The following is a 70,300-nucleotide window of genomic DNA, read 5'->3' as shown; positions in this document are numbered from 1 at the left end:
AGGAGGGACGCTCGATATCAAGGTTCCTGCGGCAGATGTCATAGATGGCCTCATTGTCTACCATGAAAGCACAATCAGAGTGCTCCAGGGTGGTGTGTGTGGTCAGGATGGCGTTGTAGGGCTCAACAACGGCTGTGGACACCTGGGGAGCTGGGTAGATGGAGAACTCAAGTTTGGACTTCTTGCCATAGTCAACAGACAAGCGCTCCATCAACAGGGAGGTGAAACCAGAACCGGTGCCACCTCCGAAGCTGTGGAAGACCAGGAAGCCCTGGAGGCCAGTGCACTGGTCAGCCTGGAGAGAGAGGGGGGAGAGATGTTTCAGATCATTATGGTTGGATAAAGATAGAGATTGTACAGAGATGCAGAGTGTATGTTAATAAGAGTTGTCACCAGTTTGCGGGTCCTGTCCAGAACAAAGTCAATAATCTCTTTGCCGATGGTGTAATGCCCACGGGCGTAGTTGTTGGCTGCATCCTCCTTCCCAGTGATCAGCTGCTCAGGGTGGAAGAGCTGGCGGTATGTTCCTGTGCGCACCTCATCTGGAGAAATAAATACTTGTTAGCTTTTCCCAAGACTAAGGAGATAGACCAATGTTAACAGAATGTCATTGTTTCAAGACAAAGTGATCTTACCGATGACAGTGGGTTCCAGATCTACAAACACAGCCCTGGGGACGTGCTTTCCAGCTCCAGTCTCACTGAAGAAGGTGTTGAAGGAGTCGTCTCCTCCTCCAATGGTCTTGTCACTGGGCATCTGACCGTCCGGCTGGATCCCGTGCTCCAGACAGTAGAGCTCCCAGCAGGCATTGCCAATCTGGACGCCAGCCTGACCCACATGGATGGAGATACACTCACGCTAGAGAAAGAGGAGAGAGAGCAATTGAATTGGATCCCACTGCACACATCAAGGTAAATGTTAATGATGTCACCAAAGCGTTCTCATGTGTATTTATAGCATCAAAATAGTATCCACTCTCCATAATGTCTAATCCAATGCAAATTAGATTCTTGCACTCTTTTCATTTAGTATATTACTAATTTATTAGGATCCCCATTAGCTTTTGCTAAAGCGGCAGCTACTCTTCCTGAAGGGTGAACTGAAATTCAGTAAGGTTGCATTTTCACGCACTGCAGCTATTCCACACAATCATCCCTACTGTTCTGAGAGCATACATGGCATTGAGAAAGTGGGAAAAATGGGAATTGTGCCATTTAAAGGTACTGCCCTGAGACTGAAGTCTGCAGGAGAGAGAGGATCAAAAGCTGCAGCATGGGCTGAACCATGATGAATCACGCAACCATCCCCCCTCCTCCCTCACACTCCTCCCCTTCCCCCTTCCCTTCCTCCCTCCAGCTACACCCTACTGTTCCCAAGGGATTTTCTTGCATATGTCCGTTGCTAAGCAACTGGGCACTGGCAGGAAACCGTTTGTGGTTTTGCAAAGGAAGGGGTGGTTTGTGCACTTTCCATAAAAATGTATGATTTAGATTTGTCTATAATGTGCATACACCTAGGGACACTCCACAGCTATGGCGCTCTATAATATCTATAGGTCATTGTACAGAACTACCTGCAGATATTTTCACCAATCCGAAGGCTATTTGATTTTGCTCTAGGGCAAATCACTCACATCTCATGTTGCAAAATGGAATACACTACAGATTCTACAGTGCATATATTTAACAGTAATGCCTTTAAAGAAATAGTAGCCTTTTATGTGCAGCGAGTACACTTCAACCGGCGACTGTTATATCAAATTTGCTTCTCTCTGGTTGGAAAGAAGCTGCCTGGAGAGCTAATCTAAACATGAACATGGAAAGACCAGGGTGCAGCGGGCTACAATGGCCTATACACAAATCCATATGAAAAAAGACCACCTCAGAGAAAGATCTTAACCCTTAGCCCTCCCCCTGTCAGGTGTCATTCTGGAGACCATATGCACCAGCAGAAATTAAGGATGAAAAAGCTCCCCACCAGCCCCCATTGATTAACTACTAAGGTTCACCTAAGTCTGTTATTTTCCTATATAGGCTACTTCCCTCGGAAAATAAAGAGTTAGATCATTTAAAATGGCCATTGGAACGTCAATATTGATTAAACTGTTCTACAGTAACTGTAATAGTTTGTTAACATTGGTTTGTTTCTAGAACTGTTCGGTACATTTGATCAATGTGATCCCTTTTCTGCCTATTTCATTCACCTTGCCTTGTATCGCTTTAAGGCTAATGTATGCGCACCATTGGAAATTTGAGGGAGGCCAACAGAATGTGTAAACATCCACCGGTGCCTTCTAGTCAAAATCAAATTAACGCATCAAATTTACCTAGAGTAGTTTATAGCACACCGCATATTATAGACTATAGCCTAACATTGATGGCTATAGTACTAGATATTAAACTACCAGAATGTGTCAAAATGCTAACTATCAGAAAAAATCTCTTCTCAACGTAATAGTCTACATGTCAAGGTGGGCGCGCCTCACACGATCATGAAAATGCAGTCAATCAAGGCGACAGAGGTTTGGTTGATGAGATCTGGAATGTTCTTCTATCCCCGGTTCGTTAACGCCTTTTTAAAAATATTTGGTAGTCAAACTTGAACTTAGTAGTATTTTATAATAGCAAATTATATTCAAATGACAATTAAGGCTAAGATAATTCGTCTGTATCGTCCTCGGTCCGTAGCCCGCCAAAGGTAAAGGGAATCAACTCACGTCAATCACCCGAGCTTTCCTTTTCGTAAAGCACAATGTAACCAATTTTTCAATTGAATCGACATGAGCATCTTCACTATATGAATTTGTAATAAACATACAATTGAAAATAAGGTTCTATAGGCAATAGTGTGTTTCTTTGACAGTTTGAAGCATATCCTATCATATTATGGTGGTCAAATACATCAGTGACCACTTATTTCAGCCACAATATGAATGTAGCCATATACTTACTATATGAAACAAAATGTAAGGCAATGTAACGAGATTGATGGAGGGGATGAGTAGCTAGCACCACCATGAGTAAAATGAGAGATGAACACACAACATAAATAAATAAACAGACAACTTTCTAAATGTAAACTGTACTCACCATTTTTTACTGATGGATATGAGTTTTAGAGAAATATAAAAAATAAAAAAAAGTTTAAAAATGTTTCTATTCGGTTGAGAGAGAAGTTACTTTATCCGACAGTTAAGAGTCGATGTAGTAACTGATCTTAAACACTGTGGCGCGCTAGTATTTGTAGAATCGCAAGGGGGCTGAGCCAGCAACATTAATAAATTAGGAAGAGGAGAGGATCTCGACAGCGTGCCTAGGCATGAGGCCTTTGGTGAGAGAGATCCAAGCAGCAGACAGCCTTGTGAAATCAGTGCATTGGTCCTGTTTGTTGTTTTCGCAAGATTTTGCCACATCATTTATTGCAGTGAAAGGAGTACCATATGGTCAGCATATACAGTACCTTCAGAAACTATTCACCGGTTTTGACTTTTTCCACAGTTTGTTGTGTTACAGCCTTCATTTAAAATGGATTAAATTGAGATGTGTTGGTCACTGGCCAACACACAATACCACATAATGTCAAAGTGGAATTATGTTTTTGACATTTTTACAAATTAATTTAAAAAATGTAAGCTAAAATGTCTTGAGTCAATAAGTATCCATCCCCTTTGTAATGACATGTCTAAATAAGTTGCATGGACTCACTCCCTCATCTCTATACAATTATCTGTAAGGTCCCTGAGTCGAGCAGTGAATTTCAAATACAGATTCAACCACAAAGACCAGGGAGGTTTGTCATTACCTCACAAAGAAGGGCAACTATTGGTAGATGGGTAAAAATGCATTGAATATCCATTTGAGTATGGTGAAATGATTAATTACACTTTGGATGGTGTATCAATACCCAGTCACTACAAAGATACAGGCATCCTTCCTAACTCAGTTACCAGAGTGGAAGGAAGCCAATGGTGACTTTAAAACAGTTACAGAGTTTAACAGCTGTGAAAGAAGAAAACTGATAATGGATCAACAACATTGTAGTTACTCCTCAAGACTAACCCAATTGACAGAGTAAAAATAAGTAAACCTGTACAGAATAAAAATATTCCAAAACATGCATCCTGTTTGCAACAAGGCACTAAAGCAGTACTGCAAAAAAAATGTGGCAGTGCAATTCACTTTTTGTCCTGAATACAAAGTGCTATGTTTGGGGCAAATCCAATACAGGACATTACTGAGTACCACTCTCCATATTTTAAAGCATAGTGGTGGCTGCATCATGTTATGGGTATGCTTGTAATTGTTAAGGACTGGGGAGTTTTTGGGGGGTTAAACATAAATGGAATAGAGCTAAGCACGTAAAATCCTAGAGGAAAACCTGGTTCAGTGTGCTTTCCAACAGACACTGGGTTACAAATTCACCTTTCAGCAGGACAATAACCTAAAACACAAGGCCAAATATACACTGGAGTTGCTTACGAAGAAGACAGTGAATGTTCCTGAGTGGCCAAGTTACAGTTTTGACTTAAATCTACTTGAAAATCTATGGCAATACCAGAAAATGGTTGTCTAGCAATGATCAACAACCAATTTGTCAAGAGCTTTGAGGAGCTTAATGGGCAAATGTTGAACAATCAAGGTACCCAGAAAAACTCACAGCTGTAATCGTTACCAAAGGTGCTTCTACAAAGTATTGACTCAGGTGTGTGAACATATGTATTGAAAATGTATTTCATTTTCAATACATTTGCAAAAAATGATAAAAACATGTTTTCACTTTGTATAGTTTGTAGATGGGTGAGGGGAATAAAGCAATTACATGTATTTTGAATTCAGGCTGTAACCTAATGCTGAAAGAAAGAAATCATATTTCTCTGTTTTGTTCCCAATACAAAATAAACATTTGTTGTATAATTTTACTGCAAGAAATGCATAATACTGCAGGATGTATTATTATATAGTTATTCTATTATGCTACACATGAGAGGTTCTAGGCCTACTGTCAGTGTCCAGGTTTCAGTTAATATTCCATTTAACCCATATGAACTTAAATTAGGAATATTCTGTTTATTCATGGATACAGGGATACTCTTGAGCGGGATATCAAAGGTGCATGTAAACAGCTTATCCCAAATAAGATTTTAAGCGGGATATGAGCTGCTATCCGGAATACTGTGTGTATGTAAACGTGGTCATTGGCTAGGGTCTGGTTTCAATGATGGACTCTATTGGCAAAGAGGAACTACGTAACTGCCTATGTCGACAAGGGAAAATGTTTTATTCCGGGTACTCTCCCACCAAATCACGAGGCAGACATGTCAGAACCAAAGTTGCTGGCAAAACCCTTGCAGTAGTTTTAATTAAGTTAGTTGGAAGCTACTTGCAAAATACCCCCATTAAAAATAAGCTTTATGGTCTCCATCTTCCTAGATACTATTTTGTATTTTATTCAAGCGAATAAAGTAGTGACGTAGGCAGTGATGTAGTTCTTCTATGCCAACCAGAGACTAGTCACTGTTGCCTGGGATCGGGTTTTTGAGACTAGCCTTTAAGCATCTTGCTGCAGAGTTAAGTAGGCTACATGGGTAAACATAAATAACCAAGGGAAACCCAGCTTTTCTGGATCCCTGCTAAGCCATTAGAGAGCACCACATTCAACATTCAGGTTCTACTAGCAGATGTTACCAATTGCCCATTGTCTGCCACATACCCTGCAGAGCCTCACACAAAGCCATGCATAAACATCACTAGCCCACATTCACCATTATCACTCAGTTTGGTTTTTATGTTGCCATGTGTATTGACTTCTGTCATATTTAGTGCCACCACAAATGCAAAGTTTATCTTTGTTCAGCATTCATACACATACTAGGGCGGCACACAATTGGCCCAGTGTGGTCCGGGTTAGAGTTGTCACGGCCGTCGAATGACGTAGACCAAAGCGCAGCATGGTGAGCGTACATATTCCTTTTTATTAGGAAGATGCCGCCAAAAACAATACAAAAACAACTGCGAAGCTTAAGGGCTATGTGCCACAAACAAAGTTAACTACCCACAAAGACAGGTGGGGAAAAAGTGCTGCCTAAGTATGGTTCCCAATCAGAGACAACGACAGACAGCTGTCCCTGATTGAGAACCATACCGGCCAAAACAAGGAAATACAAAACATAGAAAATACAACATAGAATGCCCACCCCACATCACACCCTGACCTAACCAAATAGAGAAATAAAACGGCTCTCTAAGGTCAGGGCGTGACAAGACTTTGGCCGGGGTAGGCCGTCATTGTAAATAAGATTTTTTTCTTAACTGGCTTGCCTAGTTAAATAAAGGTTAAAAAAAAACTGTTCCTGTCATATTCTCCCATAGATTATCATCAAAGCCTTGTGGTGGCAATAGATTAATTGTATAGGTCTCCTCATGTTTCAGGAGGAAAATATATATATATATATATTTTTTTTTTTTCCTCATAACAGCATACTTCCTGACGATAAATAAGATTGGCATGCACCTGCTAACATACACTAAGAGCAGTTAGGCTATTTATTTATTCATGCTCGACATCTTGATATTTAGTATCTTGATACTATGTTTTGGACAATCCTAAAGGGGAAGAAAGTGTAAGTGCTCCATCTGTCTGTAATTGCTGAGTTGGGATGGCATGCAAGTCAGGCAGATGGGCAGGGAGGGGCAGTCAGGACAATCTGATGCAGCTGTCTCTTTCAAACACAGCCCCCATCTCCTCCTTAATCCCTTTGCCCTCAGACCAATATTGTTGAAATGATGTGTGTGTGTGTGTGTGTGTGTGTGTCAATGGGTATTCCGGACACAGGGAGAGGAAAAGAAGTGACAAACAGCTGGGACAGGGAGAGGAGAAGGAAGACAGCTGAGGGGCCATGTGTTTGCTGGTAACTGAACACAGTGACACATCACCGGTCACTCGATCCACTGCAGAGGAGTGACGTCACTGCTGCAAAACATTGAACAAAGAGGGGCGGATGCTGGCTGCCTGGCAGACTAGGGGGGAAGCGGGGGTTAGAAGGAGGAGGTTGGTGCAGCCAAATCCATACTCTATTGTAATAGATGTAATGAACTCTGGCACTTCTAAATGTTCGGCCCTTAACATTTCTGTCAAGCATCTACACAACTTCTCATCTTTTCCATTTTTATTTTTATTTTGATATAATTTTATTTTGTGACACTTTTTGCATTTTAAATATGCATATGTGAAATTGTCATGAATGGAAAAATAGGTATTTTGTGAGATTCTATACTGGTTTGCATCCTCTCCATCTCAATGAATTGACTGTGTTTGAATGACATCCAATCTAAACTCTCAAAATAAAGAAAGTCGCATACTCCATGTATAAACTCCCAGCAATTGAATGGCTATTTCCGAACGTTTGGGCATCACTGTGCCTTCCTCAGGGTCTGGGTGATGCCGAAACGTTGCTAAATACCCATTCAATTGCTGGGAGTTTATACATGGAGTGTGCAACTTTCTTTATTTTGATAGTTTATAGTTTATTTGACGTTAGTTAGCACCTCCACCAAACTATTATTTTGGGTGCGCGCCAGCTCATGTTTTTTGAATGACATCTAATGACAGAGGCAATATATAGGTCTAATGTAGTGCTAGATAGCCTACTCAGCATTTTAGCACAGGGCTGTGTTGTTGGCACAGAATTGAGTTCAGCACCCAAAGCTCAAGGAGATGTGGGACTAAATACTTCATTGACTTACAAAATAGAGTGCATGTGCCGCATGCAGTCTGTGTGTTTTGAAGGGGTAGATTTGATCACATAGGCCTACGCCCAGTGTCATGCAGCATAAGGCCCTCTATAAAAGGTGTGTCCATTGCTGCTAGTTAGACCTCAGTAATGGCTTGTGAGACTACAGCACATAATGCTAACCCTGAATGTTTTTCCTCGACACTAAAACAATCATATTCACATAATTAAATAATTGGTCAATACCAATTCACTTTATCTCACTCTCATGGAGTTATATTTGATCTACATTGTGTATTACATAGGCCTGTTTCATTTCGACTTTCAAATTATAGTAATATAGTAATACAACTAAAAACAAGGTAATTATCTGCGAACATGCTTTGTATTTTGTCCGCGATTCTGGAGTGGACTGTGCCTGTGTGTCGCTGCCTGACTCATTCAATGAGAAAGCACCCCCCTCCTCCTCCCGCAATGGCCCGCGCCCTTCTCTGCTGCTTCTGGAAGAGAAGAGTGCACTCACTCACTGTACATCTTTTCGACGCCGCTATCATTTCTTTCCTCATAAAGGAATCAAAATGGTGAGCTGTTAATTTCGTTATAAAAAATAGTTGTATATAATTGTTTTGCACACTTGGGTATACAAATGGTGAGATGTTCCATAATGAGAGAGTGGTTACATTTGCAATGAAATATTCGAAATGTTGATTATGGGCGGCTAGAAAGAATTCATGGGTATTGTAGGTCGTGCATGTTCTAGCATTCTTACAAGAAATGCGCGTTTAGTAGTAGAGAGTTTGATATTTTCCTAAGTTTCTGATGTTGTGTTTTGTTGAAAGATGGTTTTTAGGGTTCAAACCCACGTTTTTTATAGGAACATCCTAAATGAATCGAAAGGCATCTGTAACAAACTGCTCTGCCACACAAAGCAAGCCACTCCCTAAGAAAATTTGGTACGGGTGTGAATTCAGTCATACAAAAGCAAAAGCATGTTTTGGCCAAATCCAAACAGTTAATTTAGGCCTATGTGAAGGGATACAGTTGCAATAGAATTATAATAGGCTACTATGTGTAATTTATCAGATAAATAGTATTTTATAGAACAATTCTAAAATGTAAGATAAATTAATTTAAGGTAAATATGTATTATGGTGTAGACTATTATTTTCACTTACTTTAATTATTCATTTTGGACTCAGTGAGGTAAGCTAACATCTGCCACACCATTTTAGCACACTGTAAATATATAGTTTGTCTCTCAGCATGTCTGTGCAGAATGGCACCAAATCTGACTTGGCATTTCAAAAATTTATTTTTTTATGATATCAGCAGTTATGGCCCTAGGTGCTAGGCTATGATATTAAGAGTGACTGTGTAAAACACATTCTGACTTCAATGGCCAGTTTCCTGGACTCAGATTAAGCCTAGCCCTGGATTACTAAAGGTGGTCAATGGAGAATCTCCCTTGAAATACGTTTTTGTCCAGGACTAAAATGAATCTCTTTCCAGGAAATCGGACCAAAATAACATACTCAGACTTCAAAGGTCTCATTATGACTGGTTGTGATTTCCTATAAATTAATTTGGAAATGAATTGGAAAGTCATAATTTTTTTAAATGATTGATATACTTGTTTATTTTTTCAACCAGCATGAGTGTATATCAGTTCAAGTAGGTCAGGCTGGAGTCCAGATGGGCAATGCATGCTGGGAACTCTACTGTCTGGAGCACGGGATCCAGATGCCCAGTGACAAGACCATCGGAGGAGAGGACGACTCCTTCAACACCTTCTTCAGTGAGACTGGAGCTGGCAAGCATGTCCCCAGGGCTGTGTTTGTAGATCTGGAGCCACTGTCATTGGTACGATCACTTTGTCTTGAAAAAATGATGATGACACTGTGCTATCTCAGTCTTGACTTCTTCAGCTAACAGGTCTTTCTTTGTTCCAGATGAGGTGCGCACAGAATTGACTCAATATTAGGAATTGAAGAAAAAGTTGAAATCATTAGAAAGATTTTCTATTTTCCTGTAGTCATGTAATTCAAAATCTGTCTATTTTGTTGCTAGCAATATTCATAAAAACAATTAATTGAATTCCTATATATTTGTGGACCTACTGCAGTTTCTTTGCCGACCTATAGGGGGACTCCCGGCTGAATACCCTTGATCTATCTCTTTAGTCTTGGGAAAAGCTAACAGATATCTTTCTCCAGATGAGGTGCGTTCTGGAACTTACCGCCAGCTCTTCCACCCTGAGCAGCTGATCACTGGGAAGGAGGATGCAGCCAACAACTACGCCCGTGGGCATTACACCATCGGCAAAGAGATTATTGACTTGGTACTGGACAGGATCCGCAAACTGGTGAGAATCTCCAATAACCTTTTTAGTGGTCTTATTGTACATCCTGCATACTTATTGTCTTCAATAATTACCTAAAATGTAAAATCTTCTCTCCTCCCTCTCTCTCCAGGCTGACCAGTGCACTGGCCTCCAGGGCTTCCTGGTCTTCCACAGCTTCGGAGGTGGCACCGGTTCTGGTTTCACCTCCCTGTTGATGGAGCGCTTGTCTGTTGACTATGGCAAGAAGTCCAAACTTGAGTTCTCCATCTACCCAGCTCCCCAGGTGTCCACAGCCGTTGTTGAGCCCTACAACGCCATCCTGACCACCCACACCACCCTGGAGCACTCTGATTGTGCTTTCATGGTAGACAATGAGGCCATCTATGACATCTGCCGTAGGAACCTTGATATCGAGCGTCCCTCCTACACTAATCTTAACAGGTTGATCAGTCAGATTGTGTCCTCCATCACTGCATCCCTCCGATTCGATGGTGCCCTCAATGTTGATCTGACAGAGTTCCAGACCAACTTGGTGCCCTACCCCCGTATCCACTTCCCGCTGGCCACCTATGCCCCAGTGATCTCGGCAGAGAAGGCTTACCATGAGCAGCTCTCAGTGTCTGAGATCACAAATGCTTGCTTTGAGCCAGCAAATCAGATGGTGAAATGTGACCCACGTCACGGCAAGTACATGGCCTGCTGTCTGCTGTACCGTGGCGACGTTGTGCCCAAAGATGTAAATGCTGCCATTGCCACCATCAAAACAAAACGCTCCATCCAGTTTGTAGACTGGTGCCCAACTGGTTTCAAGGTTGGTATCAACTACCAGCCACCAACTGTGGTACCTGGTGGAGATCTGGCCAAGGTCCAGAGGGCAGTGTGCATGCTTAGCAACACCACTGCAGTGGCAGAGGCCTGGGCCCGTCTTGACCACAAGTTTGACCTGATGTACGCCAAGCGTGCTTTTGTGCACTGGTACGTAGGTGAGGGTATGGAGGAGGGAGAGTTCTCTGAGGCCAGGGAGGACATGGCTGCCCTGGAGAAAGATTATGAAGAGGTGGGCATCGACTCCATTGAGGGAGAGGGAGAGGAGGAGGGAGAGGAGTATTAAATATTTCTTAATTCCTATGCCAAATTCACACATCACTAGGTGAACCAGAGCTAAGAATGACTTAATTATTTTTTTCTATAATTCTGCCTTGAACAACAAACATCATGAAGTAGCAGGGTGGTAAGGTGTAGCCCACAAGTCTTTTAAAATGTGCTTACTCACAAGGCTGATGTCCTTGCTTCATCTGTGCGTTTGTGGCGAGTGCCCAATAAAATCATCAATGAAGGTTATTCTGTTTCTTTGTTATTAATCCTGTAACAATGTTATGAATCACATCCAGATACAGTGCATTGCGAAAGTATTCGGCCCCCTTGAACTTTGCGACCTTTTGCCACATTTCAGGCTTCAAACATAAAGATATAAAACTGTATTTTTTTGTGAAGAATCAACAACAAGTGGGACACAATCATGAAGTGGAACGACATTTATTGGATATTTCAAACTTTTTTAACAATTCAAAAACTGAAAAATTGGGCGTGCAAAATTATTCAGCCCCCTTAAGTTAATACTTTGTAGCGCCACCTTTTGCTGCGATTACAGCTGTAAGTCGCTTGGGGTATGTCTCTATCAGTTTTGCACATCGAGAGACTGACATTTTTTCCCATTCCTCCTTGCAAAACAGATCGAGCTCAGTGAGGTTGGATGGAGAGCATTTGTGAACAGCAGTTTTCAGTTCTTTCCACAGATTCTCGATTGGATTCAGGTCTGGACTTTGACTTGGCCATTCTAACACCTGGATATGTTTATTTTTGAACCATTCCATTGTAGATTTTGCTTTATGTTTTGGATCATTGTCTTGTTGGAAGACAAATCTCCGTCCCAGTCTCAGGTCTTTTGCAGACTCCATCAGGTTTTCTTCCAGAATGGTCCTGTATTTGGCTCCATCCATCTTCCCATCAATTTTAACCATCTTCCCTGTCCCTGCTGAAGAAAAGCAGGCCCAAACCATGATGCTGCCACCACCATGTTTGACAGTGGGGATGGTGTGTTCAGGGTGATGAGCTGTGTTGCTTTTACGCCAAACATAACGTCTTGCATTGTTACCATAAAGTTCAATTTTGGTTTCATCTGACCAGAGCACCTTCTTCCACATGTTTGGTGTGTCTCCCAGGTGGCTTGTGGCAAACTTTAAACGACACTTTTTATGGATATCTTTAAGAAATGGCTTTCTTCTTGCCACTCTTCCATAAAGGCCAGATTTGTGCAATATACGACTGATTGTTGTCCTATGGACAGAGTCTCCCACCTCAGCTGTAGATCTCTGCAGTTCATCCAGAGTGATCATGGGCCTCTTGGCTGCATCTCTGATCAGTCTTCTCCTTGTATGAGCTGAAAGTTTAGAGGGACGGCCAGGTCTTGGTAGATTTGCAGTGGTCTGATACTCCTTCCATTTCAATATTATCGCTTGCACAGTGCTCCTTGGGATGTTTAAAGCTTGGGAAATCTTTTTGTATCCAAATCCTGCTTTAAACTTCTTCACAACAGTATCTCGGACCTGCCTGGTGTGTTCCTTGTTCTTCATGATGCTCTCTGCGCTTTTAATGGACCTCTGAGACTATCACAGTGCAGGTGCATTTATACGGAGACTTGATTACACACAGGTGGATTGTATTTATCATCATTAGTCATTTAGGTCAACATTGGATCATTCAGAGATCCTCACTGAACTTCTGGAGAGAGTTTGCTGCACTGAAAGTAAAGGGGCTGAATAATTTTGCACGCCCAATTTTTCAGTTTTTGATTAGTTTGAAATATCCAATAAATGTCGTTCCACTTCATGATTGTGTCCCACTTGTTGTTGATTCTTCACAAAAAAAATACAGTTTTATATCTTTATGTTTGAAGCCTGAAATGTGGCAAAAGGTCGCAAAGTTCAAGGGGGCCGCATACTTTCGCAATGCACTGTAAGTGAGCACGGAGTAAATTGATATCAGTAAGTTTATATACCCAAGGAAAATACTTATTTTGCTAACGTTACTTTTATCTAGACTATACAGTATGTCTGTCTCTGTAATGTCCAATTATTTATTTTGCTTGCAGTATGTGGCAAAGCTCAGTTTTCATACTGATGAGACATTTGAAATGTTATATTTGCCTTAGCAGGAAATTTGACAAATTGTTATCCTTAGCAGTTTGCTAAGCTAGTTGGACTGGTGCAAGGCTTTATAAACAATATATTCATAATCAAAAACTCTGGCTCTCTCCTGTGGTTTGGCATGGTTGTAGTATCTGCTGTTTCATGAGTAGGCCTACACTATACCAGAAATACTTTACTGACAGATCACTGTCCGTTTTTTGGCATATATTTCAAAAACAGTGATGCTATCCATTTTTCATGCCTTATGTAATCTAGCATTTTTAGGGCAAGGCCTATTCATTCTGTGACCATTTATGGAGATCATGATAGTAGTTATTGTAAGCAGGTGTAGCACAAAACAACATGTTACATTTTCATTTCTAATATTATTTTTTATTTGATTTTTTATTTAACCTTTTTTTAACTAGGCAAGTCAGTTAATAACAAATTATTATTTACAATGACGGCCTACACCGACCAAACCCGGCCAAAATATCATGCCTTCTGCTTCTGTTCTTCATGAATCACTGTGTAATAGCCCCCTTTAATGACTCAGCAAAGTGGCTGGTGAGCGTATGTGTGTGTGTGTGTGTGTGTGTATGTGTGGTTGAGCTAAGGGCACATCCATTCATCTTTGGACTGAAAGATTGTCTAAAACCCACTTTAATGTTGCCATCAATGTTGGTATCTAATGTGTCCACTGTAGCTATTGCACTAAATGTTTGAGGTATTATACATATTTGAATATAGAGGAAAAAACCTATAGGCTACAGCCTACTCCAGTTTTCCATGACATACCAGGTTACATTTTCTTATAGCCTACCAAACCAATAGGCTAATATTAGAAGTGCCTAAAACAGCCTAGGCCTATATTCATTCCTTTTCCTCAAAGTCTTGAGTCTTACATAAGCACCTATCCCAAGTGTCTTGTCTCAAAGAAGCTAGGGCAAAGTAAGTGTTTTCTTGAGACCAGTAAAATGACAACAGTGTCCTCCAAATGACAGGCTACAAAGTCACCATAGAAAGATTCTCAGCTGCAGAATTACTAGCCATTAGCAAAAGCAGTTCCACAAAATATCTAAAAAAAATATCTCTAAATATAAAAAAAATTAAATGTAAAGCAAAAACATATAAGATAAATAAATCTAAGGATGGCGTAAAAATATGTTGGCTATTGTGTTAAGATTACTTTGTTATCGTTTTCAGTTATCTTATATCTAACATAGTTTTAGAATATCGCTCTTGACTGTGTGACAGTAGCCTACTTTGTCATGCAATGGGAATTTGCTGATCCTAACTGCCTTGAACTTTGGTTGTAGCCTACATTATAAACCTAACGGATTCCTTCTTTCGTGTCATCGGCATTCACGTACGCCTACGTGTTCAAATGGTCCAATAGAACGATCAAGAACGCCTCTTTTAGCCAGATGGGTGGTACATTTGTGTCCAAAGCCCGCCCGAATGTGGTGGACCGTCATAAGCAGTATAAAAAGCCCCACCCTGTCGCATTGCTTAAACTTCTCACATTAGACTCCTAAAGGTCCCTCTGTGAGAGTTGGTCGTAAATCTACGGTTTCTTATTTTTATCTTTACTGCTCTTTTAAACACCTAATCTTAGACATGGTAAGTTTGAATATGAAAATGACTGGAATTGTGATGTACTTTAAATGTGGTGTCATCATCGCGTAATACAATTTATGTTATGAAATACCAATCAAACATGACACCGTGAAACTTGCCTATATCTTTGAATGTCTTAAGAACCCGTTCTTTTGTATGATTATATATTTTTTTTTGGGGAGGGGGGGGGGGATTCAGTGACCATCATCAGACATGATCCGATTTGACACGTATAGACGGCATAAAAATGCCATAATATTATTGTCTTTGTGTTAGCATATCAAAGTGACCTTTAACATATGTCGATTAAGTCTTCGTTAAGTTCTACTGCTGCGCCACAGCTTCAGAGGCCTTCTATTCCTGATGTAGGGCGGCGCTTATTCTTCCTTCTCCTATCGCCTCGCTCGTTGACCATAGCGTTCTTGCTTTGTTACATTGTTGCATTGCGGAAAGTGGCACGCGGTCAACTCAAAAGAGCAGGGCGGGTTCATTGTGTCAATGCGGTCATGGTCACAATCATAACTGTAGGCTAGGCTACAGTGTAAAATCGGAAATCATCTCACAATTAAGATGACTTAATCATGTGATTTACACAATCTCGCATTTTATAGACTAACGCCCGTGAAAGTTCTTGGGGTGGGAAATGTTATGAGCAGTAAGAATTTAATCGAATGACAGGGCGGGCAGGTGTCTGAACGTTATACCAGAATAATCTGTGGAAATCTGACCACGTGTTTGCCCATGTTGTGTAGAGAAAGGAAAGTACGGCCTGATGTAGCCTATTTTATGATTCTAATCCGTTTATAGGCCTATAGTAAACCCCCTATAGTCCAAATACCTGTATTACACATTTTATTTTGGTATTTCGTTTTGTAGAAGGCAGTACCAATTCAAATGCTATATTTGCCTCGATCTGCATCTCCATTGCGGCGAGTTTTATTACACTTTATTTTCTGCCCGCGGAAAATAACATCGTTACAATTGTGCCATATCATGGATTTTATACTGCTCCCTATACATCGCTAATCTTTGACATAATGACTCAATTGCATTTGCAACGGGGATTACCACAGACGACAGCAATAATCGCTCCCATTGTCAAGCGCACCGAATGGTGACTTCATGTTAAAAGGATGACAAGCAGAGCAAGGACTTTGCCATAGCCTATAACACTAAAATCATTAGTAAATTCTTCGTCATTGTTTGGTTAGGCCAAATGTATATATTTAAATCCATTATTACAGTGTGTGGTTGTAGCCTATGAAATACACTAATGGTATGGAAGTGTCTCCTTAAATTTCTCAGTCTAAAACTTGATTCAATTCAGAAGACCTGTTAACGCTCAAGGCTAAACCCTTCAGTGATTCAGGGCTAGTAGGCTATTCTACTCCAACACCTACTGCCTGCAAGTCATGTTCTTGCTCTGACACCAACAGGAGCAGGCCTTTATCCCCCATAGCTGCATGTAATCAGTGAGTCAGGTGACCTGGGTATGCTGGTGTTCGAGCCAAAGCTATGCATAACTTGAAAACACAGATACACATAGGCCCACAGTCATAATGGTAAATTCATGAAAAGGTGTTTCTCTTTCTATTAACTGAAATGCTTCTGTAGGGAAAAACTACCAATATCTGAGTACTCAATTTGACATGATTTGACCTTTTCCCACAGCGTGAGTGTATCTCTGTCCACGTGGGCCAGGCTGGTGTCCAGATCGGCAATGCATGCTGGGAGCTGTACTGTCTTGAGCATGGGATCCAGCCCGATGGCAAGATGCCCAGTGACAAGACCATTGGAGGAGGAGATGACTCCTTTAACACCTTCTTCAGTGAGACTGGAGCTGGAAAGCACGTCCCCAGGGCTGTGTTTGTAGACCTGGAGCCCACTGTCATCGGTGAGATTACTTTGTCTTGAAACGGTGACGTTCTGTTACCATTGGGCTATCGCAGTGGTCTTAAACCTTTTCTTGCCTAGTGCCGCCCAGTCAGGCAAATTGCCGTCCCCATCAAATGTTAGCAATTAAAAAATGTTAATATCTTGTCATCAGGTGAATGACTGGCAAGGAGAATTTTAAAATGAATAGATTTGGGATATTGTTTATATTAATTGACTTCCCCACATTATTATTGGAAGAGGAAGTGTAAACTAAACTCTAACATTGTAGTTACCTTTCCAGCTAATAGACAAATACATTTTTGTGTTTGCAAAGATGTATTCAGTCAAAGAAAGCTTACCAGTGACACTTGCTGCGACTGGTACTTGTGGGTGCTTTGTCAAAGCCTATGGCACACACTTCAGTGAGTGTGTAATTCGCTCCAATGGGTGGAATTGACTCAATATTAGGAATTGAAGAAAAAAGTTGAAATCATTAGAAAGATTTTCTATTTTCCTGTAGTCATGTAATTCAAAATCTGTCTATTTTGTTGCTAGCAATATTCATAAAAACAATTAAATGAATTCCTATATATTTGTGGACCTACTGCAGTTTCTTTGCCAACCTATAGGGGGACTCCCGGCTGAATACCCTTGATCTATCTCTTTAGTCTTGGGAAAAGCTAACTGATATCTTTCTCCAGATGAGGTGCGTTCTGGAACTTACCGCCAGCTCTTCCACCCTGAGCAGCTGATCACTGGGAAGGAGGATGCAGCCAACAACTACGCCCGTGGGCATTACACCATCGGCAAAGAGATTATTGACTTGGTACTGGACAGGATCCGCAAACTGGTGAGAATCTCCAATAACCTTTTTAGTGGTCTTATTGTACATCCTGCATACTTATTGTCTTCAATAATTACCTAAAATGTAAAATCTTCTCTCCTCCCTCTCTCTCCAGGCTGACCAGTGCACTGGCCTCCAGGGCTTCCTGGTCTTCCACAGCTTCGGAGGTGGCACCGGTTCTGGTTTCACCTCCCTGTTGATGGAGCGCTTGTCTGTTGACTATGGCAAGAAGTCCAAACTTGAGTTCTCCATCTACCCAGCTCCCCAGGTGTCCACAGCCGTTGTTGAGCCCTACAACGCCATCCTGACCACCCACACCACCCTGGAGCACTCTGATTGTGCTTTCATGGTAGACAATGAGGCCATCTATGACATCTGCCGTAGGAACCTTGATATCGAGCGTCCCTCCTACACTAATCTTAACAGGTTGATCAGTCAGATTGTGTCCTCCATCACTGCTTCCCTCCGATTCGATGGTGCCCTCAATGTTGATCTGACAGAGTTCCAGACCAACTTGGTGCCCTACCCCCGTATCCACTTCCCGCTGGCCACCTATGCCCCAGTGATCTCGGCAGAGAAGGCTTACCATGAGCAGCTGACTGTTTCAGAGATCACAAACGCCTGTTTTGAGCCATGTAATCAGATGGTGAAATGTGACCCACGTCATGGAAAGTACATGGCCTGCTGTCTGCTGTACCGTGGCGACGTTGTGCCCAAAGATGTCAATGCTGCCATTGCCACCATCAAAACAAAACGCTCCATCCAGTTTGTAGACTGGTGCCCAACTGGTTTCAAGGTTGGTATCAACTACCAGCCACCAACTGTGGTACCTGGTGGAGATCTGGCCAAGGTCCAGAGGGCAGTGTGCATGCTTAGCAACACCACTGCAGTGGCAGAGGCCTGGGCCCGTCTTGACCACAAGTTTGACCTGATGTACGCCAAGCGTGCTTTTGTGCACTGGTACGTAGGTGAGGGTATGGAGGAGGGAGAGTTCTCTGAGGCCAGGGAGGACATGGCTGCCCTGGAGAAAGATTATGAAGAGGTGGGAGCAGATAGTGTGGAGGGGGAGGATGAGGGAGAAGAATACTAAACTATTAGGATCAGGAATTTTCAGCCTGTCAACACATTCAACCTTTTTCCTCAACATTCCTTCTAAAACCATTTTTTTGCTGTCCCTTTGTAACCTTGACTTTTAAATGTTGCTCTCTCCTTTAAGCAATAAAAGTCTATTTTAAATGTTTGGAAATGTGTTTGTGTTTATTGACCTGTGTATATTAAGTAATGTCTCATAATACCAAATACAGCACTTGCTCTGCTGTGTTGGATATCGCAGCTTGCCCTGAATGAGGCTGAACGTTGGTGACTTATCTCATAAATTATGCAAATAGTCAGAGTAGAACTGAGAGTACCAGTGTATAGAAATGTGCGACAACACAATGAGTCTTGATCCCCTTCAATAAAATGACTGTTCTTGATTGAATTGACATTTGAAGCACTGGTTATATTTAGAGGATGTTAGTATGTCATTGATCATAGTGTGCGCAGGATGACGTTGCCCTTTTTAAAGAAAAGTGCAGCATATTACATTCATGCCAGTGTCATTTATGCCCTTTGATGTGAACATGTTTAAAACAACGCTAAAACCGCATTTCCTATCCTCTTTACAGGCAGTAGGCAGCTGAGGTGACAGAATGGGGGAGTAGGCCTGAACTTTGAAAACAAAATTTAGTGGAGCGTAACAGTTGCATTTGTCTACTGTATAAAACCACAGGTGATTTTTGTGAGTGTTTGAATTGCCTTTTGTGGAGTCGTTGATAACCCTCGTATCATGCAATGAATAGAGGTATGGGCTGATTTTTAAAAATTATAATCTTACTGGCTTTGTTTGGCTCGGCTGTAATAGCAGTGTGAGATGCCCCACAAAGAGACACAAAAGTAGTTCAATGAATGTACAGGGACTAAAGCCCAAACCACCAAGCTGTTCACAGCTGTCTGAGAAGGTGTACACTACAAGGCCAAGAGGTCATAACTTTGTCATTAGGCATACCAGTTAGAATAACTACTCTGCTCGTCTGCCAAAATAATCACAAGTGACATTTTTGTGATAACTTTCATAAACATATTGACATATTACTATTTTAAAATACAATTTCATTAACCATATTTGCTCAACCTTAAATTCAAACAGCATAGACACAACTTCAAATTAACTGAGTTCAGGCCTGTCTTCTCCCCAAGCAGAGCATGGAATTGGACAGCTGTAGCAGGGACCAGGGTCGTTGGTATTGTGTCAACTCTAAGGAGAGAATATTTTTTGCTCAGAGGGTCTGAAGTCCCTGTGGTGGTTGGAAATTATTTAACTTCGGACTCTCTTGTGATTAGCCATTGAAAGTCTGAGACCACATTTTAATATTCCAGACAGCAGTTGTGATCATGTACAAATATGGAGTCATCTGTGTATAAAATAACAATGGGGTTTCCCTACAAGCATGGAATTTTCTTACCAATGGCTTACGATGCTGTTGTAACGCATGAATACTTAATGAATGATTTCAGATTTTTTTGTTCTAACTTTCAGACTTTCATGAACTTTAAGCTTTACTGTTGAGGTTAGATATGCAGGGGGAGAATGTCAACCTACTGAGCGCATGTTGCCTCTAATGCCACCATGTGTTTCCTGCCACATTTCACGCTGTCATTACCTACCTGGTCTGACCTGTGTAGCCAGTGCTGCAGCTTTAGGTGAGTTGCTAGACACACGTCTTTGAAATGGCCGCTGCTTTGTACACGTCTGCTGGGAGGAGGTACTAATACAGGAAATATGAGGTCTGTACATTAGATGGTGACTGTGTCCTAGATTTTGCATCAGATAAGATAGCTTTGGTGTGTGTCTGTACAAGTGTGTGCTTGTGTGTGCGTGCTTGTGTGTGAAGGGAGGCGATGCAGATAGAGACTCAGGACACAGGAAACCTCATCAGTGGTCATATGTGAATATTGGTCATTACATGACATTAATTGCTGCAGTGTGTAGTCTTCCATTAAGGAAAGACAGAGGCATGGAGAGAGGAAGCAAAACAGCAATCTCATTTATTATAAGGCAGGTTGATTCGATTGTGGTGCAAAGCCCAACAACAGGAAATTAATTACAGAGAAAGTCAGACATGGCAAGGACTATGTTTGGTTCAGATTTGGACCAATCATAGACATCCATGTTTCACGTTTGGACAGCACAGTACGGTTAGGGCTGGGTGAAATGTCCAAAATATCATATCACAGTATTTTTAAAACATTTTTACAGTATGAAGGTATTTTACGGTATTTTATGTTTTTGAATAAAAAAAGTTCAAAATGTGCTTTATGAGTAGTGCGTGATTTTACAGTGGCAACACATACTGTACATTCTAAGTGATTTCAATGGGTCTTTCTCTATTCTAATTGTTTTATGCTGTTCAATTCAACTTCAACCAACATTGTTGCATGTCAAATCAAACGTATTGGTCACACACACATATTAGCAAATGTTATTGCGGGTGTAGCGAAATGCTTGTGTTCCTAGCTCCAACAGTGCAGTAGTATCTAACAATTCACAACAATACAAAAATCTAAAAGTAAAATAATGAAATTAAGAAATATATAAATATTAGGACGAGCAATGTCGGAGTGGTATTGACAAAAATGCACAAGTGCACCTTCTGCTGTTTCCTGAAGTCCACGATCAGCTCCTTTGTTTTGTTGACATTGAGGGAGAGGTTATTTGCCTGGCACCACACAAAGAGGGCCCTCACCTCCTCCCTGTAGGCTTTCTCATCATTGTTGGTAATCAGGCCTACTGTTGTGCCGTCTGCAAACCTGATGATTGAGTTGGAGGTGTGCATGGCCACACAGTCATGGTGAACAGGGAGTACAGGAGGGGGCTAAACACACACACTTGTGGGGCCCCTGTGTTGAGTATCAGCGAAGTGGAGGTGTTGTTTCCTACCCTCACCACCTGGGGGCGGCCCGTCAGGAAGTCCAGGACCAAGTTGCGCAGGGCAGGGTTCAGACCCAGGGCCCCAAGCTTAATGATGAGCTTGGAGGGTACTATGGTGTTGAAGGCTGAGCTGTAGTCAATGAACAGCATTCTGACATAGGTATTCTTCTTGTCCAGATGGGATAGGACAGTGTGCAGTGTGATGGCAATTGCATCGTCTGTGGATCTATTGGGGTGGAAAGCAAATTGAAGTGGGTCTAGGGTGTCAGGAAAGGTGAAGGTGATATGATTCTTAATAACTAAACTTTCAAAGCACTTCATGATGACAGAGTGAGTGCTACGGGGCGATAGTCATTTAGCTCAGTTATCCTTTGCTTTCTTGGGTACAGGAACAATGGTGTACATCTTGAAGCAAGTGGGGACAGCAGACTGGGATGGGGAGAGATTGAATATGTTCGTAAACACTCCAGCCAGCTTGTCTACGCATGCTCTGAGGACGCGGCTAGGGATGCCGTCTTGCGAGGGTTAACACGCTAAAATGTCTTACGAAGGTGTTTAGCTTGTCTGTGAGCAAGATGTCGGTGTCAAAGGGAAAACGTGGCTCGTTTTCCCTTTGTAATCCGTGATTGTCTGTAGACCCTGCCACATACGTCTCGTGTCTGAGCCGTTGAATTGCGACTCCACTGTCTCTGTACTGACGTTTTGCATATGCTGCATTGACCATGCAGACTGAAGGCAAGTGTCTTGTGGTCAAGCAACAACAAATGCGCTCCTTCAGTGACAGGGGGCAGGGCTAGGTCTGTGTGGAAAGCGGCATGGAGAGAGAGAGAGAGAGAGAGAGAGCGGAGAGAGATGACTCAAGTAGCTGTCTAAACTATAAATATTGACATTATACATGGCATATCACATTTAACATTCAAATACTGTTATAGAAGTTAAAGTAAAAACCCAAACCTGTCCGTGCATCAATAGCGGTGTATAGTAAAATACGGTATACCACCCAGCCCTAAGTACGGTAGAGTGCAGCAGAGTACAGTACATTACATAATCCTGTACACAGTACCTTAAAGAAAAGTAGAGTATAGTACAGTACGATACAGTACAGGGGACTGCAATACAGTAGAGCACAGTAGAATACAGCAAAATAAATAAAAGTAAAGTATAGTGTGATGTATTGTACCCTACTTTACTCTAATATATTTTACTCTACTGAACTATACTAAACTGCACAACATTGTACTGTACTCTACTGTACTAAACTATTCTGAATAAAATTCTACTATCCTACACCGTATCATGCCATACCATACCGTACTGTACTTTACTGTACTGTGCTCTACTGTGCTGTTCAAACTTGTGAAACATCGCGTAGACATCTATGATCATTTCAGATTTGTCTATGGTCTGCACCGACCAAATGTTGACTTTCAAATAATACCCAGCATGCTTTGCAAGTGTCTAAGGGACTGCATCTCAGTGCAAGAGGCGTCACTACAGTACCTGGTTCGAATCCAGGCTGTATCACATCCGGCCGTGATTGGGAGTCCCCAAGGGCGGCACACAATTGCCCCAGCGTCGTCTGGGTTTGGCTGGAGTATATTGTCATTGTAAATAAGAATTAGTTCTTAACTATATTTGCCTATTAAAAAATAATAATAATAATTTTACATTTACATTTTGGTCACTCAGCAGACGCTCTTATCCGGAGCGACTTACAGTCAGTGCATTCAACTAAGATAGATAAAACAGCATATCACAGTCATAGCAAGAAAAACAAATCTGTAACCATTACTGAGAATGTTATTGTAGTTGAAATGGTCTGTTGGTTTATTCTGTCGGTTAGACTTCATTAACATCATTGCTGCCAGTTTCAAAGCGTTTGAAAAAGCTAACAGTAAATGCATGTGACAGAAGTTGTCAATATTGTTCCAATCTTCAGTTGGCTTCTCGCCTATATTAAGAGGCTTGAAAGTTATTAATTTGATATAATGCTTATTTCATTGAGAATGTACACTCTCCTTGTTCGGGCGACGTCGGGGTCGACGTCACCGGTCTTCTAGCCACCGTCGATCCAGCTTTAATTTTCCATTTGTTTTGTCTTGTTTTCCCGCACACCTGGTTTGCATCCTCTCATTACTCGTCTTGCATATAACCCTCTGTTTCCCCCCATGTCTGTGTGTGGAATTGTTATATGTAAATGTATGTGTACTCCAGGCTGGTTTGCATTCCCTCATTACTCGTCTTGCATATAACCCTCTGTTTCCCCCCATGTCTGTGTGTGGAATTGTTATATGTAAATGTATGTGTACTCCAGGCTGATTTGCGCCGGGTTATTATAATCCGTGTGTCTTCAGTTTTCTGAGTAACGTGTTTTGTTCGCCTCATTAAAGGGCTCCGTTTGCTACCCATTTCTGCTCTCCTGCGCCTGACTTCCCTGCAGCCAGTTACACACTCCTTTACAGAATTCCACACCTGAATTATGGAGTCAGCAGGAGCAGGTACCCCTGGTAGCAGAGTCGAGGAGCACTTCCAGGAGCACGCAGCGATGCTTCACCATCTCGGCGCCGCCATGTATCGCGTCGTTCAAACGATGGACCGCTGGGAGAGACAGAGAGTCCCTCCAGCTCCCCCACCAGCACAACAGGGGTTTCCACTACTCACTCCCTCTGCACCCGGTTCCAAGTGGAGGTTCCTTCACGTGCACCATCTGTGGCTGCAGAGGTCACACTGCTGGTCGGTGTCGGGGTGGTTCCTCTGGGCGTCGAGGCAGCAGGCAGGGCACTCTGGCGTCACCCCAGGTGAGCCGGCACCATTCTCACCCAGAGCACTCTGTTTGCACACCTGTTTTTGCATGTTACTTTTCCTGAGTTTTCCCCGCATTCCCAGCATAAGGCACTCGTCAATTCAGGCATCGGCTGAGAATTTCATAGACAGATCATTCGCCCATAGTTTAGGGATCCCAATTGTTCCAGTGGCTATGCCCTTCCCAGTTCACGCCTTAGACAGTCGGCCAATAGAGTCAGGGTTAATTAGGGAGGCCACCACTCTCCTGGGCATGGTGACGCAGGGGGGTCACAAGGAGAGAATCAGTCTCTTCCACATTAACTCTCCTGCGTTTCCCATGGTGCTAGGCCTACCCTGGTTAGCTTGTCATGACCCCACTTTCATGGCAACAGAGGGCTCTCATGGGGTGTTCGCGAGAGTGCTCGGGGAGGTGTTTAGGGGTTTCCGTTGATGCTACTACGGTGGTCTCCACCGTGTGCATTTCCCTCAAATATTCAGATTTGGCTCTCGCCTTCTCCAAGAGGAAGGTGACTCAATTACCACCCAATCGTCGGGGGGATTGTGCGATAAACCTCCAGATAGACGCCGCACTTCCTAGGAGTCACGTGTATCCCCTGTCACAGGTGGAGACGGCGGCTCTGGAGACATATGTCTCTGAATCTCTGCGTCAGGGGTACATTCGTTCCTCCACTTCACCCGCCTCCTCGAGTTTATTTTATGTGAAGAAGAAGGAGGGAGGTCTGTGCCCGTGTATTGACGTATCCAGGAGGGAGACGAGTGGAAGACAGCGTTCAGTACCACCTCATGGCATTATGAGTACCTCGTCATGCCGTACGGGTTGATGAATGCTCCATCAGTCTTCCAAGCCTTTGTGGACAAGATTTTTTGGGACCTGCACGGGCAAGGTTTAGTGGTGTATATCGATGACATTCTGATATACTCCTCTGCACGCTCCGAGTATGTGTCCTTGGCGCGCAAGGTGTTTGGTTGACTGTTGGAGCATGACCTGTATGTCAAGGTTGAGAAATGCCTGTTCTTCCAGCAGTCCGTCTCCTTCCTAGGATACCGCATTTCCACCTCAGGGGTGGAGATGGAGAGTGACCGCAATTCAGCTGTGCGTAATTGGCCCACTCCCACCATGGTAAAGGAGGTACAGCGGTTTCTAGGGTTTACCAATTACTACCGGAGGTTTATCCAGGGTTTTGGTCAGGTAGCGGCTCCCATTACCTCACTGCTAAAGAGAGGTCCGGTTCGGTTGCAGTGGTCACCTGAGGCGGATAGGGCTTTTGGTCACCTAAGGGCTCTGTTTACCTCGGCGCCCGTGCTAGCCAATCCGGATCCCTCTTTGGGGTTCACGGTGGAGGTGGAGGTGGGATAGGAGCTGTGCTCTATCAGCGCTTGGGCACGCCACCGAAGCTCCGCCCCTGTGCCTTCTTCTCGAAGAAGCTCAGCCCGGCGGAGCAAAACTATGATGTGGGGGGATCAGGAGCTGTTGGCTGTCGTCAAGGCGTTGAAAACTTGGAGACATTGGCTTGAGGGGGCTAAACACCCTTTTCTCATCTGGACTGAACACCGCAACCTGGAGCACATCCAGGCAGCGAGGAGACTGAACCCTCGCCAGGCAAGGTAGGCCATGTTTTTCACCCGTTTTGTTTTCACCCTTTCTTACAGACCAGGATCCCAGAATGTGAAGGCAGATGCACTGTCCCAGCTGTATGACACAGAGGAGCGACCCATGGATCCTACCTCCATACTCCCGGCCTCCTGCCTGGTGGCGCCGGTAGGATGGGAGCTGGACGCGGACATTGAGCAGGCGTTACGTGCAGAGCCTGCTCCCTTCCAGTATCCCGCTGGGCGTCTGTACATTCCGTCTGCAGTCCGAGACCGGCTGATCTATTGGGCTCACATGTCACCCTCCTCTGGTCATCCAGGGATCGGTCGGACAATGCGCTGTTTGAGTGGGAAGTTCTGGTGGTCCACCTTGGCTAAGGACGTGAAGGTTTATGTTTCCTCCTGCTCGGTGTGCGTTCAGTGTAAGGCTCCTAGGTCCAGAGGTAAGCTACACCCCTTACCCGTTCCACAACGGCCTTGGTCGCACCTGTCGATTGATTTTCTTACCGATCTCCCCCTCACAGGGTAACACCATGATACTGGTCATTGTGGACCGTTTCTCTAAGTCCTGCCGTCTCCTCCCTCTGCCTGGTCTCCCTACGGCCCTAAAGACTGCAGAGGCCTTGTTTACGCACGTCTTCTGGCACTACGGGGTGCTGATCTGATCGAGGTCCCCAGTTCACTTCGAGGGTCTGGGGGTCTCGATCAGCCTTACCTCGAGAGTAATGGGCAGGTGGAGAGAGTGAACCAGGATGTGGGCAGGTTTCTGCGGTCTTATTGACAGGACTGGCCGGGGGAGTGGGCGGCGTTCGTGCCCTAGGCCGAGATGGCTCAGAACTCGTTCCGCCACTCCTCCACTAACCTCTCCCCCTTCCAGTGCGTACTGGGGTACCAGCCTGTTCTGGCGCCTTGGCATCAGAGTCAGACCGAGGCTCCTGTGGTGGACGACTAGTTCAGGCGCGCGGAGGAGACATGGGACGCCGTCCATGTTTACCTCCTGCGGTCCGTGCTGCGCCAGAAAACCAGCGGCGTGTTTTGTTCACCTCAATAAAGGGCTCCGTTTGCTACCCATTTCGGCTCTATTGCGCCTGACTTCCCTGCAGCCAGTTATGCGCTCCATTACAGTCCTACAGTTGACAGTGCATGTCAGAGCAAATACCAAGCCATGAGGTCAAAGGATTTGTCCGTAGAACTTCAAGATAAGACTGTGTCGAAGAACAGATTCGGGGAAGGGTAGAAAAAAACGTCTGCAGCATTGAAGGTCCCCAAGAACACAGTAGCCTCTATCATTCTTAAATGGAAGAAGTTTGGAACCACTCCCAGAGTTGGCAGGCCAGCGAAACTGAGCAATCTGGGGAGAAGGGCCTTGGTCAGGGAGGTGACCAAGAAACCGATGGTCACTCTGACAGAGCTCCCATCTCTGTGGAGATGGGAGAATCTTCCAGAAGGACACCATTTCTGCAGCACTCCAACTATCAGGCCTTTATGGTAGAGTGGCCAGACGGAAGTTGGAGTTTGCCAAAAGGCATCAAAATTATTTGTATACTATGACAAACAAGATTCTCTGGTCTGATGAAAACAAGATTGAACTCTTTGACCTGAATGCCAAGAGTCACATCTGGAGGAAACCTGGCACCTTCACCTGATTTCAACTTCTGTAAAATACTTATTGTCACGTCCTGACCATAGAGAGCCCTTATTTTCTATGGTAGAGTAGGTCAGGGTGTGACTGGGAGGTTTTCTAGTTATTATTTTCTATGTGGTGTTCTAGTTTAGATTTTCTATGTTGGTGTTTGGTATGATTCCCAATTAGAGGCAGCTGGCTATCTTCATCTCTAATTGGGGATCATATTTAAGTAGCATTTTTTCCACCTGTGTTTTATGGGATATTGTTTTGAGTTAGTGTATGTTACACCTCTTAGTTAAGGTTAGTTGTTTGTTTTGTTCTTTCTTTGTTGTTTTGTGGATTTCTAATAAATAATATGTGGAAACCATATCGCGCTGCAGCTTGGTCCGATAATTTTTCCAGCGAACATGACAGAATATCCCATCAAACTAGGACCAAGCAGCGTGCCCAAAGAGTGAAGAATTTCTAGACATGGGAAGAAGTGATGGGGAGATGCGAAACCCTTCCATGGCGACAGACATAAAGGAGATTATGGAGGACAGCGACGACGACAGGGTTCGCGGCTACATAAAGCCCAAGGATAACCCCAAGTTTTTTTGGGGGTGGGGAGCACATGGAGCTGGCGGCTGAGCAGAGGGAAGAGCCAGTGACTGTCAGGGAGGCAATGGCGAATTTGGGAGAGAGTGAGATGTTGTGTAAGTGTGTTCTGCTCAACATGCGACCAGAGGATCCGGTTAGCAGTCTGGTGCAACCTGTGCCGGTTCCATGCTTCTGGCCTCAAGTGCACCTCTCCAGTCCGGTACGTCTTGTGTCTCCTCGCACTCTCCCTGAAGTGCGTGTCCCCAGTCCGGTACGTCCTGTGCCTGCTCCTCGCACTCTCCCTGAAGTGCGTGTCCCCAGTCCGGTACGTCCTGTGCCTGCTCCTCGCTCTCTCCCTGAAGTGCGTGTCCCCAGTCAGGTACGTCCTGTGCCTGCTTCTCGCACTCTCCCTGAAGTGCGTGTCCCCAGTCCGGTACGTCCTGTGCCTGATCCTCGCTCTCTCCCTGAAGTGCGTGTCCCCAGTCCGGTACGTCCTGTGCCTGCTCCTCGCTCTCTCCCTGAAGTGCGTGTCCCCAGTCAGGTACGTCCTGTGCCTGCTCCTTGCACTCTCCCTGAGGTGCGTGTCACCAGTCCGGTGCCACCTGTGCCGGCCACACGCATCAGGCCTCCAGTGCGCCTCCCCAGTCCAGAGCTTCCGGCGACGGTCCCCAGTCCAGAGCATCCTGCGACGGTCCCCAGTCCAGAGCTTCCGGTGACAGTCCCCATTCCAGAGCTTCCGGCGATGGTCCCCAGTCCAGAGCTTTGAGCGACGGTTCACAGTCCAGAGCTTGCGGCGACGAGCAATAGTCCAGAGCTTCCGGCGACGGTTCACAGTCCAGAGCTTCCGGCAACGTTTCACAGTCCGGAACCTCCAACGACGGTCCACAGTCCAAAACCTCCTGAGACGGTCCACAGTCCAGAACCTCCTGAGACGGTCCACAGTCCGGAACCTCCTGAGACGGTCCACAGTCCGGAACCTCCTGAGACGATCCACAGTCCGGAACCTCCTGAAACGTTCCACAGTCCGGAATCTCCTGAGACGGTTAACGGTCCGGAACCTCCTGCGACGGTCAACGGTCCGGAACCTCCAGCTCCATGGCCGGAGCCTTCCCCTGCGCTGATGCCCAGTCTAAGTACGGCGTTAAGTCCAGCTTCAAGGCCAGAGTCTTCTTCTGCGTTGGTGCCCAGTCCAGGCACAGCGTCCAGTCCTGCTCCATGGGGGGAGCTTTCCCCTGCGCAGATGCCCAGTCCAGGCACGGCGTCCGGTACAGCTCCATGGCCGGAGCCTTCTCCTGCGCTGGTGCTCAGTCCAGATACGGCGTTCGGTCTTGCTCCATGGCAGGAGCCTTCCTCTGCACTAATGTCCAATCCAGATCTGGTGTCAAGTCCCATTCCATGGCACTAGCCTTCCTTGATACTGAGGTCCAGTCCAGTGTTCAGTGTTCAGCCCGGGTCCATGGCTGGATCCACGGGATGAGCGGGTTCTTCGGCCCGCACCAGAGCCGCCACCAAAGATGGTGGATCCGTGAGCTGAGCGGGTTCCTCGTCCCGCACCAGAGCCGCGCTCGATGTTGGCGGATCTGCGGGATGAGCGGGTTATTATTTTCTATGTGGGGTTCTAGTTTAGATTTTCTATGTTGGTGTTTGGTATGATTCCCAATTAGAGGCAGCTGGCCATCGTTGCCTCTAATTGGGGATCATATTTAAGTAGCATTTTTTCCACCTGTGTTTTATGGGATATTGTTTTGAGTTAGTGTATGTTACACCTCTTAGTTAAGGTTTGTTGTTTGTTTTGTTGTTTCTTTTTTTTTTTTTTTTTTTTTTTTGGAAGGAGCGCATTCTCTCAACCAGCTTCATGGAATGCATTTCAATTAACAGGTGTGCCTTGTTAAAAGTTAATTTGTGGAATTTCTTTCCTTCTTAATGCGTTTGAGACAATCAGTTGTGTTGTGACAAGGTAGGGGTGGTATACAGAAGATAGCCCTATTTGGTAAAATACCAAGTCCATATTATGGCGAGAAAAGCTCAAATAAGCAAAGAGAAACGACAGTCCATCATTACTTTAAGACATGAAGGTCAGTCAATGCGGAACATTTCAAGAACTTTGAATGTTTCTTCAAGTGAAGTTGCAAAAACCATCAAGCACTATGATGAAACTGGCTCTCATGAGGACCGCCACATAAAAGGAAGATCCAGAGTTACCTCTGCTGTAGAGAATAAGTTCATTAGAGTTACCAGTCTCAGAAATTGCTGCCCAAATAAATGCTTTGCGGAGTTCACGTAACAGACACATCTGAACATCAACTGTTCAGATGAGACTGTGTGAATCAGGCCTTCATGGTTGAATTGCTGCAAATAAACCATTACTAAAGGACACCAATAAGAAGAGACTTGCTTGGGCCAAGAAACACGAGCAATGGACATTAGACAGTGGAAATCTGTCCTTTGGTCTGAGTAGTCCAAATTTGAGATTTTTGGTTCCCACCACCGTGTCTTTGTGAGATGCAGAGTAGGTGAACGGATGATCTCCGCATGTGTGGTTCCCACCGTGAAGCATGGAGGAGGAGGTGTGATGGTGTGGGGTTGCATTGCTGGTGACACTGTCTGTGATTTATTTAGAATTCAAGGCAAGCTTAACCAGCATGGCTACCATAGCATTCTGCAGCGATACTCCATCCCATCTGATTTGCGCTTAGTGGGACTATAATTTGTTTTTCAACAGAACAATGACCTAATACACCTCCAGGCTGTGTAAGGGCTATTTGACCAAGAAGGAGAGTGATGGAGTGCTGGCCTCCACAATCACATCAACCCTATTGAGATGGTTTGGGATGAGTTGGACTGCAGAATGAAGGAAAAGCAGCCAACAAATGCTCAGCATATGTGGGAACTCCTTCAAGACTGTTGGAAAAGCATTCCAGGTGAAGCTGCTTGAGAGAATGCCAAGAGTGTGCAAAGCTGTCGTCAAGACAAAGAGTGGCTTCTTTGAAGAATCTCAAAGATAAAATATATTTTGATTTGTTTAATCACTTTTTGGTTACTACATGATTCCATATGTGTTATTTCGTGGTTTTGATCTCTTCACTACTATTCTACAATGTAGAAAATATGAACGATAAAAACAAACTGGAATGAGTAGGTGTGTTCAAACTTTTGACTGGTACTATATATATATATATGTGTGTAGAGAAGCTTAGGCCTAACTCCAGAGAGAGCGATAGAGATACGCTGACGCTGACATGCATTTATTTATGTCAGATGGCTACTGCGTCTGCTATACAGATATAGACATACAGTAGGAGGCTAATTTGTTCATTTTCGATTATATTGTTAGATTATACAGTCCCTGGTTCGAATCCAGGCTGAATCACATCTGGCTGTGATTGGGAGTCCCATAGGGCGGCGCACAATTGGCCCAGCGTTGTCCGGGTTTGGCCTTCTGGGTGGCTGTCATTGTAAATAGGAATTTGTTCTTAACTGACTTGCCTAGTTAAATTAAGGTTAAATAAAATACAAAATAAAAAATTAGGAGTAACTCAGTAACTGGTAGGCCTGAAACAGACGTCTTCTCCTCAAGTTCAACTGTCAGAGTCAGTTGGAGCACCGGGGCGCACTGCCTTCATATCATAGGCCTGCTATAGCTAAAGCTTAATTATAGCCACCTCATACCAAACCTTCACAAATGTTTCTAAACTTTATTAGGGTAGTATCAAAAGTAAGTCAAGCCATTGTTTATAGGGAAAATACAAGCAGAAAAGCGAATGTAAACCAGGTAAGAAACGCACTACCCTCCCCTGTGACATTATAAAAAAACACACAACTCTTCACAAAGCAACAAAAAATGTTTGGACTACCCCTCCCCCAGTACATTTCGATCTGTCCCTTAATCAATCCAGAGTCTATCCATGTACCGTAGGTTAAGCATGATGTATTTTATTATTTTTGTTTCAATAAAAATATGATTTACCCAAAGTACCCACAAAACAAATGAAAATATGAAATGTTGATGTTGTCATTGTGTCTGGGCTCAGAGGACATGACTGGATCCACACAAAACAAAGTGTTCCTCTGAAATCTGTTCAGCTGCTGAGGAGATCTCGCCAAACCTAATTTCCAAAATAGGATTCAAACACAGATCACTCGATACCAGCACACTAGCCATGCGGGATAGAATTGCACCGTAGTTGCTCTGCCCTCGCCTCCCAGAATATCAATATAATATTCCATTACAGTGGAAATAAAGGGAAGAGACAGAGCGAGGGAATACATTCAGCTCTGCAGTGATAACCAAATGAGCTTTGTCATATAAGAAACTGAATAATGAAGACATTTTTTGCTTTGGGATTTATTTGGACAAACTACTTTGTTGAACAACTTTAAAATGTCTTACATAATCACATTGATGATATCACTTATGTATTTCTACCATTACAGTAACAGTAAATTAAGAACATTAACAGTGAAAGAGAAGAGGATGGTGATAAGGAGTGGGACAGAGCAACAGGAGGAGATGTACTGATAAATCAAGAGAGGAAAAGTGGAGAAAATAATTGCAGGGAGCGGACACAGCATCCTACAGAGGATACACCGTCTCAGCTGTCAAGGTGAGGAGAGGGAGGAGGGCTTGGCGATGGAGACATCTTTAGAGATAGAGGCATTAACGTGGGAGACAGTTTGGCCTCCTGCCATGTGCTACGGATAAAAGGGAGGTGCAGATGGAAAATGAGACAGAGAGAGAGAGAGAGAGAGAGAGAGAGCGAGAGAGAGCGAGAGAGCGAGAGAGCGCGAGAGAGAGAGAGAGAGAGAGAGAGAGAGCGAGAGAGAATACAGGGATGCAGGGGAGGAGGGCCTGCTACTGTAGGCTGGGGTGTGGCCTAAGACTGCATGTATGTTGAGGAGTGATGGATAGAGGAAGGAGGCAGGGGATCTGGAGACTAGAAAAGAGGGAGGGAAGGTGGGGGTGAGGAGCTGTTTGCAGAGAGGCAGTGGGGTGTGGGGGTGGGGGTGAGGAGGATGGGATGTCGTGGGTATAAAAGCTCCGGCACTCCTCAGTCGGACGTCCTGTTGCTTTACTCCCTGCTCCGAGGCACCTTTGGCTCCAACAAACAGAGACAGCAAGAAGGAGAGCTAGACAGATAGATAGTAAGAATTAGAGACCACCAAACCTCAACCATGAGCCACCCTTCAATGATCCACCATTCAGGCCGCGCCTCCACTTCTTATCGCCGCACGTTCGGGGTCCCCAACCCCATCTCCATTTCCTCCTACTCTCCTTCCTACTCATCTGTCAACTCCCGCAAGCCAATGTCCAGCGGGCGCTACATGCACTCCATATCGCCCGTGGTGTCCTCTCGCTCCTCCAACTACCACCACCAGCAGCGGCAGCGCTCTAGCACCCAGCTGCCCCGTCTCACCTACGAAAAGGTGGACTTCCAGCTGGCCGATGCGGTCAACGCCGAGTTCCTGGCCACCCGCAGCAACGAGAAGGTGGAGCTGCAGGACCTCAACGACCGCTTCGCCAGCTTCATTGACAAGGTGCACTACCTGGAGCAGCAGAACAGCGGGCTGCAGCAAGAGCTGAGCCAGTTCAAGGGCCAGCTGCAGGAGGGAAAGCCCAACCGGGCCACCGAGCTCTTCCAGGAGGAATTGAGGGAGCTGAGGCGCCAGCTGGACCACGTGGGCAAGGAGAGGGACCAGTACCAGGTTGAGAGGGACAACCTGGCCGAAGACATGAACCTCCTCAAACAGAGGTGGGTGACACAGAGGAAGGAGAGAGAGGTTAGGATGGGGTGGGGTATGGAGGATTTTTGGGTAGATTTGGGAAGTGAGGGTTAGGGTAAAGAAGGGGGGGGTTATAGTTGGGGATGTGCATGAGTGACGCAGATACATTTTGGGTGGTAGTGGTGTTTGGAAAGGGGGGTGTAACAATTGGAAGTGTATTTTAGAAAGTTGGCAGAGGTGGCAGGGGACTGGCTGTTTTTTGGGTTCTGATGTTGATTGACACATTCTGGGCAGAGCCTGTCGGGGAGGGGACATGGGCAGGGCGTGTGACTGTGGACAGTCTGTGACTTTCACCACATCACCACCACTCTCCCCTCAGCAGTGGTTGTCTAGCTGGGGCGTGGCACTTTGGAAGGTCGGAAACAAAAGCACCGCAGCATACTACCACACTGTGGTTTACTGCAGTGTGTGTGTGTGTGTGTGTGTGTGTGTGTGCATGCTGAATGTCATGGCAATGGACAAGATCCAACAAAAAAACAAGATGAAGTGCTTCAGCATATCATAACCAAGCAATGAATGGAACACCAAGGAAAATAAGGCATTGGATACAGTAGCAGAACATGTCTACATTGGCAGTATTTACAAACTTTCCCTGAACATCTCAGCATTTGTTGAGCATCTGCAGATTATTTTACTAAATCTGTTTTATTAAATCAAGAAATGTTATTAACAGGAAGATGAAACTTCCTGCATGCATTGGATGTAAGTATGGACACAGTACATTTGATTTGACATGATGTTGCAGTTCTGTCAGCCCTTTCATACCAAACCACAATACTTTGCTTTGAAACTTACATTTGAGAAAATTCAAACAACTTGTTATGTGAAACAGTATTTTTCCCCATTTGAGTTAGATTATCGGAACAATTTCTGTAGACATACTAGTTACATATTAATACACAAACACTCCATGTCTATTCCCAGCCCTAAAGAGAGAGAGAGATGACAGAAGAGGAGGATGGATAAACTGAGCTCTGGGTGGCGCCAGGAAAAAAGTAGGGAGGGGGATAAGAGAGGGAGGGGGCATAAGAGGAGGAAGAAGAGGAGGAGAGGTGGAGAGAGGTTGTGTAGACGCAGAGAAAAATAGCATCTGGTTAAATCAATGTGATTGAATAAGAGTGGCTCCATTAGGGGGTGGGGGTTTAGTGTCTCCTTGTGTTGATGGGGCGGTGCCAGGGACACCATTGGGAAAAAAGGAACCCTGTGACACGGCATGAATTAAAGATGAGATGAGGCAGCAAACCCTCACATACAGTACATGCAGTTTCATTAAATGAAACACATTTAATTAAAAGGAAGATGAAAGTCCCTGCATGCATGGAATTTAAATATAGACACAATAACACATGTAATTTAAATATAGACACAATAACACATGTAATTTAAATATAGACACAATAACACGTAATTTAAATATAGACACAATAACACGTAATTTAAATATAGACACAATAACACATGTAATTTAAATATAGACACAATAACACATGTAATCCGAAATTACGCTACAGTTTCACCAGCCCTTTCATACCAAATCACAATATTTAGCTTTGAAAGTTAACATTTAGAAGAATCAGACAACCAGTTATGGGAAACAGTATTTTTCCCCACTTGAGTTACAATTTCTGTAGACACACACTAGTTACATGTAAATACACATACACACATCCCTGACCCAGAGAGAGAGAGAGAGAGAGATGACAGAAGAGGATGGATAGACTGTGCACAAGGTGGAGCCAGGAAAGAAGTAGGAAGAGTGATGAGAGAGGGAGGAGGCGGAAGAGAAGGAAGAGGAGGGGTCGGGAAATGGGGTGTAGGCGGGGAAAAATCTATGTGACTCAATGAAAGTGGCTTCATTAGGGGGTGGGTGTTCAGTGCCTCCTTGTGCTGAAGGGACAGTGCCAGGGACCCCATTAGGAAAAAAGGACCCCTTCAACACGGCATAAATGAAAGATGAGATGAGGCAGCATAAAGTATATTTCACGTTTGGGAAAGGGAAGGCTTAGTCAGACCAGTCAGTATACTATAGGCTTACATAGTTATGTCTTTGGCGGCAGACTGCCCAGAGCTGTCAGGTTTAAAACAGGGCGTGTGCAGTCCACATGACCTCTAACAAGTGATTTGCCAACATTTGTTTGGAGTAGCAGCTGCTAACCCCATTGTATACGCTAACCCTAACCCTTTTACAGGACTTGTGAATTACCAAATTGATCCAGAGGCTTCTTTTGCCAGCTGATGCTTCTTCCAGAGGAGGCGTATGATACCCAGTCAGACATATTTGGTCTGTGTCCCAAATGACACCCTATTCCCTATATAATGCACTACTCTTGATCAGAGCCATATAGGGGATGCACTATATAGGGAATAGTGTGCCATTTGGGATGACACCTTGGATAGCACTTATGCAATTAGCACTGTGTTCAGCCTGTCCCAATGCTTCAGCTTCCTTTGTCCAGAGCAGGACTTAACCTAGACTAAAGCCCAAGCATTGTAAACGATATAAAAAAAGTTAAAGAGATACAGAGGATGTGTGTTTATTAACTACAAAATATATTGTCTTATATATTTCATGTAATGTATATTTATTTTCCATTAATGTATTTATTTATTCTAAGGAGTCCCCTAAATAGATAACATGAATTTACAACAGTAGGCCTATGCATGATTGTAATATATATGTTATCCTTGTATGTGTGACCACACCCTAACCCCCCTCTTCATACAGGCTGGATGAGGAGAATCAGAAGAGGGCTGAGGCTGAGAGTAACCTGATTGTCTTCCGCAAAGTAAACACACCCTAGACTCAAACCATCACACTGTATACCAAATCAATATTTTGGGCAGCGAGTCGATAGTTGACTGTAAAAGCCTGATTGAATCACACACCAGTTATGATGTCAGGGCCCAACCCAAAGCATATTTTTCCTCATAGCCCTGCATAACAGTGACATCTTCTGGTTCGCTGAGATAGAGCTGATTATTATGATAACTTGGCAGCTCTGAGAACCCAGAAATCAGGGGTATATTCACTAAGAACCAAACAAAAACAAACAGACTGAAACGGTGAGGAACTAATCTGAACTTCTCCTATAAGAAATGCTTGTTTTCAATGCAAAACATAATTATATGGTTTGCACGGATAAATACAACCCAGGATACTTCCCACTGTGCACACACTGGTTGAATCAACATCGTTTCCATGTCATTTCAATGAAATTACGTTGAACCAACGTGGAATAGACGTTGAATTGACGTCTGTGCCCAGTGGGTTATAGCAATGACAAAAGACAATATTGATAGCACTGCATTGTTGATATATTACCATATGCAACCTACCCACTGTTGAGTGTTATCTAACCAAGACAATAACATTTGTTTACCTGTTTGGGGGTTGATGAATTGCTTACTAATAGTACTTTGATCTAAAACCAGGACGTGGATGATGCCACTCTGTCTCGCCTGGAGCTGGAGAGGAAGATCGAGTCTCTGATGGATGAGATTGAGTTCCTCAAAAAGCTGCATGAAGAGGTAGATGCCGCTGCTGAGATGGTCGAGCACAAATCATGATGTTTGTGATGGCCCACTATGATCCTTATGAATAACAATCTATTCTGGTGTATTACCTGTCATTTGGTATGCTGATCTGCTCCTACTTGCATTTAGTTTTGTACATATTTTTGTGAATAGTTCACTAAAGTTTATTTGCATCATACCTTTCTGGATTGTACCTGCCATTTAGAGGACTTTTTTCCCACTAAACTTCTCACTTGCTCTGCGGTCTTTTCAGGAGATCCAGGACGTGCAGGTGAGTGTCCAGACCCAGCAGATGAAGATGGAGGTGGAACAGACTGCCAGGCCTGACCTGGCCGCTGCCCTCAAGGACATCAGGGCCCAGTACGAGAACATTGCCTCCAAGAACATGCATGAGTCTGAGGAGTGGTACAAGTCCAAGGTGAGGGGGGAACAATACACAGACACACACACACACTCATGCATGCACACACACAGAGTAACACCTATCCTTATTTTGTGTTTTTTCTGTGTTCCCGGAGTTTGCTGACCTGACGGACTCTGCCAAGCGTAACACTGATGCTCTGAGGCAGGCCAAGCAGGAGCAAAATGAGCATAGGAGGCAGATGCAGTCCCTCAACTGTGAGATCGATGCACTGAAGAGCACGGTAAGGCCTCACAGCACCTTCCTATTTATTTGTAATCACCCCCAGTTTACACTGGCTGAGTGAGGAACTAGAGTACATTGATCTCAGGCTTAGCCCAAAATGGCTGCCAGCCATGAATCACCCAAGTGGGTCATGCATGTAAGTAGAGGATGATGCGAGTGAGCAAAATCCCTCCCCCCAAAATCTCCCACAGAATCTTCCCCCAACAATTGTCCTCATATGTACAGTATGTATGTATTTTTCAGAACGAGGCTCTGCTGAGGCAGATGCGTGAGATGGAAGGCCAGTTTGGCGTGGAGGCCAATAACTACCAGGACAACGTGGGTCGCCTGGAGGAGGAGATGCACCACCTGAAGGACGAGATGGCCCGCCACTTGAGGGAGTACCAGGACCTGCTCAATGTCAAGATGGCCCTGGACATAGAGATCGCCACTTACCGCAAGCTGCTGGAGGGAGAGGAGAGCAGGTGAGGAGGATAAGGGTTAGGACATCCTTACTTGTGTTTGATTATGAATATGTTCCTGAGCTAACATCCTATTGCTTAATTTCTCTTTAGGATTATTGTTCCTATGCATCCCTCCCAGTACGGCCGTAGTGGTGATAGGGGTGAGATACATCATATTGCCAATAATTTTTTTCTCTCTCTTCTACTATTACTTTATTTCCTTCTCCAAGCAAATACACAAATACTTGTCAGTATCATCTTTCGATTTAACATATCCATAATTGATTAAATTGATATAAATGATCATGCACAGTATCAATGTTACTAAATCAGACTTATCCCCTCATAGCCTATGACCACACCCCAGACACCCCTAAAAGGAAGCCTGTGGTGATTAAGACAGTGGAGACTCGTGATGGAGAGGTAAACATTCTAAACATTTTCTGGTATCAATAAAATGTGTTCCATACTTTCCATGTCCCCATGATGATATTCACTATACAGTGTAATTTCACTATACAGCATTTGCTGGAAGTGATGTAATTTGACTGAGGTCTGTTTTGCTTCTTCTCTTCCTCCAGGTGGTGAAGGAGTCAAAGACGGAGAAGGAGAGGAGCGAGATGGATGGCAGCCATGGCAGGAATGAAAGGGACCATGATAGGAATGGCAGGGATGACTAGAATAGTTAGGTACCAATCGCCTGTTCCAGATTTAGATGTAACAATACAACACAAAAGATGGAAACAAGAAATGCAAGAAGTAAAATAAATAGTTTAAAGCTCCTTAATTGCTTCTCACCTTTCATCCTTTAACAGATATTTTCTGTTGAGCAGAGAGCCTGTAGTAGATATTTGTGCAATGTTAAAACTTGAAGAAATCTCTTAGATAGCAAACTTAGTCACAGGATGTGACCGTGGGGTTACTTTTAATAACCGATCATTCCTCATTGAAGAAAAAAGACAAAGACAGCCTTACATGAGCATACACAGACACGATAGTGCTATCAAGCAGGGAATGAACGCAAACTTGAGTGGATCCTGCTGCAAATCAATTTTTTTTATTGATACATCACTTGAGGCCTTAATTTACATTGAAATCCCTTACATAACATGTTTTGTAGCTGAACTTATCATTCACCAAGGGGAAATAGAAAGTGGCGTAACAAAGCAACAGGGTTTTAGTGATCCCTCTCTGACATATTCTCTCCAGTAGAAGGACACAATCAGATGTAGCTTTGAGAGACAGTGGACATCAATAAGGAACAGTTTGAAAGGGAAAATGTCTCTGTATAGTGCAATGGAACTCTCAATGTCAAATATCAGGCCAGAGAGGGACCACCAATGGGATTGATGGGTGAATACTGTCCTTGCTGCACCACATACTCTGCACATTGCGCTCTGCTCAAAATACAAAAAGCTGACAGGGAAATGTGCTATGCAAACATATGAGAATGTGTGTTTCTGACAGCTATAGACAATTTTAAAAAATACAAATGCAATTAAAGTCAACTGGAACAGAGCTATAGAGTTTGTCTTGTTATTCATGGGTATTCCTCTCATACTACCCATGGGCAGCTCCAAGGAGGGGCGAGACAATGCTGAAGCCCCCTCTATAATAGGCCCCTTCAAGAAAGATTTTATTAGTACATCCACACGTCTTCACTGACATTTTCAACCTCTCCCTGACCCAGTCTGTAATACCTACATATTTCAAGCAGACCACCATAGTCCCTTTGCCCAAGAACGCCAAGGTAACCTGTCAAATTGACTATCGCCCCGTAGCACTCGCGTCTGTAGCCATGAAATGCTTTGAAATGCTGGTCATGGCTCACATCAACACCATCATCCCAGACACTCTGGACCCACTCCAATACGCATACCGCCCCAACAGATCCACAGATGACGCAATCTCTATTGCACTCCACACTGCCCTTTCCCACCTGGACAAATGGAACACCTATTTGAGAATGTTGTTCATTGACTATAACTCAGCATTCAACACCATAGTACCCTCAAAGTTCATCACTAAGCTAAGGAACCTGGGACTAAACACCTCCCTCTGCAACTGGATCCTGGACTTCCTGATGGGCCGCCCCCAGGTGGTGAGGGTAGGTAGTGTTAGGGTTGCGTCAATTCTAATCTGGTATCAGGATAAATATGACATTGAGTCACCGATTGTATGATATGTATTTTTTATTAGCTAAGCAATAAGTGGTAAATGCAATATCCGTATATACGTGCTCTCTGTCACACCTCGCAGGGCAAAACAGAGAACTGACTTGTTCCTGACAAAGATACAGTATTATAATATACTCTTGACAGAAGTAGTTCCTGCTTCCGAGCCGGCCTGTCAGAGTAGAGACTGGGCGTGGTTTAAACTCACTCAGCCTATCGTTGATTGTTGGCGCACAGGCTGGTCCCAGCCCCCTAAGCGCTTGAGCGGTCAGTCGTTGTAGTTGTGTAGAATATCTATGCGCTCACACACTCAATACAGTTATCACACACCTGGCTCCTGTTATCTAACAAAAGACAATTTGTTCCCGCAACACTACGTTCTGAATGTGCCCTCACAACTCATTGCACAGTTCCTGTCTTCATGTTATTCTGTATTTTTCCATCACGAGAAAGGCCCATGGGCCTGAAACTGTTAACAATGTCTCAAGTCAGCTATGTTGCATAACACATATACCCACACAAGACAACCGCAAATAATATTCCATCACATATGATATGGTAAGGGCTATAGTGTATAACACAGAACCTCACAGTAGCAAAATATCTGCCATGCTGATCCTCAACACTGGAGCTCCCCACGGGTGCGTGCTCAGTCCCCTCCTGTACTCCCTGTTCACCCATGACTGCATGGCCAGGCACGACTCCAACACCATCATTAAGTTTGCAGACGACACAACAGTGGTAGGCCTGATCACCGACAACGACGAGACAGCCTATAGGGAGGAGGTCAGTGACCTGGCCCGGTGGGGCCAGAATAACAACCTATCCTTCAACGTAACCAAGACTAAGGAGATGATTGTGGACTACAGGAAAAGGAGCACCGAGCACACCCCCATTCTCATCGACGGGGCTGTAGTGGAGCAGGTTGAGAGCTTCAAGTTCCTTGGTGTCCACATCAACAACAATGGTCCAAACACACCAAGACAGTCGTGAAGAGGGCACGACAAAGCCTCTTCCCCATCAGGAAACTAAAAAGATTTGGCATGGGTCCTGAGATCCTCAAAAGGTTCTACAGCTGCAACATCGAGAGCATCCTGACCGGTTGCATCACTGCCTGGTACGGCAATTGCTCGGCCTCCGACCGCAATGCACTTCAGAGGGTAGTGTGTACAGCCCAGTACATCACTGGGGCAAAGCTGCCTGCCATCCAGGACCTCTACACCAGGCGGTGTCAGAGGAAGGCCCTAAAAAATGGTCAAAGACCCCAGCCACAGACTGTTCTCTCTACTACCGCATGGCAAGCGGTACCGGAGTGCCAAGTCTAGGACAAAAAGGCTTTTCAACAGTTTTTACCCCCAAGCCATAAGACTCCTGAACAGGTAACCAAATGGTTACCCGGACTATTTGCACTATTTGCCCACTCTTTTACACTACTGCTACTCTCTGTTCATCATATCTGCATAGTCACTTTAACCATACCAACATGTACATACTACCTCAATAAGCCTGACTAACCGGTGTCTGTATATAGCCTTGCTACTGTTATTTTCAAATGTCTTTTTACTGTTGTTTTATTTATTTACTTACCCACACACACACACACACACACAACTTTTTTTCACACTATTGGTTAGAGCCTGTAAGTAAGCATTTGACTCTAAGGACTACCTACACCTGTTGTATTCGGCGCACGTGACAAATAAACTTTGATTTGATTTGCACAGTTAATTTCAGGTCTCTCCAGAGATGTTCAATCGTGGGCTCTGGCTGGGCCACTCAAGGACATTCAGAGACTTGTAACAAAGCCACTCCTGCGTTTTCTTGGCTGTGTGCTTAGGATCGTTGTGTTGTTGGAAGGTGAACCTTCACCCCAGTCTGAGGTCCTGAGTGCTCTGGAGCATGTTTTCCTCAAGGATCTCTCTGTACTTTGCTCCGTTCATCTTTCACTCGATCCTGACTAGTCTCCCAGTCCCTGCCGCTGAAAAACATCTCCACAGTATGATACTGCCACCACCATGCTTCCCCGTAGGGATGGTGCCAGGTTTCCTCCAGAAACCTATTTGTCACATGCTTTGTAAACAACAGTTGTAGAACAGTGAAATGCTTATTTACCGGTTATTTTCCAACAATGCAGAGTTATTTTAAATAGTGACATGAAAAATAAATACTCAGTGAATAACGAATAAGAATAACATGACTATATACAGAGCCTTCAGAAGGTATTCACATTCGTTGACTTTTTCCAAATTTAGTTGTGTTACAGCCTGAATTTATAAAATGCATTAAATTGAGATTATGTGTCACTGGCCTACACACAATACCCCACAATGTCAAAGTGGAATTATGTTTTTAGACATTTTTACAAATTAATAAAAAATGAAAAGCTGAAATGTCTTGAGTCAATAAGTATTCAACCCCTTTGTTATAGCACGCCTAAATAAGTTCAGGAGTAAACATTTGCTTAACAAGTCTGTGTGCAATAATGGACTGTGTGCAATAATAGTTTGACATGATATTTGATTTTTGAATGACTACCTCATCTCTGTACCCCACAAATACCAACACAACACATTACTGAGTACCACTCTTCATATTTTCAAGCATAGTGGTGGCTACATCATGTTATGAGTATGCTTGTCATAGGCAAGGACCAGGGAGTTTTTTTAGGATAAAAAAAACAGAATGGAGCTAACCACAGGCATCCTAGAGGAAAACCTGGTTCAGTGTGTTTTCCAACAAACACTGGGAGACAAATTCACCTTTCAGCAGGACAATAACCTAAAACATAAGGCCAAATATAGACTGGAGTTGCTTACCAAGATGACACAATGTTCCTGAGTGGTTTAGTTACAGTTTTGACTTAAATTGGCTTGAAAATCTATGGAAAGATTTTTTTAAGAAAAACGTGCAAGTATTTTACAATCCAGGTGTACAAAGCTCTTAGAGACTTACCTAGAAAGACTCACAGCTGTAATTGCTGCCAAAAGTGATTGCAACATGTATTGAATCAGGGGTGTGAATAATTATGTAAATGAGACATTTCTGTATTTCATTTTCAATACATTGGTGAACATTTCTACAAACACGTTTTCACTTTGTCATTATTGGGTATTGTGTGTAGATTCAGGCTGTAATATAACAAAATGTGGAATAAGTCAAGTGTTGTGAGTACTTTCTGAAGGCACTGTACAAAGAATACCAGTACCGAGTCGATGTGCAGGGGAGCGAGGTAATTGAGGTAGCTAAGCAGGTTGAGGGTGAATAAGATATTCAAATGTTGGATATCTCCACTCAGTAGAAATTACACATGACTTTGCAAGCCCGCATAATGTGACCTGCATGCCTGATGTGGTCTGTAAACCATGAGTTTCCAGCCAATGTAAAACTAGGACCTCAAAATAAGGCCTTCTGAAAATGTATCTTATCATCTTAAATATTTGCATTTTAACAATAAAATATTTACTTAGGATCTGACTTGGTGAAGGCGACAGGACTGAAAAGGAATAAATGCAACAACCATGTCTCTGTCACTAACAAATACAGTCAAGGGGAGTAACTCTACAATTCACTCAAAAGGCAAGGCACCCAGGGAAATATGCAAATAAGGCTGTCATTAAACAGTGTGTTAATTTAACACTGAAAAGTGTGGACCCGAATAGACACTGGAACAGTGTTAAATTTAACACAATCAGTGTTGATTTAACACTGGATAATTTACTGTGTACTTGTTTGCTGCCTTTCATAAGTCAACAAGATATAACCTAAAATAGGATTTTTATGTATATAGACTTGGTCTGTAATTGCATTAATAAAAACAGATTTAAAAAAAAAAAAAATCGACACATTGTGTGTATGGTAGAGATAAAAAAATAAGGAATGAAGTGATTTTGGCTGTGTTTTGCTGTTAAAGAATGGTAGACTGGATATAGCCTATTTGATATAAAGTGTACAATTAGTGTATTTATACGAACATAATGCTGATAAATAATTTTGATAACGTGTAATTTCATAATCAGTTGTGATTTCATACACTGGAATTGGATTCACAAAGGGGCTAGGCTAAGGGGCTAGGCACACCATATGATTATGTTAGGTGAGAGCCTAGTCACAAAAACACACACAGCCATTTTCCAGCCAAAGAGAGGAGTCACAAAAAGCAGAAATAGAGATAAAATGAATCACTAACCTTTGATGATCTTCATCAGATGGCACTCATAGGACTTCATGTTACACAATACATGTATGTTTTGTTCGATAAAGTTCACATTTATATCCAAAAATCTCAGTTTATATTGGCGCTTATGGTCAGTAATGATGTGCCTCGAAAACATCCTGCGAATTTTCAGAGAGCCGCATCAATTTACAGAAATACTCATAATAAACTTTGATAAAAGACACAACTATTATGCACAGAATTATAGATATACTTCTCCTTAATGCAACCGCTGTGTCAGATTTCAAAAAAGCTTTACGGAAAAGCAAACCATGCAATAATCTGAGTACGGCGCTCAGACACAAAAACAAGCCATGCAGATATCCGCCATGTTGTGGAGTCAGTAAAAGTCAGAAATAGCGTTATAAATATTCACTTACCTTTGATGATCTTCATCAGAATGCACTCCCAGCAATCCCAGTTCCACAATAAATGTTTGTTTTGTTTGATAAAGTCCATAATTTATGTCCAAATACCTCCTTTTGTTAGCGGGTTTGGTAAACAAATCCAAACTCAGGTGCGAGCAAGTCCAGATGAAAAGTTCAGACGAAAAGTTCAAAAAGTTATATTACAGTTCGTAGAAACATGTCAAACAATGTAAAGAATCAATCTTTAGGATGTTTTTAACATAAATCTTCAATAATGTTCCAACCGGAGAATTCCTTTGTCTTTAGAATTGCAATGGAACGCAGGTCGCTCTCACGTTGGCGCGCGTGATCAGCTCATGCCACTCTGCCAGACCCCTGACTCAATCAGCTCTCATTCTCCCCTCCTTCACAGTAGAAGCCTCAAACAAGGTTCTAAAGACGGTTGACATCTAGTGGAAACCTTAGGAAGTGCAATATGACCCCATAGACACTGTATATTCGATAGGCAATGAGTTGAAAAACTACAAATCTCAGATTTCCCACTTCCTGGTTGGATTTTTCTCAGGTTTTCGCCTGCCATATAAGTTCTGTTATACTCACACACATCATTCAAACAGTTTTAGAAACGCCAGAGTGTTTTCTATCCAATACTACTAATAATATGCATATATTAGCTTCTGGGCCTGAGTAGCAGGAGTTTACTCTGGGCACGCTTTTCATCCAAACTTGAAAATGCTGCCCCCTATCCCAAACAGGTTAAGAACTAACCAATAAGGATACCCGTAGGAGTGATATTTTTAGAGAAAGTGGATCCTTGTTTGTGTCTTTTCTGATCAGAGGGAGCAGGCGCTCTGTGTCACGCAACTTGGGTCAAGATCTGTTTCTTGCTTTGCACTTAGGAACAGGGCATCATTGAAAGGAGTGATTTCTGGGGTAGCGTTGGGTGGAGTGTGGAGATGGCGCAATTGAAGGTAAAGATTCCTGGTGTTAGTGACACTGCCGTTTGGTGCATCGCAGACCCGGTGGGGAGCGTGGTAAAACAGAGGAGTCACTGTCAGTCCTTTTGAATCATTGTCTCTACCAGACAAAGTTATGTTAGGATAAATCAGTTATCCAGTTAGCGCTTTTGTGCCGAATCCACTGTGGTGTTTCAGGTGCAACATTTTATTGTCATGTCGCAGCAGTGGAGATTCAAAGATGTGGGAAGTGTGCAGGAGGGCATGAGACAGATTATTGTGTAGTTTCGGTGGATAAAATTGTGTGTGTTAACTGTAGGGGTGCCCATGTTGCTGGGGATCGGAAGTGTCCAGTGCGAGAGAGGCAGATTGAAGTGGCCAGAGTTCTGTTTCGTAAACGGCACAAATGCCACTAACACAGCATTTGTTTCTAGTCAGTTATATGACCGGGGTCTCATTCTATTTCTTCCCCCTCTGCTTTGTCTATTCTGTAAAGCTTCACTTACCACTTCTCAGTAGAGTTAATCCAGCTGTCAATTTGAAGGTCCTATATGACCCAGGTCAGCGGTGATGGTTACCTACTTACCTTCATGATTGTCTGATTAAAGATGCTGTCTGGGACCTTAATAAGCATTTAACAGATTTGTTACATATCATGCCGATTGCAAAAATCATATCATACGAAATGGATGATGTAGTACACAACTGTTCAAGTTTTTTGGGGACCAGTTTTGGTTTGTGAGTAGGGCTGTGACGATTACGGAATTTTGGGTAACAATTAATTGTCATGCAAATGCCCATGGTTATTGTCTTGTCATTTTTGTATAATTGTTGTTTTTTTAGCTTGTAAGGCATCTTTGAAAATGAGCTACGACATACCTAATGAATAGAACACAGCTTTGGTGACACCCCTCAAAAACAAATAGTTTTGACCACTTTTGGAAGTTAAAGTTCTCCTTCCACCCTTGCCGTGGTGCTCGTGAAAATATTACCAACTTTCCCCACTTTATGTAAAAAAAAAAGAAATGCTATTGGGATAATTTATACACTGCTCAAAAAAATAAAGGGAACACTTAAACAACACAATGTAACTCCAAGTCAATCACACTTCTGTGAAATCAAACTGTCCACTTAGGAAGCAACACTGATTGACAATAAATGTCATATGCTGTTGTGCAAATGGAATGGACAACAGGTGGAAATTATAGGCAATTAGCAAGACACCCCCAATAAAGGAGTGGTTCTGCAGGTGGTGACCACAGACCACTTCTCAGTTCCTATGCTTCCTGGCTGATGTTTTGGTCACTTCTGAATGCTGGCGGTGCTTTCACTCTAGTGGTAGCATGAGACGGAGTCTACAACCCACACAAGTGGCTCAGGAAGTGCAGCTCATCCAGAATGGCACATCAATGCGAGCTGTGGCAAGAAGGTTTGCTGTGTCTGTCGGCGTAGTGTCCAGAGCATGGAGGCGCTACCAGGAGACAGGCCAGTACATCAGGAGACGTGGAGGAGGCCGTAGGAGGGCAACAACCCAGCAGCAGGACCGCTACCTCTGCCTTTGTGCAAGGAGGAGCAGGAGGAGCACTGCCAGAGCCCTGCAAAATGACCTCCAGCAGGCCACAAATGTGCATGTGTCTGCTCAAACGGTCAGAAACAGACTCCATGAGGGTGGTATGAGGGCCTGACGTCCACAGGTGGGGGTTGTGCTTACAGCCCAACACCGTGCAGGACGTTTGGCATTTGCCAGAGAACACCAAGATTGGCAAATTCGCCACTGGCGCCCTGTGCTCTTCACAGATGAAAGCAGGTTCACACTGAGCACATATGACAGACGTGACAGAGTCTGGAGACGCCGTAGAGAACGTTCTGCTGCCTGCAACATCCTCCAGCATGACCGGTTTGGCGATGGGTCAGTCTTGGGATGGCATTTCTTTGGGAGGCCGCACAGCCCTCCATGTGCTCGCCAGAGGTAGTCTGACTGCCATTAGGTACCGAGATGCTCAGACCCCTTGTGAGACCATATGCTGGTGCAGTTGGCCCTGGGTTCCTCCTAATGCAAGACAATGCTAGACCTCATGTGGCTGGAGTGTGTCAGCAGTTCCTGCAAGAGGAAGGCATTGATGCTATGGACTGGCCTACCCGTTCCCCAGACCTGAATCCAATTGAGCACATCTGGGACATCATGTCTCGCTCCATCCACCAACGCCACGTTACACCACAGACTGTCCAGGAGTTGGATGCTTTAGTCCAGGTCTGGGAGGAGATCCCTCAGGAGACCATCCGCCACCTCATCAGGAGCATGCCCAGGCGTGGGAGGAAGGTCATACAGGCACGTGGAGGCCACACACACTACTGAGCCTAATTTTGACTTGTTTTAAGGACATTACATCAACGTTGGATCAGCCTGTAGTGTGGTTTTCCACTTTAATTTTGAGTGTGACTCCAAATCCAAACCTCCATGGGTTGATAAATTTGATTTCCATTGATAATTTGTTGTCAGCACATTCAACTATGTAAAGAAAAAAGTATTTAATAAGAATATTTCATTCATTCAGATCTAGGATGTGTTATTTTAGTGTTCCCTTTATTTTTTTGAGCAGTGTATCTACTTGAGTATGAAGTTGAATCCCCACTTCTCCTAAAATGAATGCATTAAGACGATTATTTTTTACATCAGGGTTGTCCATAATGGTTGGTTACACAATTGTGCCAGCTCTACTCGTGAGCACTACTTTCAAAACTACTAGCTGAAATTATACAAAAGCTCTGGAGCATCACATTTAGGGGAATTAGCTATAAAACGGCAAAGCATTGACATTGAATGGGTTAAGCCTTGTCTCCAATGTTCCCTTACATTTTTCTACAGCACTGAGTAAATTTCAGGTCTGCTGAGCACAAACTTGAATGTTGTAAAAATTCTATGCAACTTCCGGCACACGTTTACTGTGAAAGCTGAGGCTGTACCTGCTTTAAGTTAGTTTTAACAGTGGCCAAGTAGGCTACTGTGGCTATTTGATCACAATGTAGGCCTACCAGAGTGGCCTACCATCAAAAACAATGGAGAAAATGCATCCCATAACATGGCTACAATAGCAGCCAATATGTGGTGCCAATATAGCCTACTTTTGAAGAATAACATGCAGGGCTGCAGGGTAGCCTAGTGGTTAGAGCGTTGGACTAGTAACCAGAAGGTTGCAAGTTCAAACCCCTGAACTGATAAGGTACAAATTTGTCGTTCTGCCCCTGATCAGGCAGTTAACCCACTGTTCCTAGGCCATCATTGAAAATAAGAATTTGTTCCTAACTGACTTGCCTAGTTAAATAAAGGAATAAATACAAATCCAATTTTCCTTCAGACAAGGTGAATGAAAATGTTATTTGATGCAGTTTCCAAAATAAAATTCACCATTATTACAGAGAATAAGATACAGTATACATGCCTATTGGCTACATTACTTATTCGAGACGTCTCAAATTACAGCAAGCTCTTTAACCTGACTCACTTTTCGATGATGGCTGGTAATGCACACATTTTGTGCTCTTGTAGGAAGCAACCACTCCCCCCATCGTTGACTAGAAATTTGCAATAACTGGGCTATAACTCACTCTCTATAACTCACTCGCTAGCAAATAATATGAACAAATGTGCATAGGCAGTAACATGCGCAGCCCTCGATTTGATCTCAAAACAAGCACAAGTGACCTCATGCTGCAAACAGTCCAGTTGAATGGCACAGATCCATATATGGCAATGGCTATTTGCATATAGGACTACTGTAGCTCTGATTGGTTATAGCTCACCAGTCTGTGTAGAGTACTGGCCTGAGTCATGCCTATCAGTGCAATAGAATCCTACTCCAATGCATTCTGCTACAAAGAATCTCTTACACAGTTAGTTTTGCATAGTTTGTTTTGTTTCGGTATGTTACTTTGGAAGTGGCTAATATTGCGTTGATTCGATCACAATTCCCAGAGTAGAGTGAAATGTTGATAGTGTTAACTAAAGGGGAAAACACTAGAAAGTTGAGTCGCGTGCTTCTCTGAATGGGCTGATATTTCTTCTGAGCTGCAGTCTGGGGAGCCTGCTCGCCTGCACGGAGTTTAAATAGAACATTACTCGACTCCTTCACTCCCCCTGCTCTCATCTCCTACGCGGAGGAAAGTAGGTTAAAATCTCAGGGCATTATTGGTAAGTATCACAGGCTGCTTAGAGGTCTTGTGGCAAAATGAGAAGGAAGGAAGAGTGTGTTCTTTCTGTTCTTTGTGGAGGGCTGCTGCAGTGCCGGTGTTGTGCCGAAAATCTCCCCCTGCCAGAATTCCCCCTTCTAATTTCCTTAATTTTGTGGCTCGAGTCAAATAGTTTCTGTGACGCACATCAGAGTCAAATACTTTCTATAGAACAAACTCACGTTTGGGCAACCTAAATTAATAATTAATGTATGTATGTGTGTTATATTAAACATAGATGAGTAAAATGTTGGCAAGCAATGAACATTTCAGAACAACTATGGATGAATTATTATCCTTATACTTTCAAAAATACTCGTTGAATAAGACATGGGAGAGATTACGAATTTTGGCAAAGAGACTTATTTATAGACTAATACAAAATCAGTAGCGGATTTAGCTATGGGCTACATGGGCAGCCGCCTAGGACGGCATCTTGACGGGGGCTGCACGGGGCCCCCCGGGTGCTGGCGAGGGCGGGCGCTGGAGTGGGGGTTCGCCCAGGGCGCTATACAAGCTAGAACCGCCACATACACTTGAAACAAATAGCCAAACCAAAAACTACAGACAAAAATGCTTTCTGCTACTAAGATCAGTGAAATGTAGGCTAAACTGACAACGGAGTGAAGAGCAGAAATCTCAACTAGCAAGCATGTCGCAGCAATGAAGAACGCGAAGGGGGGGGGAGAATTCTGTCAGGGGGGAGATTTTTGGCACAACACCTGTATTATGACATGAGAGAATGAGATGTATCAGTTCATGTTCTGTTTGCAGTTATTAAGACTACATTTTTAGTCCTCATGATACTGTGTATTTGTGATGTTTTTTTCCCCAGTAGCTGACTGTGTTGGTGTCTAATTTGTGGTTGAGAGCCTTTATGCAACTTCTGGAAAAGTAATGCATGCAATGTGTGCAACATAGGAGAGTTGACATTTTGTTAGTAGTATACATTTGTGTAATCTCGTTTTTAAACTCTTGAGTTAAATATTCTTGGACTAGGTTATTGCAGTTTTATTCGGTTCATTTTCACCTAAACAATTAAGACTAAGTACACCCAATTTACTTTACACATATTGAGGTTGTAGGCTAATGGAAACATGGATTGGGCATTGGTACTCAATGTATGCCAGAAGGAACTTGGTTTGCTAGAAGGACTGGAGGTGTGAGTTTCTAGGTTCACCCATACCTGAGAACATTTAGGTTACGTGAAGTAAACATTGACTGCTTCTTGGAGATGTTGCCTAATAAATCAGTCTGTCATACCTTGGTTACACAGTCTGAAACAAAACACTGCAAACATGTGGAAAGTTACCTTTACAAGCCAGAAAGATTAATAAACCTAATTTGAACTTACTCTAACTGTTGCCTGTGCAGTTGGTTCTTTTATCGTTCAAAAAATTTGAGAGAATATCCACAGGGAAGTATTATTAAACCAACCTATTTAAAGTATTTTTCCTTCGTAGCTTGTTCTCCGTCTTTTTAAATAGGGAACCAATTTGTTTTCAGCACTTATTTCCATGACTGATCAAAAAAAATGATCATGGCTTTCTCTTGTTCCTCTGCAGCAGGCATATGTTTGGAACATCAAATCGCAATAAAATCAGAGCATCGAATCGCTTATAGATGCTTATATAAATGCTTATAGAATCGGGAAAATCATGATAATATCGTATTGTGAGTTCCCTGGCAATTCCCAGCCCTAACTGGCAGTGTGTCTCAGGTAAGAAAGGGTTAATTGGCATTAATGTCTTTGTACTAGAGCCTGTAAACTGAAGCAGGTCTGGGTGTGTGAATAAACCTAGAGGAGCTGATGGGAATCACATTTCAAGTAGTGTACCCCTTTGCATGCTCGTATAGTGTTAAAAGGGTGAAACTGTGAAGAATTTGTCCTCTTTCATATTTTTTTTCAACAATTATGACCATTAATAGTTGGCCTACATACCCAGGTTACACAGAGGCTGAAATAAAATCACTCTGTAAAATGGCCATAGTGCCTCTCTCACAATTCATAGGAGAGCAGGGATACATGCGGTTCTGTGTACAAAACAGAAGGCTGCTTCTCATCCAAACTATTTGCTCATGTTGTCCTAATGGTGTTACTGTCCTGTATACCTGAACTCAGTGACCCGCTGGCCTGATTAGATGAGGTCAGATGGTTAATGTCACTAGGTCCTGTAGTCTGGGCTAATTCTGGACCAGATCATTTAGCTGAAATTGTCCGTCTGTGTTTGATTTGATAGTAGGCCTTTCAACTGTCTACTTGGATCTTGTCATAGTAAAGGTGTGTGTGTTTTGAGAGGAAGCGATACAGACGTACAGCCAAGCAGCATGCTCACTGTGCTGCAATCTGCTACTAGGGTGGCAGGTAGCCTAGTGGCTAGAGCGTTGGGCCAGTAAGTGAAATGTTGCGGGTTCGAATACCCGAGCTGACATGGGGAGAAGTCTGTGCTAGGAACTTAACCCTAATTTTCTCCAGGGGCGCTGTACTTCTATGGCTGACCCTGTAAAACAACACATGTTACTGTGTGTATGTGACAATGCAGCATAATATTTAGCTCTGAAAAAATTACAGATTGCATTCCAGATTTTTTGCTCAATTATTGGCTAATTTTTGGTTGCAGTGGTTAGAGCGTTGGGCCAGTATCCAAAAGGTTGCTTGATCGAAGCCCTGAGCTGACAAGGTAAAATCTGTCATTCTGCTCCTGAACAAGGCAGCTAACCCACTGTTCCTAGGCCATTCTTGTAAATAAGAATTTGTTCTTAACTGACTTGCCTAGTTAAATTAAAAATGATACAACCAAAAAATAGATGGGTGGTAATTCCCAATAAAAAGTTCTAAAATCATGATTATTCCTTGTGGCTGTGACTTTGTAACAATGTTTAAAGTAAATTGTTGCTAGTGCATAGACTGGTAAAGGCCATGTAACAACGTCTCACTCTCTTTGTCTCCCACAGGTTTGAACGGCCTATGAGCTGGTGTCTGAAGACCTCAGCCTTGCTGTTGAATTCCAGGTAATTATTAACCAGTAAGCCTATAATTTCTCGCATTCAGTATTGTTTTTTTCTGTATACTATATTCACCTATAGTTTATTTATATTAGTGTTGGACTTCTAATCTTTACAGAACTATGTTAAGACTTCTTCCCCACCTCATTATAAGTGTCTCTTTCTCCATTTCCTGGTTGCTGTCTGTCAGATTGAGCATCGCCTCTCCCCTTGGCAGGCCAGTGATATATGGACTTGGACATGATGAACTGTGAGCTTTTGGCAACGTGCAGTGGCCTGGGGTAGCTGGAGGTCTAGGTGAGCTGCTACACACACTGGCTAACAACACTTGCTGGACTATAAACACAGTGCTGAAGGTAGTAATGTGTACTAGGACCCTGACTTGAATCGAAGTACTGTTTTTAGGGAAGATTTACAGTATATTTACTGTCAAATCAACTTAAATTACTTGTATTAATCTGAGCTAGGCCTAACTGCTCTAAATAAATAATGTAAATCCTGTATAGGGCTTTTATGCATACTGCATGGGTAACCTCTGACCCTGTGTGCGTGTCCCCTGTAGAGGGTGTGAAGGACCTGATCCGGTACCTGCAACATGAGGATGACACGCGGGACACCAGTCAGCAGCTGGGGGCGGGCTAGATCTTCCAGAATGACCTGCTGCCCATCATCACCCAGCACAGCCAGGACAAGGCCCTGTTTGATGCCTGCATCAGGTACATTACACAGCCTCAGTACAGGCCTGCAGGGACACTGGTATAGCATGAGAGGACCTGCCATGGACTAACCATAGTTGCTGTTAACACTGCTATATCTAAAAGATCTATAAGTGTTAAATGGCTAGAAAATGGAGGGTTTAACTTGTGTAGATGTCGTTAATCCCCAAACAAGTTGTAAGAAACCTGGATGGATATTGGATCCCGTGGAGTTGTTTTGGTTGGAGTGTGGTTCTAATGCCATCTCTGTTTCCACCACAGGCTCATGGTCAACCTTACCCAACCTGCTCTGCTAAAGTCCCAGATGACCCGACTGTCAGACATCACTTCCTGCAAGTGGTGTCCTATTTACAGGTTTACAAGGAGGTAGGAGGGGTGCCACTATTTGAGCCCACCCTAGTGGGGAAGAATGGAGGACTACGGTGTGAGCAGTATGATTGACTGTTCTCCCCATCTCTCCATCCTCAGACCTTTGCCAATGAGAAGGTGTTTGGAGTTCTGAGTTAAACCCTGTACAATCTGCTGCAACTAGTGAGTGTTGCACTTTCAGACCAACACCACAGAATGGCGTCCTCCACAAATAATATTTTCCAAAAAAGAGAGTGAGAAGCATTGGCCATGTGTTAAAAAATTCCCTCTCTCCCTCTATCTGCTTCTTCTCGCTCTCGTATCTCAGGACTGGGAGCAGAGGCAGGAGGAGGACAACCTGCTGAAAGAGAGGATTCTGCTGCTGGTCAGGAATGTACTGCCTGTCCCCGCTGACCTCTACGAGGAGAAGGTCAGAGTTCATTGTGTTAGGTCGTGCTGTGACCCCATTCAGTAAATTCCCAAGCAGCAGTTCATGCTGAGGATTTTAACCTTGGTCCATCACCATGGCTCGCTCATCAGAACAACACTCAATAATGTCTGGCATGTTGAATCATCTCAATCACTCACTGTATTGTCTCTCTCTTTCTCATTGTTTTACTATGCTTTCCTACTCCTCTCTCCCTTCTGTCTTTCTCTTGCTTCTCCTCTTTTCCTCTCCCTATCTCCCCATCTTCTATCCTTTTCTGCCTCCTCCCTCCTTTCTCCTCTGGTATGGCTGTAGAACGTGGACGATGATGTCAGTGTGCATGACAAGCTGCTGTGGGCTGAATGACCTGATCAAGTTCCTGGCCTCTGCGCAGAGCGAACAGCAGTGAAGCACAGGTGTGTTGGTCACCTCCCTCAAGTTTCAGAGACCATGTGAGACCAGAGAGAGACACACCTGGGCCCATATTCATAACATGTCTGAGTAGGATAGCTGAACTAGGACTAGGTACCTGTCCATGTAATCGTATGCATAATGTTCAAAAAGCCTGAGAATGAATTAATCAAACATTCCAGCTTCTGCTTCACCCAATATGGCTGCCCATACACAGCCCACAGAATAACTTTTTAACATTTTTTTTATTGATTCTAATTCTATGTTCTACCCTGCAGAGGCCAGAGCTCCTGGTGAGTGTGGGTCAGGCTCGTTCAGCTCAGGAGAAACAGAGAGACGCCCTCCAGAGAGGAACAAGGTAACTACACTGATCTCAGAGCAGTTATTGTCAGCGAGACATGCTCTTTAGAGGTAGATTGAATAAACAAACTGACCTCAGAGCAGTTAAAGAGAACAATATGTGTTCTAGAGAGAAGCCAGGTTAAAACCCCTGTGATTTGCATGCTTTCGTATTGCCTTTTCCTCTCCTTAGACACTCTCGCTTTGGAGGCTCCTATGTGGTTCAGGGACTCAAGTCGTGATCTACCACCGAGGCCTCCACAACATGAGTTTCAAATTCTGGAGACATGCCCCAAAGTCTTATTACCACGGAGCATTTAAAGCAGAAATAAACAATAAAGGTAAAAGCTATTTTAAGGAATGGGGGAAAAAAAACATGCTAAAATGTCAAGCAGTTGAATCTGTCGTTACTTGTTATCCTACCAATCCCTTGATATATGTCTTAGGTGGGGTTTTTTACTAGTTCAAGAACTACACCCACGATGAAGGCAAGGCGGCGGTGAGATGTGTGTCCAACCGAAAGCTGCACACTAGGGACACGGAGGGCATATGCCGCTCAGCCCTAAACGTGCGCCTCTTCCTGCGCGAGTTCTGTGTGGACTTTCTGGAGAACTGCTACAACCGCCTCATGTACCTGGTCAAGGTGATGAGAATGGGTCACAACACCTTGTGTGATGCCCCAAAAAAGCCTATCACACTGGATGATGCCTCATGATGCCCAAGACAGGGTGCGTCCCAATAATCTCTCCATCTTCCTGAAGTGTGCTACTCGTTCATTACTCACAAATTTAAAATCATTGTATTAATGTTGGAATGGGCTAGAGGGAGTTCTTTTTTTTGATTTAAGGGAAGTGACAAGTGCACACCTCAGGCAGAAAGTAAAGATTGTTGGTACTCACACACTGACTCGAATTTTGAAAGATTGAAAAGAACAAGGAACAATACAACACTGTGGTTCCAGTTCAATCCAAATAGATTAACTGGGTTTCCTGGCAAAGGCAACATTCCTCCTGCACAGCTAGAAGGCATGTTTGGATTTTTAAAAACTTTTCCCAGAAATTCAGTTGTGGTTTGAGGCCTGGTTTAACCACAGCAGCCACATTGCAGACTCAAATCAAATCAAACTTTATTTGCCACATGCTCTGAATACAACAAGTGTAGACTTTACTGTGAAATGCTTCCTTACAAGCCCTTAACCAACAGTGCAGTTCAAGAAGAAGAAGAAAATATTTACCAAGTAGGCTAAAATAAAAAGTAAAGTGTTACTTTACAAGGCAAGTGCCTTGCGAAAGTATTCGCCCCCCTTGAACTTTGCGACCTTTTGCCACATTTCAGGCTTCAAACATAAAGATATAAAACTGTATTTTTTTGTGAAAAATCAACAAGTGGGACACAATCATGAAGTGGAACGACATTTATTGGATATTTCAAACCTTTTTAACAAATCAAAAACTGAAAAATTGGGCGTGCAAAATTATTCAGCCCCTTTACTTTCAGTGCAGCAAACTCTCTCCAGAAGTTCAGTGAGGATCTCTGAATGATCCAATGTTGACCTAAATGACTAATGATGATAAATACAATCCACCTGTGTGTAATCAAGTCTCTGTATAAATGCACCTGCACTGTGATAGTCTCAGAGGTCCGTTAAAAGCGCAGAGAGCATCATGAAGAACAAGGAACACACCAGGCAGGTCCGAGATACTGTTGTGAAGAAGTTTAAAGCCGGATTTGGATACAAAAAGATTTCCCAAGCTTTAAACATCCCAAGGAGCACTGTGCAAGCGATAATATTGAAATGGAAGGCATATCAGACCACTGCAAATCTACCAAGACCTGGCCGTCCCTCTAAACTTTCAGCTCATACAAGGAGAAGACTGATCAGAGATGCAGCCAAGAGGCCCATGATCACTCTGGATGAACTGCAGAAATCTACAGCTGAGGTGGGAGACTCTGTCCATAGGACAACAATCAGTCGTATATTACACAAATCTGGCCTTTATGGAAGAGTGGCAAGGAAGAAAGACATTCTTAACAAGCCACCTGGGAGACACACCAAACATGTGGAAGAAGGTGCTCTGGTCAGATGAAACCAAAATTGAACTTTTTGGCAACAATGCAAAACGTTATGTTTGGCGTAAAAGCAACACAGCTGAACACATCATCCCCACTGTCAAACATAGTGGTGGCAGCATCATGGTTTGGGCCTGCTTTTCTTCAGCAGGGACAGGGAAGATGGTTAAAATTGATGGGAAGATGGATGGAGCCAAATACAGGACCATTCTGGAAGAAAACCTGATGGAGTCTGCAAAAGACCTGAGACTGGGACGGAGATTTGTCTTCCAACAAGACAATGATCCAAAACATAAAGCAAAATCTACAATGGAATGGTTCAAAAATAAACATATCCAGGTGTTAGAATGGCCAAGTCAAAGTCCAGACCTGAATCCAATCGAGAATCTGTGGAAAGAACTGAAAACTGCTGTTCACAAATGCTCTCCATCCAACCTCACTGAGCTCGAGCTGTTTTGCAAGGAGGAATGGGAAACAATTTCAGTCTCTCGATGTGCAAAACTGATAGAGACATACCCCAAGCGACTTACAGCTGTAATCGCAGCAAAAGGTGGCGCTACAAAGTATTAATTTAAGGGGACTGAATAATTTTGCACGCCCAATTTTTCAGTTTTTGATTTGTTAAAAAAGTTTGAAATATCCAATAAATGTCGTTCCACTTCATGATTGTGTCCCACTTGTTGTTGATTCTTCACAAAAACATATGTGTAAGAAGTACAGTTTTATATCTTTATGTTTGAAGCCTGAAATGTGGCAAAAGGTTCAAAGTTCAAGGGGGCCGAATACTTTCGCAAGGCACTGTATAACAATAACGAGGCTATATACAGGGGGCACCCGTACCGAGTCAGTGTGCAGGGGTACAGGCTAGTTGAGGTAATCTGTACATGTAGGTGGGGGCGAAGTGACTATGCATAGGTAACAAACAAACAGCGAGTAGAGCCTTTTGGTCCTAGATTTGGTGCTCCGGTACCGCTTGCCATGTGGTAGCAGAGAAAACCGTCTATAACTTGGGTGACTGGAGTCTCTGACAATTTTTTGGGCTTTCCTCTGACACTGCCTATTATATAGGTCCTGGTTGTCAGGAAGCTTGGCCTCAGTGATGTCCTGGGCCATTGGCACTACCCTCTGTAGCGCCTTATGGTCAGATGCCGAGCAGTTGCCATACCAGGCGGCGATGCAACTGCTCAGGATGCTCTCGATGGTGCAGCTATAGATCCTTTTGAGGATCTGGGGGCCCATGCCAAATCTATTCAGTCTCCTGAGGGGGAAAAGGTTTTATTGTGCCCTCTTCACGATTGTCTTGGTATGTTTGGACCATGATAGTTCGTTGGTGATGTGGACACCAAGGAACTTAACTCTCGACCCGCTCCACTACAGCCCCGTTGATGCTAAGTTGAACGCTTTCGACACCTTGTAGAGTCCAAGCCCTGACGAGGGCAAAAGGGGATGCAACTCAATATTAGGAAGGTGTTCCTAATGTTTAGTACACTGAGTATGCTTCCATATACTTTTTTATAACTGGCTCCCGGGTTACCTTCAGATGATGTTTGTGAGCGTCCTAGAGCAAAACCGACACGTACGTGTTTGTGCGAGTCATATCGGTGTGTAGCCAAAACTGTTCAGGCGCTACAGAAGTTTTTGTCTTGAGGTCTGACAAACACTGCTTGTTGTCACGCGGAGCGGAACAGGTGAACCCAAGAGCAGACTCTGACGAGGAGACTGGGATGAGGTAACCAAGGTATTGAAACACGGGGGGAAGATTGAGTGCAAGCCAGGGGAAGCTCGGGCGGGTTGCCGGAAACCAGGTGTAGAGGCTGAGGCTGGAGCGTGAGGTTTTGGGACAGGGTAAGCAGGTCCGGAGGGGAATCCAAGGGAGCATAGAGTGGGGAATCCAGGACAGAGTAGCAGGACTGACGAGAAGTCAGATTGGAGACATGGACCAGAGTCAGAGCGGGCTCAACTGTAGTGGAGATGAAAAACTCGTCAGGCAAGGGAAAACAGGAACAAATGGCTAGAAACATGGACTAACTGAGCAGAGATTATGATCTGGCAGTGTGGAAGTGGCAGGACTGAGTATTTGTAGAGGTCTTGATTATCGAACAGGTTGCAGCAGGTGGGGATCTGCTCTGACTCCAGCACACCTGTCTCCACCCACACAATCACACACACACACAGAGAGGGAGAGAGCACTGGGGGAGTGGCGGCTGGTCAAGGAGACACAGGATGAGCACTAGAGGGCATGGCAGGAGCAGATGTGACACTAGTAGCTCGTCCACCTTCCACCGCAGATGCGGAAGGCTGCCATTGGCGGATGCAGTGGATTGAGCCCATGCAAAAAAGATCTCTAGCTTAAACAGACAGATTTTTTTTATTATGCTAATTAAATTTACATGGGGACATCGACTCTAGGGGGTTAAGGACTATTATACAAGGACTATTGTACAAGGCACAAGGACTATTATACAATTACAAGTTCATTTTTTCCTCTTCCTCCTACAGGAGCTGGTACCCTTTGCTAAGTTTGCTGAACCGATTCCTTGCCCTGGTGGCCAAAAACAAGGCCTACGTAGAGCTGCTCTTCTGGAAGCGTGTGGGAGCTGTACGTGAGATGACAGAAGGCTACAGCAAGCCTGAAGGAGGGTGTGTGTATGTTCCTGGGTGTCAATGAAATAAGTGTGTCGCATTTACTATGCGCTTTTCAAGGTTTCCATTTTTAAAAGTAATTTATTGTTCTCATGTTTGTTTCAGAAAGGGGTCCAAGAAGAAAGCAAAATGGAGGCGCTGTGAACACTACATGGAGCACCGTGACTCTGAAGGTAAACAAAGGGCACCACTCATTTTTAATTTCCTGACCTTTTTATCACCAATCATTTCATTTAACTGGTGTTTTATGGTAACCATTCCATTTAATATGCTTGTCCCATATTCTGTCCTTGAACTTTTGACTTTCACAGTGCCACACATTGTGGAGACTCTGCTGCCGCTGCTTAGCAACACCACCCATCAGCGTCAGCAAGTGGTGGCCCAGTTGGTGGCGATGGGGCTGGTGAATGGTGTCAAAGACCTGAAGAAACTGAGGTCAGTCAGTGTCTCTGGTGGCCATCATGTCTAGGCTACATCCTGTAACCTGCTAGCTTTAACCATTTGAGATTCTATGTTAATGTCTGTGGATGTAACATACTGTTTACATGTCAGTACTAGTTAGAGTATTGAAAGGACAACCTGACCAGTAACCTCTGATCTGACTTCCCTGAAGGAAAGGCACTCATATTGTCCTGTGGACAGAGGAACAGGAGGAAGAGCTACAGATGCTGTTTGAGGAGTTCAGAGACTCGGATGGTACGTTTTGAAGGTGTTCTTGATTCCGACGCTATACAATATAACCATGGTGATAAGGGGTTGCAGTATTCTTCATCTCCGTGGTGATAATGGTTGCAGACCTGGGTTAAATTGCTATTGGAAATCTTTCTGTTTGCCGCTCATTCTATTGGTTCCATTGTGCCAGGGAAGCTCAATCAAGCCCAGCTAAAGTATTTTGAAGTCAGATAGTATTTGAACCCAGTTCTGAGTGGTTGTTATATTTCTGTAGATGTGCTGGGAAACATCCTGAAGAAGTTGGCGGGTAAACGGTCCCGCGCCTGCCTGGTGGAAAAGCTGCTCAGCATGGGCCTAGTCCACGACCGATGGGAACTCCACAAGAAGAAGATGCCGCAACCCTAACGCTCCGGAGAAGAGCTCTAGGATTGGAATGGTGAGGGGAATTTATTTTGCATTTGTTGACTCTTATTGTATTGGGTGTCCAGTATAGAATAGGTTGGCAGTCTAGAAATGTCATAAAAGTAGCACTACTATTATGACTGATGAAAGTCAAAGTATTTGTGTGTAATCTGTTCAACTGAAGAACAGTTCCTGGCTGACCTCATGGCAGTCTAACAGAAGAGCCCATCCATGGGCTGAGATAATGATGATGCATTCCGGGAGAGCGAGGGGGAGGAGCAGGAGAGGCATGCTCAGGCAGCCAGACGGAGGCAAAGCAGGGTAGCAGAGCGGGAGAGCACGGTTGAGGAGAATGCCAGCTTGGGGACCATGGTGTACACTCTACGGCAGGAAGGTGAGAGCAGGGCATTCATGTTCATATTTTTACAGACTACCCCATCTAGGTATCAGTATGTTCTTTTCATTTTAACATTACACAACATCAAAGAAGATTTCCCATTGGCAAGAAGGCTACAAAACAGATTTTTTTTTCAACATTTGAAAAATGGTCCCTAAAGCTGTATTATTTTGTTACAGGTTTGTCAGGACCCCTGTTGTGGCTACAGAACTGCCTGAACAGAACAGCAGATGTCCGCGAGGAAGAAGGTGAGTGGAAATTCACGTAAAAAATGACAAAAAGTACTGGGGGAGGGGGACACTTAGTATGTATTCCTTTATCATTGTGAATTGCTGCATCTTTGAAGTGTGGTTGAGGACATTTGTGATTTATTGTGGCAGTTAATGTTCTATTTTCATCATCAGGCTTGTCTCAGCCTGTACCACCTGTCCCTCTGACAGAGGAGAATGAGGACGCAATGGAGAAAAGTAGCTTCCAGAGGTTACTACGGAAAATAGGGGTCCAAGCACAAATAGGGGTTTGAGTACCAGCCGATGAGCAGGTGGGATTTAGGCGGCAACTGGCTATATAAAAAAAAATAGATATATATATTTTTGTCTTACCCACATTAAATTGTAGGACTAAGTCCCAAAAGTATTTACTTAGTTAAAAGATGGAATCCGCAATAGGGGAAACTGACACTGTCGGCTCCATGGCCATGATCGTTTTTTTGTTGTTGAGCGGAGGTGAATGTCGCAATGCGCACCCAAAAATTGCAGTACATATTCTGCTGTTCTATTCCGCGTGCGTTCATTGATGTCCGAGAGAACAAACAGCATTGCTTGCAGTCACTTTGTTGTTGTATTATCACAAACGGACGTGGCAGTTTCACAATTAAGGATTCCAACTTTAAGGCAAGATACAGCTTATATGAGGCACTCAACTTTGAAAATGTTGCATTTATAAAAGGCATTGAAGTGATGTCTGTATTTTTCTAAACTTTGGCAGGCTTTCCCATAGACTACTGTATAGGTTATGTGTGTCTAATGATCGATTAGGAGTCGTTCTGGAGGATCCCAGCCAAGATGAACCCTTCCCAGTTAAGGGGATCCCCAACGGCAGGGGGAGAGAGGACGGAGCGGCCATCCCCAATGAGCCCCTTCCAGGAGCAGACGCAGGTGGAGGCAGACTCCCATGAGCAGAGAGCCCAGGCCCTCTGAGGCCTGCTGCTGGCCCACAAGAGACAATTGTGTTCTGCTGAGGCAGATGGCTAAGGTCAGCAGATTAAAGACATTGGATGTGTCTGAAATGGCACCCAATTCACTATATAGTGCACTACCTTTGACCAGAACCCTATGGGCTGTGTTCAAAAGTAGTGCAATAATGAATAGCCATTATCTCATACTCCATAGATAACTCTGAATTGTGGAGATCTCATAGAATTGATCCAAGGTTGTTGCTTAGTTAACCATAACTTTATTAGGGGATGTAATAAGTCCATCAAACTCTTCACAAATGTAAGGTTTTTTACTGATGCTGTTTTGTGTTACCAAAAATCTGAATATGATTAACTACTGTATATACGCAAACATCCACTTATATCTGACAAGCCAATTCTTTCTCTTCAGATTTCACACCTGTTGAGGATATAGATTCAGACAGTGCACCTCAGAGGTGAGAGTTCTCCATTCTGTACACAGTGTATTTCTAATGCAATATCATAGCGCTGCCTGTTTATTTTCTGACTGTTTTCTCCTCTCCTTGACCATCACAGATCTTCAGAGAATAAGAAGACCTCCAGCAAGAGAAGCAGAGTGCTGTTGTTGGACAGCGACGAGGATGGAGATACTGTGCTTTAACCTAATCATAATCTAGTCCTGTTAGTTTTACCCACAAACTAATTTGCCTTTGGCAAGAATGACAATGACTGGCGTTTGTTAAAGAAGAAACGGACTGGCATCCAGGCTACAAAATGATTAGTACGACATGTTTTGCTAACATTGCTGTCTCCTCTCCTGACAGTGGACTCCCTCACTCTGGAACTCGGGGCTGACAGGGCAGACGACAGAGGGTCTTGATTGACGATGAGCAAGATGATGATTAGAGAAGTCTTCAGTTTGATTAATTTTATTTATACACAGCTTTTCCACTTAGGTGCTCAGTGTTTTACATAGAAAGGGGGAAACTCAAACTCCTCCACCAATCTGAGGAATCCTGTTGGACCCAATATGATTGAAGCATCTTCTTACACAATGCCTCTACAGGGCTGTATGGGGACTGAGTATGGGGAAACATGGACCTTCACATACCAAATATTTCTGAGAAGGCAGTAAACAAGTCACCATAATTTGCAAAGAAATTCATAAAAAATGCTACAATGTGATTTTCTGGATTTTCTTTCTTATTTTGTCTGTCATAGTTGAAGTGTACCTATGATGAAAATTACAGGCCTCTCTCATCTTTTTAAGTGGGAGAACTTGCACAATTGGTGGCTGACTAAATACTTTTTTTGCCCCACTGTAAGTATTTGATCACCTACCAACCAGTAAGAATTCTGGCTCTCACAGACCTGTTAGTTTTTCTTGTTCTCCTCCTGTTCTCCACTCATTACCTGTATTAACTGCACCTGTTTGAACTCGTTACCTGTATAAAAGACACCTGTCCACACACTTAATCAAATAGACTCCAACCTCTCCACAATGGCCAAGACCAGAGAGCTGTGTAAGGACATCAGGGATAAAAGTGTAGACCTGCACAAGGCTGGGATGGGCTACAGGACAATAGGCAAGCAGCTTGGTGAGAAGGCAACAACTGTTAGCGCAATTATTAGAAAATGGAAGAAGTTCAAGATGATGGTCAATCACCCTCGGTCTGGGGCTCCATGCAAGATCTCACCTCGTGGGGCATCAATGATCATGAGGAAGGTGAGGGATCAGCCCAGAACTACACGGCAGGACCTGGTCAATGACCTGAAGAGAGCTGGGACCACAGTCTCAAAGAAAACCATTAGTAACACACTACGCCGTCATGGATTAAAATCCTGCAGCGCACGCAAGGTCCCCCTGCTCAAGCCAGCGCATGTCCAGGCCCGTCTGAAGTATGCCAATGACCATCTGGATGATCCAGAGGAGGAATGGGAGAAGGTCATGTGGTCTGATGAGACAAAAATAGAGCTTTTTGGTCTAAACTCCACTCGCTGTGCTTGGAGGAAGAAGAAGGATGAGTGCAACCCCAATAACACCATACCAACCGTGAAGCATGGAGGTGGAAACATCATTCTTTGGGGATGCTTTTCTGCAAAGGGGACAGGACGACTGCACTGTATTGAGGGGAGGATGGATGGGGCCATGTATCGCGAGATCTTTGCCAACAACCTCCTTCCCTCAATAAGAGCATTGAAGATGGGTCGTGACTGGGTCTTCCAGCATGACAACGACCCGAAACACACAGCCAGGGCAACTAAGGAGTGGCTCCGTAAGAAGCATCTCAAGGTCCTGGAGTGGCCTAGCCAGTCTCCTGACCTCAATAGAAAATCTTTGGAGGGAGCTGAAAGTCCGTATTGCCCAGCGACAACCCCGAAACCTGAAGGATCTGGAGAAGGTCTGTATGGAGGAGTGGGCCAAAATCCCTGCTGCAGTGTGTGCAAACCTGGTCAAGAACTACAGGAAACATATGATCTCTGTAATTGCTAACTGGGCATGTGACTGACTACCTGGTAGATGCTCTGACCTGGTGGTGGTAGACTGGGTCCTTGTGAAGTCCGACCACACTGACTCTGACTAGCAGCCTCAGGTAGGGAGCTGCTCTGGGGTCCGGTGGTGATGCAAGGTCTGGGGTCTGTTTGCCCCTGATCTGCCTGTTTGTGCTTCTTTAAAAATAAGTCTGTCTCTCTTTCTTTTCATGTTTAATTGACCCTATGCAAAAATAAGACAGTCTATGGTTAATCTAAGCATCCAATTACCCACGTTTAAATCCAATCTTAATTACAAATCCTCATTATTATAACTGTACCTTAAAATGAACTACCAGCCTAAATTACTAGTTAGATCTTGGCTAGCCCTACTCTGCAGCAAGTAACTGAGCTAGCTATAATTTCTTACACCTTTACGATAGAAACAGGCTATCTGTAAATTGTGGTAATCTTTTGAGTAACTTTAACAGATTGATAATAACAATTGTTCATTTTGAGTTCAAGTACGAAAATCTAACTGAGTTAATGGATTTTTTAATGGCATCGGACCGAGGCTCTGCATCTGTCCTCGTGCTCCTAGACCTTAGTGCTGCTTTTGATACCATCGATCACCACATTCTTTTGGAGAGATTGGAAACCCAAATTGGTCTACACGGACAAGTTCTGGCCTGGTTTAGATCTTATCTGTCGGAAAGATATCAGTTTGTCTCTGTGAATGGTTTGTCCTCTGACAAATCAACTGTAAATTTCGGTGTTCCTCAAGGTTCCGTTTTAGGACCACTATTGTATTCACTATATATTTTACCTCTTGGGGATGTTATTCGAAAACATAATGTTAACTTTCACTGCTATGCGGATGACACACAGCTGTACATCTCAATTAAACATGGTGAAGCCCCAAAATTGCCCTTGCTAGAAGAATGTGTTTCAGACATAAGGAAGTGGATGGCTGCAAACTTTCTACTTTTAAACTCGGACAAAACATAGATGCTTGTTCTAGGTCCCAAGAAACAAAGAGATCTTCTGTTGAATCTGACAATTAATCTTAATGGTTGTACAGTCGTCTCAAATAAAACTGTGAAGGACCTCGGCGTTACTCTGGACCCTGATCTCTCTTTTGAAGAACATATCAAGACCATTTCAAGGACAGCTTTTTTCCATCTACGTAACATTGCAAAAATCAGAAACGTTCTGTCCAAAAATGATGCAGAAAAATTAATCCATGCTTTTGTCACTTCTAGGTTAGACTACTGCAATGCTCTACTTTCCGGCTACCCGGATAAAGCACTAAATAAACTTCAGTTAGTGCTAAATACGGCTGCTAGAATCCTGACTAGAACCAAAAAATTTGATCATATTACTCTAGTGCTAGCCTCTCTACACTGGCTTCCTGTCAAAGCAAGGGCTGATTTCAAGGTTTTACTGCTAACCTACAAAGCATTACATGGGCTTGCTCCTACCTATCTCTCTGATTTGGTCCTGCCGTACATACCTACACGTACGCTACGGTCACAAGACGCAGGCCTCCTAATTGTCCCTAGAATTTTTAAGCAAACAGCTGGAGGCAGGGCTTTCTCCTATAGAGCTCCATTTTTATGGAACGGTCTGCCTACCCATGTCAGAGACGCAAACTCGGTCTCAACCTTTAAGTCTCTACTGAAGACTCATCTCTTCAGTGGGTCATATGATTGAGTGTAGTCTGGCCCAGGAGTGGGAGGGTGAACGGAAAGGCTCTGGAGCAACAGCCCTTGCTGTCTTTGCCTGGCCGGTTCCCCTCTTTCCACTGGGATTCTCTGCCTCTAACCCTATTACAGGGGCTGAGTCACTGGCTTTACTGGGGCTCTCTCATGCCGTCCCTGGAGGGGGTGCGTCACCTGAGTGGGTTGAGTCACTGATGTGGTCATCCTGTCTGGGTTGGCGCCCCCCCCCCCCCCCCCCCCCCCCCCCACCCCCCTTGGGTTGTGCCGTGGCGGAGGTCTTTGTGGGCTATACTCAGCCTTGTCTCAGGATGGTAAGTTGGTGGTTGAAGATATCCCTCTAGTGGTGTGGGGGCTGTGCTTTGGCAAAGTGGGTGGGGTTATATCCTTCCTGTTTGGCCCTGTCCGGGGGTGTCCTCGGAGTGGGCCACAGTGTCTCCTGACCCCTCCTGTCTCAGCCTCCAGTATTTATGCTGCAGTAGTTTATGTGTCGGGGGGCTAGGGTCAGTTTGTTATATCTGGAGTACTTCTCCTGTCCTATTTGGTGTCCTGTGTGAATCTAAGTGTGCGTTCTCTAATTCTCTCTTTCTCTCTCTCGGAGGACCTGAGCCCTAGGACCATGCCCCAGGACTACCTGACATGATGACTCCTTGCTGTCCCCAGTCCACCTGGCTGTGCTGCTGCTCCAGTTTCAACTATTCTGCCTTATTATTATTCGACCATGCTGGTCATTTATGAACATTTGAACATCTTGGCCATGTTCTGTTATAATCTCCACCCGGCACAGCCAGAAGAGGACTGGCCATCCCACATATGCTCTCTCTAATTCTCTCTTTCTTTCTCTCTCTCGGAGGACCTGAGCCCTAGGACTATGCCCCAGGAATACCTGACATGATGACTCCTTGCTGTCCCCAGTCCACCTGACTGTGCTGCTGCTCCAGTTTCAACTATTCTGCCTTATTATTATTCAACCATGCTGGTCATTTATGAACATTTGAACATCTTGACCATGTTTTGTTATAATCTCCACCCGGCACAGCCAGAAGAGGACTGGCCACCCCACATAGCCTGGTTCCTCTCTAGGTTTCTTCCTAGGTTTTGGCCTTTCTAGGGAGTTTTTCCTAGCCACCGTGCTTCTACACCTGCATTGCTTGCTGTTTGGGGTTTTAGGCTGGGTTTCTGTACAGCACTTTGAGATATCAGCTGATGTACGAAGGGCTATATAAATAAATTTGATTTGATTTCAAATTGCTGAACACTAACAGATGTAGCCTACTAGTTACTCCACATTAGCTAAACATTTGTATACTGCAACTTACGACACTGCACTGTATATGCGTGTATTACTAGCACAGATGTAAATATAATGTTAGGCTAAATTGGGAACCGATCTCTCTTATCTGATTAACTGTCTGTTATTGGAGCCAAAGTGTCACGCCCTGGCCATAGAGAGGCTTTTTATTCTCTATTTTGGTTAGGCCAGGGTGTGACTAGGGTGGGCATTCTATGTCCTTTTTTCTATGTTTTGTATTTCTATGTCTTGGCCTGGTATGTTTCTCAATCAGGGACAGCTGTCTGTCTCTGATTGAGAACCATACTTAAGTATCCTTTTCCCCCACCTGTTTTGTGGGAAGTTAATTTTGACTTTGTTCAGGGCTCATAGCCCAAAGCTTCACGGTTTGGTTTTGTTCTTTGTTTTGTCGGCGTCATTTTTAAATAAAGAAAATGTATGCTTACCATGCTGCACCTTGGTCCAGTCCTTCAGCCAGCCGTGACAGAACTTCCCACCACCAACGGACCAAGCAGCTTGGTAAGGTGGACTCCAGGACATGGGAGGACGTTCTGGACGGCAAGGGAGTCTACACATGGGAGGAGATCCTGGCGGGAAGGGATCGCCTTCCATGGGAACAGGTGGAGGCAGCTAGGAGAGAGGAACCAGCGGTATGTGGGAACACGGCTGGCAAGGAAGCCCGAGAGGCAGCGGACAATTTGTTTTTGCGGGGGGGCACACGGGGAGTGTGGCAGAGTCAGGCAGCAGACCTGAGCCAACTCCCCGTGCTTACCGTGGCAAGCATGGGACTGGTCAGGCCCCGTGCTATGGGGTGATGCGCATGGTACCGATGCGGAGTATTCACATGCCGGTATGCTCGGTGCCAGCATCCCTCATTTGCCGGGGGGAAGCTGGCATCCAGCCAGAATGGGTGGGGCCAGCTCTGCACTCGAGACCACCAGTGTGCCTCCACGGCCCTGTGTATCCGGTGCCTCCACTATGCACCAGGCCTCCGGTGGCAGCCCCATGCACCAGGCTGTCTCTCCGTCTCCTTCCTCCAGGTGCTCCCGCCTGTCCGGAGCTGCCAGAGTCTCCCGCCTGTCCGGAGCTGCCAGGGCCGCCCGCCTGTCCGGAGCTGCCAGGGCCTGTCCGGAGCTGCCAGGGCCGCCCGCCTGTCCGGAGCTGCCAGGGCCGCCCGCCTGTCCGGAGCTGCCAGGGCCGCCCGCCTGTCCGGAGCTGCCAGGGCCGCCCTCCTGTCCGGAGCTGCCCCTCAGTCCAGAAGTGCCCCTCAGTCCAGTGGCGCCCTCTACGAGGGTCTTCAGTCCGGGGCCCACTCCAGAGGGTCCCCGCTACAGAGGCGCCACCTAAGTGGGCCACCTAAGTGGGCCAAGACTGAGGTGGAGCGGGGTCCACGTCCCGCACCCGAGCCACCGCCGTAAGAAGGCCCACCCGGACCCTCCCCTTTAGAGTCAGGTTTTGCGGCCGGAGTCCGCACCTTTGGGGGGGTGTACTGTCACGCCCTGGCCATATAGAGGCTTTTTATTCTCTATTTTGGTTAGGCCAGGGTGTGACTAGGGTGGGCATTCTATGTCCTTTTTTCTATGTTTTGTATTTCTATGTCTTGGCCTGGTATGGTTCTCAATCAGGGACAGCTGTCTGTCTCTGATTGAGAACCATACTTAGGTACCCTTTCCCCCCGCCTGTTTTGTGGGAAGTTAATTT

At 44.2% G+C, this 70,300-nt stretch overlaps 5 protein-coding genes across 11 annotated transcripts in view; 4 read left to right on the top strand and 1 right to left on the bottom strand.

Moving 5' to 3' along the window:
• LOC110528228 (tubulin alpha chain) overlaps positions 1-3,406 on the bottom strand; it is a 4,884-nt gene extending 1,478 nt beyond the window's left edge. Inside the window, exons 1-4 of the mRNA XM_021610101.2 lie at positions 3,090-3,406; positions 636-858; positions 394-542; positions 1-295 (exon numbers count right to left, since the gene is read on the bottom strand). The exon at positions 1-295 is cut by the window's left edge and continues 1,478 nt beyond it. Of these exons, the coding sequence (XP_021465776.2) occupies positions 1-295; positions 394-542; positions 636-858; positions 3,090-3,092 (670 nt within the window). The 5' untranslated portion in view covers positions 3,093-3,406. The remainder of the gene's footprint in view (positions 296-393; positions 543-635; positions 859-3,089) is intronic.
• A 6,000-nt stretch (positions 3,407-9,406) lies between these two features.
• Positions 9,407-11,411, top strand: LOC110528229 (tubulin alpha chain-like). 3 transcript variants are annotated; one of them, XM_036983821.1, is made up of 3 exons: positions 9,407-9,576; positions 9,929-10,091; positions 10,201-11,411. In XM_036983821.1, the coding sequence occupies exons 1-3, from the start codon at positions 9,422-9,424 to the stop codon at positions 11,179-11,181; spliced, it is 1,299 nt and encodes a 432-aa protein (XP_036839716.1). In that variant the 5' UTR covers positions 9,407-9,421; the 3' UTR covers positions 11,182-11,411. The 3 variants fall into 3 exon arrangements, with proteins under 3 accessions (XP_036839716.1, XP_036839715.1, XP_036839714.1); XM_036983820.1 differs by having other exon boundaries at positions 9,407-9,582; XM_036983819.1 differs by having other exon boundaries at positions 9,407-9,627.
• Positions 11,412-14,727: 3,316 nt separating this feature from the next.
• Positions 14,728-18,837, top strand: LOC110528227 (tubulin alpha-1C chain). The gene is made up of 4 exons (XM_021610100.2): positions 14,728-14,881; positions 16,550-16,772; positions 17,455-17,603; positions 17,713-18,837. Exons 1-4 carry the CDS (start codon positions 14,879-14,881, stop codon positions 18,685-18,687), a joined length of 1,350 nt encoding a protein of 449 aa, XP_021465775.1. The 5' UTR covers positions 14,728-14,878; the 3' UTR covers positions 18,688-18,837.
• Positions 18,838-33,211: 14,374 nt separating this feature from the next.
• Positions 33,212-40,090, top strand: prph (peripherin). Its single transcript, XM_021610098.2, has 9 exons — positions 33,212-33,918; positions 36,675-36,735; positions 37,382-37,477; positions 37,737-37,901; positions 38,002-38,127; positions 38,373-38,593; positions 38,684-38,733; positions 38,922-38,995; positions 39,154-40,090. The coding sequence occupies exons 1-9, from the start codon at positions 33,341-33,343 to the stop codon at positions 39,250-39,252; spliced, it is 1,470 nt and encodes a 489-aa protein (XP_021465773.2). The 5' UTR covers positions 33,212-33,340; the 3' UTR covers positions 39,253-40,090.
• A 10,010-nt stretch (positions 40,091-50,100) lies between these two features.
• On the top strand, positions 50,101-64,303 carry LOC110528997 (protein timeless homolog). 5 transcript variants are annotated; one of them, XM_036983815.1, is made up of 22 exons: positions 50,101-50,472; positions 53,466-53,522; positions 53,707-53,813; positions 54,079-54,232; positions 54,494-54,598; positions 54,701-54,763; positions 54,909-55,010; positions 55,323-55,423; positions 55,697-55,776; positions 55,951-56,098; positions 56,221-56,485; positions 60,327-60,467; positions 60,576-60,643; positions 60,782-60,905; positions 61,084-61,166; positions 61,417-61,578; positions 61,729-61,938; positions 62,121-62,189; positions 62,346-62,482; positions 62,979-63,195; positions 63,549-63,594; positions 63,695-64,303. In XM_036983815.1, exons 11-16 carry the CDS (start codon positions 56,469-56,471, stop codon positions 61,545-61,547), a joined length of 564 nt encoding a protein of 187 aa, XP_036839710.1. In that variant the 5' UTR covers positions 50,101-50,472; positions 53,466-53,522; positions 53,707-53,813; positions 54,079-54,232; positions 54,494-54,598; positions 54,701-54,763; positions 54,909-55,010; positions 55,323-55,423; positions 55,697-55,776; positions 55,951-56,098; positions 56,221-56,468; the 3' UTR covers positions 61,548-61,578; positions 61,729-61,938; positions 62,121-62,189; positions 62,346-62,482; positions 62,979-63,195; positions 63,549-63,594; positions 63,695-64,303. The 5 variants fall into 5 exon arrangements, with proteins under 5 accessions (XP_036839710.1, XP_036839713.1, XP_036839712.1 ...); XM_036983818.1 differs by having other exon boundaries at positions 56,204-56,485; positions 61,756-61,938; XM_036983817.1 differs by having other exon boundaries at positions 56,204-56,485; positions 61,734-61,938.
• Positions 64,304-70,300: the final 5,997 nt, after the last annotated feature.

Source organism: Oncorhynchus mykiss, chromosome 7 (genome assembly GCF_013265735.2).
Source record: "Oncorhynchus mykiss isolate Arlee chromosome 7, USDA_OmykA_1.1, whole genome shotgun sequence".
NCBI classification, from domain to species: domain Eukaryota; kingdom Metazoa; phylum Chordata; class Actinopteri; order Salmoniformes; family Salmonidae; genus Oncorhynchus; species Oncorhynchus mykiss.
The sequence above is the reverse complement of the archived record's forward strand: the minus strand, read 5'-3'. Positions and strand labels throughout refer to the sequence as shown.

Coding starts and splice junctions, on each gene's coding strand:
- prph (XM_021610098.2), top strand. CDS start 33,341: ATGAGCCACCCTTCAATGATCCACCATTCAGGCCGCGCCTCCACTTCT. Junction 36,736..37,381: donor ACCTGATTGTCTTCCGCAAA/GTAAACACACCC, acceptor ATCTAAAACCAG/GACGTGGATGATGCCACTCT. Junction 38,594..38,683: donor CTGGAGGGAGAGGAGAGCAG/GTGAGGAGGATA, acceptor ATTTCTCTTTAG/GATTATTGTTCCTATGCATC.
- LOC110528229 (XM_036983819.1), top strand. CDS start 9,422: ATGGGCAATGCATGCTGGGAACTCTACTGTCTGGAGCACGGGATCCAG. Junction 9,628..9,928: donor GAAAAAATGATGATGACACT/GTGCTATCTCAG, acceptor AAAAGCTAACAG/ATATCTTTCTCCAGATGAGG. Junction 10,092..10,200: donor TGGACAGGATCCGCAAACTG/GTGAGAATCTCC, acceptor CTCTCTCTCCAG/GCTGACCAGTGCACTGGCCT.
- LOC110528227 (XM_021610100.2), top strand. Junction 16,773..17,454: donor CCTGGAGCCCACTGTCATCG/GTGAGATTACTT, acceptor ATCTTTCTCCAG/ATGAGGTGCGTTCTGGAACT. Junction 17,604..17,712: donor TGGACAGGATCCGCAAACTG/GTGAGAATCTCC, acceptor CTCTCTCTCCAG/GCTGACCAGTGCACTGGCCT.
- LOC110528997 (XM_036983815.1), top strand. Junction 60,644..60,781: donor GGAGCACCGTGACTCTGAAG/GTAAACAAAGGG, acceptor TGACTTTCACAG/TGCCACACATTGTGGAGACT. Junction 61,167..61,416: donor GGAGTTCAGAGACTCGGATG/GTACGTTTTGAA, acceptor ATATTTCTGTAG/ATGTGCTGGGAAACATCCTG.